We start from the raw sequence: 72089 nt of genomic DNA, 5'->3' as shown, positions 1-72089 counted from the left end.
TTCGCCTGTACTTGATGAGTTTCTCTGGCACAAATCAGTGCTTACAGGCGCAGAATGGACAATCCCTTGATCCCCATCAATTGTCATCCAGAGTTTGGGCCACTTTGACCGCCAATAGTGGGGAAGTCAGAGCTAATCCTCAGAAGGAATCACGGGAAAAGAAAAGCAACAATAACCAAGTCAAGCGTAAAAAATGAAAGAGAAATCTCTATTATCACTCACTACATTTCCCAGCTATGTCCTGAAAAAATCGGCTCGTTTGTCATTCGAGTCAGACACCCGCACAAGAATCTGGGGTCGTGGTGGGTTGGTAGACTCACACGACGTAAGGAGCAATATTTGAGAGCAAAAGGCCTCTTCGTTTGCCAAATCCCCCTCACATCCGCCATAACCATTAAATACAGACTGACTTTATTCTGTATGGGGAGAACAAGGAGGGGTAGGGAGGGGGAGCAGTCCTAAGCCACGTATCCAGACAAAAAAGTCCAAAGGGAGTGTGTTAGAGAAATGTACGCTTCTCCCTCCATTTCTGCCATACAAGCGCATGTGTGTGTGTGTGTGTGTGTGTGTGTGTGTGTGTGTGTGTTGGTATGTAGCTTGCTTTTTTTTTTTTTTTTTAAACAGCGGCAACAACTAAACCCAGAGATGTGTCAGCTTCGTGCATGCATGTTTCCGTACACGTGTGCACTCGGGAGGCTCCTGGTACATGCAAGCTTGTGAGTTTGTGTCAGTGCATTTGCACTCTTTCCTTATGCCTGCTACCTCCAGCCTGATTTCTCTCCCAATTAAATCTACTGTACGGTGCCAGTTAGAGAGGCCGGAGGCGCTGAAAGCATAGCGGAATCCAAAGATTGGGAGAAGCTGAGTCTCTGGAGAGCATGCAAACCTCGCTCCTTCCCACGCTGACACTTGCAATGATCTGAATTAGGGCCCGGGCTCCTTTAGATCGCGGCCAAGAGAAGGGCCGAGTCATTTCGAAAGGCTCAGTGTCGCGGGAGTGGGGACGGGGAAGTTCAGATTTCTTTGCAGCGCGGTGGAGAAAGTCTTTGCAGCATTGGGGGTGGGAGGGAGAAGGTTTTGCCAATCTGTACTCCCTACTCAAGGGGAGGGTGGAGAGGAGGGATTCCCAGCAGCCGTTGCCCTGGTGGCTGATTTTCTTCAGGCCAGCTGGACAAATGCTTGTGATTTTCTTAAAGTTTAAGGAGGGAAAAGGGGCAGGAAGCCACCCACACCCTTGTCTTTCTCCTTGAGGTGCAAAGGATAGAGGTGGAGTAGATGGATTTAACATAGCCGTATTACACAAAAAATGATTTATTCTTTCTTGTCTTTTGATCTAAAGCGTTTACTTATTTTTATTTTAAAAAATCGACAATAAGAACCTAATTTGACATTTGTTCACAGCTTCTTTCCTTTCCTCTTTTTTGATTTATGGGGAGAATAAGGTGGGAAGGGAGTCAGCCCAAGGAAACTGCTCAGATTAATCTAGTGGAATTTTGAGGGAGTTAAGAAACTTGCTTTTCAGCAGTGAAGGGATGCAGGAGAAGCAGTAGGAGAGAGGCAGAGATACTTTAAATAGAATACCAACCAAGGGCCTGTGAGCAGGTGTATGAGTGAACCTGGAAAACAACCAGCTTCCTTCTCATACATATAAGTCCCTGCAGCCAGAGCCCAAGATCCTCTTTTCTCTAGGGGACTCATTCTTTTTTCTTCTTGTGTTTTTTGTTTCTTGTTCTTTTTTCTTCTTCTTCCACAGGGCCTAGGAGAGAGATGGCAGATTCTAAATCTCCATCCTTGCTTCTCTCTGGCCCTTTCTCAACTTCAATAACCAGATGTGGACCAAAACCCTTCTGCACCCCATGCCCCAAGGCTCTTGGTTCCAGTCCACACACATATCACAAGTGTGATGAAATTGGGGATGACTTCCCCAATTTCAAAGATCAGGGCATCTCTAGGCTAAGGAGGCAGGGTTGCTGAAAAACTAGGCGATTTCACTAACTCCATAAGTCTGGGCCATGCCTCAGAAGTCCATCACTGATGGTTCTTTCTGTCTAACCAGAAAGGGTCCTTCTTAGTGTGTCCTTTACAGTTTCTCCTTTCTTCCTTGAACCCAGCAGCTCAGGGATTCCCTTGAGACATAAGTGACCCATCCCTACAATGGAAGAGGCTCAGGCTAGGAAGAGGAAGATGAAGCTGCTAGTTGAATGATTGAGGATTTAGGGGATTGGGAGGGGAAAGGGGAGATTTAAGACCTGCCATGCCTCTCCCCACTTTTTCCAGTTCCTTGGATGTCGGGATATTTTATAAATCTTGGAAGCTCTCCAACCCTCCATTTCTGATCCTCCTAGAGTTTGTTCAACTTGAACTGAGACCTCCTGAAGTAGGGTCAGACATCAAAACAACAGATGAAAAATGCCCAAGAGGAACTGCTCTTACCTTTCCCCCATGTTAGGTCCTTGACATTTTCTCATTTACCCCTGTAAATTGGGTACCAGGTTGGGGAGGAAAAGGAATGTATCGGTCCCTTTGTCATCCACTCCCATGCCAATAGTACCCCCTCCATGCTCTCCTGCTTTCCCTCTCCTCCTTTTGAAGGCTCTGTGGGGCAAGGACTAGTCTTAGACAGGGTGGGGGTAGGGGAAAGAGCAGCATTCTACAGAAGCTGGGGAAAATTGAGGTGGGGGTGGAGGGGTGTATGCAATAATCGCTGCTTATAAAGCAACATTGTGAGTGCAATGTCCTGCCCCAGATTTACATAAAAGTAGGATCTCTGCCTCATCCGTGATCTTGAAAGGGTGCTTGAAGAGATGGCGACACTCTGCAATCCTAATTAGTGATTTTTGTCCCCTTGTTACTGGGCTCAGCATCTCATGCAAATGAACTCTTCATTTCAGCCACCATTACCCCTGCTCCAGAATTAACTGACTCTTATCTTTAATGATATGCTGCTGAAGTTCCCCGAGCCCGGCTAGCTTTTTATCTTGATTACTCTAATCAATAAGAAATGATAGAGTAGAATTATAAACTCTATTGGCTTTTAAATGTTGCCGACAAGCCCTCTAGATGCCATTCCTGTTCATTGTTATTTATTAAAATGATCTTCAGTTTAACTGAGGATGCAAATACAGAAATGAACAAGAAAAATTAAACGCAAGATTTCTCCTAAATCTCCCTCCCAAGCTCCTCAAATACCCCTTTTCTATCATACCTCCTTTGGGGGCAGATGCTGTTTGAGCTGGAGGAGGTGAGCAAGAATGCATGCTTGTTAATAAGAAATCTGTCTTTGCAAGACTCAATACAACAAAATAATAAATCAAGGCACAAGTGCACCCTCTCAATCAGATGTTAAAATCTTTAAAAATTATCTATTTTTGAAGTTTCCAGGAACAACAGATAAGATTTTGGGGTGGACAAGAAACGGTTGCACACACACATTAGTATATACTCATCAATATTAACTCACCAAATGTTTCCCCTTCCAGCTTCAAGCTCCCCAAAGTACACTCGGAGACATACTGAAACGGAGATGCATTTAGAAGCAATCAAATATATGAGATTCAACTTTTTCTCGTTAAATCATTTTGAGGAAAAATGTGGATGAGGTGAGTAATGGGCGGTGGTTTAGTAAAAACTCTTTGAATTGAGTGTTTCAGCCCCAAATAGGATTTTGACCAATAAAATAAATGTCACAAGTGCTATAAGGATCTAATCTCTAAAACCGGCTCTGCTTATTTTTATGGGTTCTCCCAGGTATAACACTATTTTCTACCAATTGTCAGAGAATCTTGGTGTGCTTTCCTACAATCTTTGCTTTTACTCAAAGCACTGAGGCAGGTGTGGGTCACTGGATCCTGAGAAACCAGACATCTTTTGGTTCACTTTTCTTGAAGTATTTGGCTTCCCTCTCAAAGGGACAAGTGGTGAAGTCCGGTGTTTGGAGACCTCTTTCCAGGCAGGCTCAGAATGCAGGGTGAAGGCAGTAGAAAGGACAGTATAAGGGCATTTCTTTCTTTCTTTTCTTTCCTTTTTCTTAGGTATCTTGGCAATTAAACGATAGTATTGTGCGTGGTCTAAAACATTGAGAAGTCTATACAATCCTTCAGCGCCCTTCTACACATAAAGCCATCCCATTCTGCTGTGTGTGTGTGTGTGTGTGTGTGTATGTGTGTGTGTGTGTGTGATTTGTAGTGCCAGGGGCTCCTGATGAGAAAATATAAGGTAATAATAATAAATCAAAAAGAGCCAAAACCAAGAAGAGAAGCAGCAAAGCAATCTCCTCCCCAGCACATAGTCCCTACAGCCTATTACCCCGCAATGCGTTAGCCACCTTTCCTTTTGTGCTTAAGAGATGCGAAGGCTTTCCAACTTATTTTCTGGGTAAATAGACTTGATGAAAAATAAGGAGCCGGCATGCATATCGCATATATATTTCAACACACGGCAAAATCAACCAATAATGGCATATTTTGTGCCTTACCACCAACACTCTCCCAAACCATTCTCCTCTGAATCAAGCGTTTGTGAGCGATGGAATGGTAGAAAAACGGAGAATATTGTTTTTTTTTTTTTTTTTCTCCAGAGCAGCGCTCTATTGAGCTAAGTCTCTCTTTTCTTCCGTCCTTTCTCTCAGTAATAAAGACCTATCTTCCAATATTAGAATTCTTTCGGCAATCTAGGCCTTATCACTGTTTCTCCCTACCCTAAAGCACATTCTCAGACTTTAGAATTTGCAACCTGTACCTATAGACCCAGAAAACTGCTGGGTCCAGCCAGCGAGAGGTTCCCTGAGGCCAGAAAACTCTCTCACCCAGCCTGAAGTGTCAAATAAACAAAAGAATTAACTCTTTAGTAAATGGAACAAATGGAGTGATTTGGGGTGGGAAGTGGTGAGGTTAGAGGCAGAAAGAGGTGAGGAGGAGAAACAAAAGCAAGGTTTTAAAATAGATTAAGGTGGGTATAGTATCGGCAGAGAAAGAAGTGCATAACAAACAAAATCTTTTTTTCCCTCGTCTCATGACACTTGGGGGGAAGGGCTGAATGTAGCAAAATCATGCAAAATTTCTGTTCTTAAGCAACATACTTGTTATTAGGAATGATGACTAAACCGCCAGGATTATTCTGGACTTTAAGTTATCAAGAGACCACTAATTTCACATTAAAGCCCATTGACTGCCACGGCGTGATTGAAGGGTTTTTAACAATTAACATAATCAGAAAATGAGCTGAGATAATTTTGATTCAACTCATTACTTTTTAATCATGTATTTCTTTTAATTAATATCTTCTCGGTGAAAAATAGCAAAAAGCTGGGTTTTAGTGCTGGTCCAAGCCAGCCTGAGGTAGTGAAATTGACACATCTAAACATTTCACCAGCAGTAATAATCGCTTCTCTTTTGTGGTCTGGGGAAAAACAGAGAAATCTTGTCCAAAAGTCACCATGTTGTTTTGAAACACAACAATTTAAAAAGGGGTGAAAGGAGCCCCGTAAATCACAAGGGTTTGGATTGAATTGAGTTTTGAAAAATTTCTCAGTTTGCAGTCAATTTTTTTTTAAAGGAACACAGAAGAGAAAGGAGAAAAATGAAGAGGGAAAAGCTTTTTGAGAAGAAAAGTAGGTTTGGTGAAAAAGGGGTTGGAGGTTAGGTTTGATGCCATTTCAATTGAAATGGAGGGAGTTGGAAATGGTGCTGCTCCACTAACCATTTTCCTGGCAATTGTCTTGGTTGGTAGTTTGAGAGCTTCCTAGTTTCCATTCTTCATCCCTGCACTCCATTTGGATGAGGTCTGGCCCAGGAAGACTGTGCTGCAATTAAGAAGGAACATTGGGATGCTCCCTACCAGGCTGCCAACCATAATCTTTTATCAGACTGATTTTCCCCTCTAGACATCCTATGGGATCAAAGTTTACTTTATTGAACATAAGGTACATAAAAATAGCTAAGAGTTGTTACCCAAAAGGGGATGAGCCATCTTTTGTGCAAAAATATTTTAATTCTATTTTAAACTCTTCCCATTTTCCTTCCTCCTCTATTAATCTATCTTCCTGTAGTCTTTACCTGTAATGTTATATTCTCTTCCAGCACAAGGATATCTTTAGAATTAAATTTTTAAAATTTTTGGTGATGTAGGGAACATTTTTGTTCCCTGCAGATTCTGTTTTCCTTCAAATCATGAGAATATTTCAAGTATCCCAACAGATGTTTCACCTGGGCCTCTCAGTGATGCCCTAGATGTGGTAAATATCTAGGAGTGAGTTCTCTTCTTTTTGGTGGATAATGGTTACTTAATCAGGGAGCCACTGAAGCAGGGAAAAAAGAAACAAAGCCGACCCCTGGTGGAAGAAAATGAAACTCAAAAAATAAGTGCTTTGCACACATACAAAAGGTATGAAGGGAAAGATAAGAGAATCAAGAGGGAGCAAAATTCAAACTTAGCTGCATAGTTAGAATTTTAGGTAAAGGGATGGGGAGAAAGGGATCAAAACTGTTTCAGTTCTTTGTATCTTCTGTGGGAAGCCTTAGACCTGGGTGAGCTCAAACTATAAATTCTCTGTATGACATTATACCACTTTATCTTTCCATGTTTCCCACTGTAAAAAGAGGTTAGACTCCATACAATGAGTACATTTCTTTCAGCTCTTATAGTGTTGCTTTAAAGATTGTTCTGAATCACTAATAACAAGATCAATAACTTTTTAAAAACACTTCAAGTTTTACCAAACATCTAACAAATTGTTAAGATTACAAAAGAGGTGAAATCAATGTCAGAGAGTCATCCTTGATTCCTCTCATTCCACTCATTCCACATATCCAATCCATTGCCAAATCTTATAATTTCTATTTCCACATTTCTTTTATACCTCTTCATTCTTTTTATTCACAGAGCTACCACCCAATTCTGATCATTATTACCTTTTTCTTGGGCTATTGCTATAATTTTTTAATGGGTCTTTCTGACTCAAACTTCTCACTCCAATCAATCCTTTACTTAATAGCCACAGTGATTTTTCTAAATGAATACATTTGACTATATTGTTCTCCTTACTCAATAATTCCAATGGCTACCTATTTTCTAACGCATAAAAATATAAAGTTCTCTGGCATTTAAGTCTCTTCACAACTTGGCCCCTTTCTCTTTGTACATTTTACTTCCCTTCCAGGAAGTCCACTTTTTGAGAATTACACTGATCTCCTTGCTGGTCCTCCAGTATATCACTTCATTCCTTTTGCTCAAGTTTTTGCACTGGCAAAATTTGGAATTTTCTGTCTTCTTCTGCCCCCTAGTTTCTCTGGTTTTCTTCAAGAGTCAGATAAAAGCCTATCTTCTGGAGGAGACACTTCCTATTCTCCCAGCTGCTAATACCTTTTCTTCTGATATTATCTTCCTTTTACCCTGTATATATCTCAAAAAAAGACAGTCATAGCATTTATTAATGCTCACTATTTGCAAGCACTGTGCTAGGTCACTGGGAACCAAACACAAGTAAGAAAGACAATCCCCACCTTAAATGAATTTACCTCCTAATGGGAGAGAAGATATCATAATCAATAAATGCTCGTTAATTGACTGACTAGCAGGACTGGTTGATGCATAATTTGTTTATGGAGTTGTGAATTGGTCCAATCATTCTGGGAAGCAATTTGGAATTATGCTAAGTATAAAGAGGAGGGGATTAACTACAGTTAGAATACTCTCAACATGGTAGGCTGGCTACAATATTCAAGAGTAAGTTTGATGAGCTTGTTTGCAGAGATGCTTAATAGAGGGGTCCTTTCTCCTTTTACTTCAGACAAGGTGTTAGGTATCTTCTAATTGCTTCCTTTGCTTTACTGAATTTTGATAAAAAGCCTTTCATTTGGCTATTGAGCAGGAACTAAATAAGAAAGCTTGAACAGATGAAATTTCTTTTTCTTCCTTGGAAGCTTGTGAGTGAGGAGGAAAAAGAAATATTATAAGCCTCCAGGTAAGAGTGGCTGAATAAATTGTCTATTTTCCCCACCAAGCTTCTCTGTGACTTTGAATCCATAGGGCTACCTCTCATTCTGTTTGCATTTTTCCTGATTCTACTATAGAAAATGGAATGGACCAGGATAAAGACCAGGTGAAAGATGGAAGTCACCAAAGATCCAGCAACTGGAATCCACAGTAACCTGCAAGTAACTGCAACATCTAAGTCCACTGAGTAGTTAGCCCTGAGTAGTAACTTGACTGACCTAGTCAAGCAGTGACTCAACCTGGCAAAGGAGACATCATGTCCTGAAAATAAAAAATTTCTTACTTCTTCTGCTTTAACACATTTAGAAAGGAACTTGTTAGAGGGAATGTTTTATAGCCACTTTAATTTTTGCACTTTAATTTTAGGCTTCCTCTCCTAGGAACTGAGTGGCTTTGTCAAGGGGAGAGTGATCCCTTATTTTTTTTTTTTGGCAGTCATATTTTTATTGTATTACAACTCTTCAAAAATCTTAAATGAGATGCTAAGGTTTTCATATTATTTTTCTATTCATTTTCATAAGAATTTGTGCCTATATATATATATATGTATATATATATATACCATTTTTTTAGTATTATGTATAGTTTTTTTTTTTATATAACTTTTTATTGACAGAACCCATGCCAGGGTAATTTTTTACAACATTATTCCTTGCACTCACTTCTGTTCCGATTTTTCCCCTCCCTCCACCCTCTCCCCCAGATGGCAAGCAGTCCTTTACATGTTAAATAGGTTACAGTATATCCTAGATACAATATATGTGTGCAGAACTGAACAGTTCTCTTGTTGCACAGGGAGAATTGGATTCAGAAGGTATAAATAACCCGGGAAGAAAAACAAATATGCAAGCAGTTTATATTCATTTCCCAGTGTTCTTTCTTTGGGTGTAGCTGCTTCTGTCCAGAGTGATCCCTTATTTGAAGAGGATGATTTTATACTGAAACCTTTGCTATATTTAAATATCCCATTGTAAGAGGCTAATTTATGCTAATTATTTCAATTATGTATGCTGAGGAGAAATCAACTGGTCAAATTGATATTGTCTCTGGTGAATTATTAAGTGAATAAATATTAACTGGTGAATATTAGGAGAAACACTGGATAGGGGTTCTGGAGCAATAGTGCTAGGATACTCCCAAACTCTTCAGGGTTATCCCTAGAACTCAAAGGGAAGAAATAGGATCATCACTCTGGAGACCTGACCTGCTAATCTGAATGTGTGGTTGAAGAGGATTAACAAAAAAAAAGTATCTAAAATGCACATGCGTTTTTAGCTGTTATAAAGGTAGAAATCCACCTTTACCCTAATAAATATAATCACAGAAAACCCAAACATTTCAATTGATTCCATTAATCAAAATCACATCTTTTGCCTTTCATCTAATAACCATAACCTATAATCCTTTCAAATTAAGAATCATATGTCAGATTGTCTATAAACACCAACTAATCTATTGGTATGCTAAATGAGAGATCCTTGTCTGATGATCAGAAAATGAACATATTCCTAGAGGAACTGAATTATAATAATCTTGATTTCCTTGCTATAAATGAAAACAGACAAAAGGAAAAGATGTAGCTAAATAGAATGGCTTATAAATTCTCCTTGAGGCAACAAACTTCAACCAATCAATCATCAACTATTTGTTAAGGATCTATCATGTTCCAGGAATTCTATTGGGTACTTTGGATACAAAGACAAAAGTGAAACTTTTGTCCCTGTCCTTGACACTCTATTGGGAAAAAAAACATGTACATACATACATAGAAGATCATTTGGAGGAGAAAGAACTAGCAGTAAGCAGAATCAAAAGGAGCCTCATGTAGAGTAGCACTAAATCTGAGCCTTCAAGAAAATTAGGGATTTAAAGAAGTTGAAATGAAAAGGCAGTACATTTCATACATGGGGGACAGCCAATGGAAAGGCATGGGAAAAGAGAAAGTATGTATGTAACTAGACTATTTTTGTTGAATGTCTGTGACAAGAAGAAATGTATAAGACTTAAAAAATGACTTTGGATAACAGGAAAAAATAATGACGAATGTTGGAGGGGATGTGGGAAAACTGGGACACTGATACACTGTTGATGGAATTGTAAACGAATCCAACCATTCTGGAGAGCAATTTGGAACTATGCTCAAACTGTACATACCCTTTGATCCAGAAGAGTTACTACTGGGCCTATATCACAAGGAGATTTTAAAGAAGGGAAAGGGACCTGTATGTGCATGAATGTTTGTGGCAGCCCTCTTCATGGTGGCCAGAAACTGGAAATTGAATGGATGCCCATCAGTTGAAGAATGGCTGAATAAATTGTGGCATATGAATATTATTGTTCTGTAAGAAACGACCAGCAAGATGATTTCAGAAAGGCCTGGAGAGACTTACATGAACTAATGCTGAGTGAAATGAGCAGAACCAGGAGATCATTGTATGTGGCAACAACAAGACTATATGAGGATGTATTCTGATGGATATGACCTTCTTCAACAATGAGATGAACCAAATCAGTTCCAATTACTCAGTAATGAAGAGAACTATGGGAAATGAGTGTGGACCACAATACAGCATTTCCATTCTTTCTGTTATTGTCTGCTTGCATTTTTGTTTTCCTTCTCAGGTTATTTTAATCTTCTTTCTAGATCTGATTTCTCTTGTGCAGCAAGATAACTATATAAATATGTATACATATATTGTATTTAACATATACTTTAACATATTTAACATGTTTTGAACTATGTGCCACTTAGGGGAGGGAGTGGGGGGAAGGAGGGGAAAAATGGGAACAGAAGATTTTGCAAGGATCAATGTTGAAAAATTACCCATGCATACATGTTGTAAATAAAAAGCTATAATAATAATAATAAATGTTAAAAAAAAATTAACTTAGGGCCAAATCAAGGCCTTCAAGTGACAAACAGAAGAGTTTATATTTAACCCCAAACATGAGGAGAACCACTGGAAAAATGTAACAATTAAACCTGAAGTTTAAGAAAATCACTTTGGAAGCAAATAAAAGGAATGGGCAAAATTAATAGATTTTTCTTTTTTTGAGGGGGGGGCATTAAATTTTTCCCCCCAAACAGAAATCTACTTTTTTTCTCCTCCTATCTTCCTTCCTTTCCTCAATGAGAAGAAAAGCCCCTGTTATAAATATATATCAACAAGCAAAAATAAATTCCTATATTGCCTAAGTCCAAAAAAATTATGCTTCAATCTGTTCCCTGAGTCCATCACCTATTAGGAGGTGGATAGCATATTTTATTTTGAGCCTTTTGGAATCATTATTGGCAATGGTGTTAATCAGAGTTCTCAGGTCTTTTATAATTATTTGTCTTTACATATTATCACTGTACAACTCTATAGTTTACTTCACTCTGAATCAGTTCATACAAATCTTCTCAAGTTTCTCTGAAAGCAGTCCTTAGATAATGTCTTATATAAACGTGTTCCTTCACATTTATATACCAAAATTTCTTCTGCTATTGCCTAATTAGCATGTACTTCCTCAGTTTCCATTCTTTGTCCCTATAAAGGAATGCTACTATAAATATTTTTGTAAATCTTTAGTTAGGATTTATTTTGCTTAGGATTGTTCTCTCTTTCAGTTTCTTCTTACTCTTTTTATTTTCTTTCCCTTCTCTTTTCCTACTGTTTCTCTGTTGCATGAAATGAATTTCTGTACCCAACTATGTTTGTATTTTCCTCTCTTTTGACCAGTAAGTTTAAGTAACAACATGCACTCCTTGGTTATACTGACTTTTACTTACATTTCCCAATTATGTAAAATAGTTTCCTACATCTTTTCCCCTGCCCCTATGGTATATCCTCCCTCCCATTCCATTTTTGTTTTAACATCATTAGAAAATAACAGAATTATTCCCAGGTCCTCTATTTAATTGGACTTTATTATACTGATTATGAGAGGATCCTTTTTTTTTTTTTTTTTTGCTGAGGCAATGGGGGTTAATACAACTAATAAGTGTTAAGTGTCTGAGTTAAATTTGAACTCAGGTCCTCCAGACTTCAGAGCTGGTGCTCTATCCATTGTGCCACCTACCTACCCCAATGAAAGGATTCTTTTTAAAAATTTTATTTATTTATTTATTTTATTATAGCTTTTTATTTACAAGGCATATGCATGGGTAATTTTTCAGCACTGACCCTTGCAAATCTTCTTTCCAACTTTTCCTCTCCTTCCCCCCACCCCCTCCCCAGGTAGACCAATACATGTTAACTATGTTAAAGTATATGTTAAATTATATATATATATATATATACACACACACACATATGCACACACATACACACACACATATTTATACAGTTATCTTTCTGCACAAGAAAAATCAGGTTTAGAAATAAGGTAAAAATAACCTGAGAAGGAAAACAAAAATGCAAGCAAACAATAATAGAAAGAATGGAAATGCTATGTTGTGGTCCATGCTCATTTCCATAGTTCTTTCCCTAGATGGAGCTGGTTCTCTTCATTATTGAGCAATTGGAACTGATTTGGTTCATCTCATTGTTGAAGAGAGTCACATTCCTCAGAATTGATCATCATATAGTATTGTTGAAGTGTATAATGATCTCCTGGTTCTGTTCATTTCACTCAGCATCAGTTCATGTAAGTCTCTCCAGGCCCAATGAAAGGATTCTTAAAGGACACAATATCAGCTCCTAATAATAAAATATACAGTTTATCGTTTTTTAGCTCCTTATGATTTTCAGTCATATTTACCTTTTTACAATTCTTTTGACTTCTATATTTGAATTTCAAAATTTCTATGAAACTTTAGTCTTTTAATCTGAAATGATTGGATAGTCTCTTTTTCGCTAAAAATCCATCTTTTTCCTCTTCTAGGAGTATATGATCAGTTTTGCTAGGTAAGCAACTTTATTGTAAGCCTATGTTCTTTGCCTTCTGGAATGTGATATTCTGAGCTCTTTGCTTCTTGAGTGTGGTGATGGTAAATTATTTGTGATCCTGATTGTGCATCCTCAGTACATGAATTCTTTCCTTCTGGCCATTTGTAGTATTTTACTTTGCCCTGGAAGTTCTGAATTTTACCTAGTGTTCTTAGAGAGGTTTTCATTATAGTTTCTTCCACAAGGTGACCAATGGATTCTTTCTATTTACACTTTCTTCTACTCTGGTTTTAAAAGATCTGGACAGTTTTCTTTTAAGATTTACTGAAATATTGTTTCTAGGCTCTTCTCTATTAGGGAAAGGGTGCTGTAGCTTTTAGGTCAATGATTCTTAAATTATCTTTTTGTCTGTCAGTTATTTTTGTTATAAGTTATTTATATCCCCCCCAGTTTTTTTATTTTGTTTTAAATATTTGTTGATGTTTCATATCAATAATTAATTTGTGCATTCTGATTTTCAGGAAGGTATTTTCTTGGTAAAGTTGATAAAGTTTTGTGCCAAACTATTATTTCCTTTCCAATTCTTTCTTTCATAGCTCTCATTCTCCACCCCCACTCCAGCCCTATGTTTCTCCAGGACTTTCATTTCACTTATAACAGCATTTTTAAACCTTAAAAAACAAAACAAAACAAACCTTCTTACTTCATGACTACAGGAATTCTAGTTGAATTTTCATCCAAGCTGTGTTTTTCTTTGAAACTTGGCTTATAGAAGTTATTCTCTTTTCTGAATTTGTGTCTTTGAATATTCCTGTCACCATAATAGCTTTTTAAAGGATTCTTGGGGCAGCTAGGTAGTGCAGTGGATAGACTGCTAGACTCTGTGTACTCATGGATGTAATATGTAGACTGATCCTGCTGTAGCTTTTTTTTTTTTTTTTTTTTTTTTTTGGCATTTTGAGTGTTGAGTTATTTCAGGATTTTAGGGACAAATCAGGGTTTTAATATTCCCAAAGAGATCTGATGCAGGACAAAGTCTGATTACTGCCCCTCTCACGTGAATTCTGAAAATTCTAGACCTGAATTTGTTTTCTGAGCAACAAAATTGTGAACTTGTGTCATTTCGAGTATCAATAGACTATTGCTGGGCTCAGCCACTAATAGCGAGTTGAAAACCCCTTTAGGCTCAGTGCTAGAACGCAGCTTCTTTTTTTTTTTTTTGTCTGCTAATTTTGCCCTGAGGTAATGAGGGTAATGAAGGCTTAATTTTTAAGATAGGTGAAAGAGGAGAATATATTTTACACCTGGAAATCAACAAGTAGTTAACTAATAAGTATTCAAATTTATTGCCAAAAAAATTTGAAATAGAGAATCTTAATAACTATTGACCCATATTTCTTATCTTCCTATCACTACAAAATCTTTATGAGAAAAAAATTTAAATATATCCAGAATATGCCTGATTAAAGTTTAAGAAATATGCAGGCAGACATACTTAAAGTACAAGTCTGACCCTGTCACTTGGTTCAAAAACTCTTTATTCCCTCTAAATATAATACAAACTCCTCTATTTGGTACTTACAGCCCTTCACAATTTGGCTTTCACTAGGCATTTTTACCCATTAGTCCCCTTTGCTGTTCTCTATTTGCTGTTCCTCATATAATTTGTATAGTTCATTTCCCCCCTTTTTTTTCCTTTGCGTAGAATCCCCCACCATGTCTGAATGCATTCTCAATCCCCCAAACTGAGAGTTGCAAGAGACTCTAAGAGCCATTAAATTCATCCCATACATTGACAGAACCCTAGCTATACCACATATGACTTGTATTTATCAAGTCTCAATCTGAAGAATCCAAGGAGGAGCCCATTCCACTTTAGGGAAACTCGAATTTTTAGGAAATTTTTACCTTAAATTTTCCTCTTTTCAGCTTCTACCCAATTATTCTGGTTTTGCTTTTTTGGGCCAAGTGGTATAATCTGATTTCTCCTCTATAGAATATCCCTTCAAGCACTTAAAAACCATTGCTATGTCATCCTGAGACTTTTCCCCCACCCCGCATCCCCACATTTAAAAAAAAAAAAAAACCCTTGAACTTAAATAAAAACATTTTCTTGTATTTGTGAAACAGAAATTGAGGATTGAGTGGATTCTTTGAAATAGGACAAAAATTACCAAACTTCCCATATCTCCATTTCGAACAAGACAACATAACTGCTCAGACTGAACATAAGTAATAGTAAAAATAAGCAAGATTTGGGGTAGAATAGTGGTCTTCCTGAGACAGAGAAGAATAGAAGAAAGATACCAAAATAGTGGTTTGACCTATATGAAGTATAAACATCTCTAGGTTGATACCATTAAACAATACGCAGTGAGCCCTGAGGGTCACTTTAAATAATTAAAGCACAGGCTAGGTCAAGAAGAGACTATTACAATAAACAAGGAAAAAACCAATTAACATATGATGGAGTCACAATTAGAATCACACAAGACCTAGCAGCATCTACATTTAAAGACTGTAGGTCTTAGAACATTATATATTGAAGAACTGGGGTTGCAAATGAAAAAAATCACAGTCAGCAAAGTTCCATAGCATTCATATACCATAACTTATTCAGCCATTCTCCAACTTATGGGCATCCATTCAGTTTCCAGTTTCTTGCTACTATGAAAAGGGCCGTCACAAACACTTTTGCACATACAGGTCCCTTTTCTTCTTTTAAGATCTCTTTGGGATACAGGCCCAAATTTGACCCAACTGCTGGGTCTTCTAATCTTCTGATTTTATCTACTTTAACTTCATAAGTAAAAATGTAGTAAAAAAAATTTAGTAAAAACTAATGTAGATAAGATGTTATCTACATTAGTTTGTTCATACAAAAACTTTTAAACTTAATATAATCAAAATTATCTATCTGGTATTCAATGATGAGTTCCAGTTCTTTGGACACAAATTCCTTCCTTCTCCACAGATCTGAGAGGTAAACTATCCTATGTACTTCTAATTTGCTTATAATATCACTCTTTATGTTTAAATCATGAATCCATTTAGATCTTAGTATGTGGTGTTAGGTGTGGATCAATGCCTAGTTTCTTCCATACTTGTTTCTAATTTTCCCAGCAATTTTTATCAAATAGTGAGTTCTTATCTCAAAAACAGGGGTCTTTTGGTTTGTCAAACACTAGATTGGTATAGTCTAGATCCTAGAATAGGTTAGGATAACAGGATAAAATAATCAATATAGTCAATAATATTTTGTCTTGCGATCTTAACCTATTCCACTGATCCACTACTATTTCTTAGCCAGTACAAATGGTTTTGATGATCACTGCTTTATAATATAGTTTTAGGTGTGGCACAGCTAGGCCACCTTCATTAGCATTTTTTTTCATTAATTCCCTTGAAATTGTTGGACTTTTGTTCTACCAGATGAACTTTACTATTTTTTCTAGATCTGTAAAATAATTTCTTGGGAGCTTGATTGGTATGGCACTAAATAAGTAGATTAATCTAGGTAGTATTGTCATTTTTATTATATTCCCTTGGCCTACCCATGAGCACTTGATATTTTTCCAAATGATTAGATCTGACTTTATTTGTGTGGAAAGTGTTTTGTAGCTGTGTTCCTATAATTCTTGACTTTCTCTTGGCAGATAGATTCCCAAATATTTTATACTATTGATAGTTATTTTAAATGGAATTAAGGAAGGGATTTTTAGATGGAACTCTTCAAATCAGATGAGGGGTAAGGAGAAAACAACATATACATTTGGAAAGGATAAAAATCTTCTAAATTTATAAAAAAAATTATATTATATATAATAAAAAATTTATTAAAAAAATAAGAGAATGAGGGAATAGGATAAGATGGGGTATAAAAGAATTAACAAGATTGGGTTAAAGAAGGATAAAGGAGGGATCCTTGGAGGGAGGGGTAGGTTAAGTAATAAGAGGGCAAAGTAGAAGTAAAGTAGAGAAATAAGGAGGGATAAAAAAATGAGACACATAAATATAAAATAAAGATCAGGAGTAGAATGTATTATGTAAAAAAAGGGGGTTGGTAATCATGATCTTAAAGTTAAAACTAAAATATGTTTAATCAAAAGAGAAAAATAGGGAGCTACATTATGTTAGCTATATTAACCAATACTGTTTTAGACTATTTAAAATAACTAGACAATATAAGATTTGGGATATTGTGGTGGTATAAAAAATGATCAGTTAGAAAAATATTGAGATTTGGACTTACAAAGGAAGATATTATTCGCTTTTAGAGAAACAGAAGAAAAACAAGCATAGTCCAGTCTTACATGGAAGCATATGAATGTAGATGTGTGTATGTGTGTATATATATATATTATATATATATATATATATATATATATATGTATGATTATAGATATCTATATCCATATATGTGTATATGTATGTATATATGTGTGTGTATATATGTATATGTATATATATATATACACACATAAATATACATATACATATATGTGTATATGTGTATATATATACTCTGTATATATCTATTTGTGAGTGTATATATGTATATATCCTCATTTAATTGTAGTCTTCTCCAAGGGATGGGAGAGAGGATGGGGAAAACAAAGACTAAAGACAAGAAAAGAAAACCTACAAGGAAGCAAGAAAAGATAGTCAACCCTAAACACAATGTGTAGAATTTATTGTATAAGTTTTTTTGAAATGAAAGTTTATTGCTTTATATTTTTAATTCTCTCTTATGTTCAATTGTGCACATGGCAATTTTTTTCTTATTTTTCTATTTAAATTTAAAATAAATAAATAAATGTAACTATGAAAAAGAAAATGAAGATCATATATAAATTAATAACATCTTTGCTTGCTTTTCTTTTTGAATATATGTTAAATTAAAAATGTAATTTTCCTTGTCTGTGATGAGTTCTTTTGACCTATCTTCAATTATCTTTTAATTTTCTTTAAAAGGTAGAGAGAGAAATTTTACTCCCATTTTTAAAAATCTCCTTCCTTTCGCATTGCCAAGTCACCAGCTTCATTTTCTCCTTCAGAGAAATCTGGATCAAGTGGCAAAATATAGATCAAGATGACTGGAAATGGCCTTGGATGAACACATAATAGGTGCTTAATAAATACTTATTTAATAATTTATTAAGGTAATAAAAAGTCTTTACTTAATACAAATCCTGGAAATTATTATTATAAGTAATTATATTATTATATATTAATACATTAATATTAATATATACACCATATAATTAAAACTAATCATAAAACAGATGACAAAAAAAAAGTACTGGTCTCAAATTATTTGGTAAAAAAAAAAGGTCTTGCCCCCCCTCCCACCCACCCACCTCCAGGCAGTTGGGGTTAAGTGACTTGCCCAGGGTCACACAGCCAGGAAATGTTAAGTCTCTGAGGCCAGATTTGAACTCAGGTTTTCCTGACTTCAGGGATGGTGCTCTATCTACTACATCAACTAGTTGCCCCTAAAAAGTTATTGTTTTAAAGAAGAATATCATGCACAAAGCAGTGAGAAAGCACAAAGCTTCTTTCTAACCACTCAAACCAAATCTAATGGTTTTTAACTCAAAGGAATATATATTTTATTTGTGTAAATAAAATACATTATTTTCTCTAGTATCAGTTCCACAGAATGGTAGCAATTTAGAACTATGTCCCAAATGTTGCTTTTTTTTTTTTTAAAGCAATAGATTCAGTTATTAAATGGTCCCTTAAAAGTCATTGATATTGGGCTAGCCAAATGGTATAATGGAAAAGAGCTAATTTCAGTTGCAATGTAAATAACATGAGATTATGAAGGGGAGGTGTGAGAAAATTCCAACCATTCAATCAAAACTCCTCTGCTAATGAGGAGAAGGCATTTGAAAAAAAAGAGAGTACCCAATATTTTGTTTATTTTTCCTCTTATTTTTAATATATATATAAAATGAAAAATTATTAATTTTACATAAGGACAAACTTTAAAAAATTTTTTAAAATATATTTTATTTTATTTTATTTTATAATAACTTTATATTGACAGAATCCATGCCAGGGTAATTTTTTTTACAACATTATCCCTTGCACTCACTTCTGTTCCGATTTTTCCCCTCCCTCTCTCCCTCCACCCCCTCCCCTAGATGGCAAGCAGTCCTATATATGTTAGATATGTTGCAGTATATCCTAGATACAATATATGTTTGTGGAACCAAACAGTTCTCTTGTTGCACAGGGAGAATTGGATTCAGAAGGTAAAAATAACCCGGGAAGAAAAACAAAAATGCAAATAGTTTACATTCATTTCCCAGTGTTCTTTCTTTGGATGTAGTTGCTTCTGTCCATCATTTATCAATTGAAACTGAGTTAGGTCTCTTTGTCAAAGAAATCCACTTCCATCAGAATACATCCTCATACAATATCGTTGTTGAAGTGTATAACGATCTCTTGGTTCTGCTCATTTCACTTAGCATCAGTTCATGTAAGTCTCTTCAAGTCTCTCTGTATTCATCCTACTGGTCATTTCTTACAGAACAATAATATTCCATAACATTCATATACCACAGTTTACCCAGCCATTCTCCAATTGATGGGCATCCATTCAATTTCCAGTTTCTAGACACTACAAACAGGGCTGCCACAAACATTTTGGCACATACAGGTCCCTTTACCTTCTTTAGTATTTCTTTGGGATATAAGCCCAAAAGTAACACTGCTGGATCAAAGAGTATGTACAGTTTGATAACTTTTTGGGCATAATTCTAGATTGCTCTCCAGAATGGTTGGATTCGTTCACAACTCCACCAACAATGCATCAGTATCCCAGTTTTCCTGCATCCCCTCCAACATTCATCATTATTTTTTCCTGTCATCTTAGCCAATTTGACAGATGTGTAATGGTATCTCAGAGTTGTCTTAATTTGCATTTCTCTGATCAATAGTGATTTGGAACACTCTTTCATATGAGTGGTAATAGTTTCAATTTCATCTTCTGAATATTGTCTGTTCATATCCTTTGACCATTTATCAATTGGAGAATGGCTTGATTTCTTATAAATTTGAGTCAGTTCTCTATATATTTTGGAAATGAGGCCTTTATCAGAACCTTTAACTGTGAAGATGTTTTCCCAGTTTGTTGCTTCCCTTCTAATCTTGTTTACATTAGTTTTGTTTGTACAAAGGCTTTTTAATTTGATATAATCAAAATTTTCTATTTTGTGATCAGTAATGGTCTCTAGTTCATCTTTGGTCACAAATTTCTTTCTCCTCCACAAGTCTGAGAGATAAACTATCCTATGTTCCTCTAATTTATTTATAATCTCATTCTTTATGCCTAGGTCATGGACCCATTTTGATCTTATCTTGGTATATGGTGTTAAGTGTGGGTCCATGCCTAATTTCTGCCAAACTAATTTCCAGTTATCCCAGCAGTTTTTATCAAATATTGAATTCTTATCCCAAAAGTTAGGATCTTTGAGTTTGTCAAACACTAGATTGCTATAGTTGACTATTCTATCTTGTAAACCTAACCTTTTCCACTGATCAACTAATCTATTTCTTAGCCAATACCAAATGGTTTTGGTGACTGCTGCTTTATAATATAATTTTAGATCAAGGACAGCTAGGCCACCTTCATTTGATTTTTTTTTTCATTAATTCCCTTGAGATTCTCGACTTTTTATTGTTCCATATGAATTTTGTTGTTATTTTTTCTAAATCATTAAAATATTTTCTTGGAAGTCTGATTGGTATAGCACTAAATAAATAGATTAGTTTAGGGAGTATTGTCATCTTTATTATATTCGCTCGGCCTATCCAAGAGCACTTAATATTTTTCCAATTATTTAAGTCTGACTTTATTTGTGTGGAAAGTTTTTTGTAATTTTGCTCATATAATTCCTGACTTTCCTTTGGTAGATAGATTCCCAAATATTTTATGATATCAATAGTTATTTTGAATGGAATTTCTCTTTGTATCTCTTGATGTTGGATTTTATTGGTGATGTATAAAAATGCTGAGGATTTATGGGGATTTATTTTGTATCCTGCTACTTTGCTAAAATTATGAATTATTTCTAATAGCTTTTTAGTAGAATCTCTGGGGTTCTCTAGGTATACCATCATATCATCTGCAAAGAGTGATAATTTGGTTTCCTCATTGTCTACTCTAATTCCTTTAATCTCTTTCTCGACTTTTATTGCAAAGGTTAGTGTTTCTAATACAATATTGAATAATAATGGTGATAGTGGGCAACCTTGCTTCACTCCAGATCTTACTTGGAAAGGTTCCAGTTTTTCCCCATTACATATGATGCTTACTGACGGTTTTAAATATATGCTCCTGACTATTGTAAGGAAAAGTCCATTTATTCCTATGCTCTCAAGTGTTTTTATTAGGAATGGATGTTGGATTTTATCAAATGCTTTTTCTGCATCTATTGAGATGATCATATGGTTTTTTTTTTGTTTGGTTATTGATATAGTCAATTATGCTAATAGTTTTCCTAATATTGAACCAGCCCTGCATTCCTGGTATAAGTCCTACTTGGTCATAGTGTATTATCCTGGGGATGATTTTATGTAATCTTTTTGCTAATATTTTATTTAAGATTTTAGCATCAATATTCATTAGGGAGATTGGTCTATAATTTTCTTTCTCTGTTTTCAACCTACCTGGTTTAGGTATCAATACCATGTCTGTGTCATAAAAGGAGTTTGGTAGGACACCTTCAATCCCTATTTTTTCAAATAGTTTATTTAGCATTGGAGTTAATTGTTCTTTAAATGTTTGGTAGAATTCACATGTAAATCCATCTGGTCCTGGGGATTTTTTCTTAGGGAGTTGGTTGATAGTTTGTTCTATTTCTTTTTCTGAAATGGGACTGTTTAGGATATTTACTTCTTCCTCTGTTAGTTTGGGCAAGCTATATTTTTGGAGGTATTCTTCTATTTCATTTAAGTTGTCAAATTTATTGGCATAAAGTTGGGCAAAGTAACTCCTAATTATTGCTCTAATTTCCTCTTCGTTAGTGGCGAGTTCTCCCTTTTCATTTTTAAGACTAACAATTTGATTTTCCTCTTTCCTTTTTTAAATCAGATTTACTTAAGGGTTTGTCTATTTTGTTGGTTTTTTCATAGGACCAACTCTTAGTTTTATTAATTAATTCAATAGTTTTTTTACTTTCAATTTTATTGATCTCTCCTTTTATTTTTAGAAGTTCAAGTTTAGTGTTTGACTGGGGGTTTTTAATTTGTTCCTTTTCTAGCATTTTTAGTTGCAAGCCCAATTCATTGACCTTCTCTTTCTCTATTTTATACAAATAGGCCTCTAGAGATATGAAATTTCCCCTTATTACCGCTTTGGCTGCATCCCATACATTTTGGTATGATGTCTCATTATTATCGTTTTCTTGGGTGAAGTTATTAATTATGTCTATGATTTGCTGTTTCACCCAATCATTCTTTAGTATGAGATTATTTAGTTTCCAATTATTTTTTGGTCTACTTTCCCCTGGCTTTTTGTTGAATGTAATTTTCATTGCATCATGGTCTGAAAAGGATGCATTTACTATTTCTACCTTACTGCATTTGAGTTTGAGGTTTTTATGTCCTAATATATGGTCAATTTTTGTATAGGTTCCATGAACTGCTGAAAAGAAAGTGTACTCCTTTCTGTCTCCATTTAGTTTTCTCCAAAGATCTATCATATCTAATTTTTCTAGTATTCTATTTACATCTTTGACTTCTTTCTTATTTATTTTGTGGTTTGATTTATCTAATTCTGAGAGTGCAAGGTTGAGATCTCCCACTTTTATAGTTTTGCTGTCTATTTCTTCTTGAAGCTCTCTTAATTTCTCTTTTAAGAATTTAGATGCTACACCACTTGGTGCATATATGTTTAATATTGATATTGCTTCATTATCCATGCTACCCTTTAACAAGATATAGTGCCCTTCCTTATCTCTTTTAATTAGATCAATTTTTGCTTTAGCTTGATCTGAGATCAGGATGGCTACCCCTGCTTTTTTGACTTTACCTGAAGCATAGTAGATTTTGCTCCAACCTTTTACCTTTAACCTGCATGTATCTCCCTGCTTCAGGTGTGTTTCCTGTAAACAACATATTGTAGGATTCTGGCTTTTAATCCATTCTGCTAACCGCTTCCTCTTTATGGGGGAGTTTACCCCATTCACATTTATGGTTAAAATGACCAATTCTGTATTACTTGCCATCTTGTTAACCCCTGTTTATGCTTTTCTCCCTTCTTTCTCCCTTACCCCCTTCCCAGTATTAAGCTTGTGAGCACCACTTGCTTCTCACAGCCCTCCCTTTTTAGTATCTCTCCCCCCGCCTTAGAGTTCCTCCCCCATCTTACCCCTTTCCCTCCCAGTTTCTGTATTCCTTTCCACTTAGCTTATTCCTTCCCTTTTCACTTTTCCCTTCTCACTTTTCAATGAGGTGGGAGAAGTTTCACCATAAATTGAATATGTCTAAAATTTTTCTCTTAAAGCCAATTCTGAAGTCAGTAAGATACCCACTATATTCATCCCCCTCCATTCTTTCTCTCAGATATAATAGGTTTCCTTTGCCTCTTCATGAGATGTAGTACCCCCACTTTCCCCTTTTTCTGGTACGATTTTCTTTCCACCTCTAGTTTCTAGAACAAGGTATACATGTATTCTTTATACATCTTTATAGCAGAAATATAATTCCCAAGATTAATCTTTACCTTTTTAGATTTCTCTTGAGTTCTATATTTGTAGATCAAACTTTTTGTTAAGTTCTGGCTTTTTCATCAAAAATAAGTGAAATTCGCTTACTTCGTTGAATGTCCATCTTCTTCCCTGGAAAAAGATGCTCATTCTAGCTGGGTAAGTTATTTTTGGTTGCATACCAAGTTCCTTAGCCTTTCAGAATATCATATTCCAGACCCTTTGATCCTTTAATGTGGATGCTGCTAGATCCTGGGTGATCCTTATTGTGGCTCCTCGATACTTGAATTGGGTTTTTCTATCCGCTTGCAGTATTTTTTCCTTCGTCTGAGGGTTCTGGCATTTGGCCACTATATTTCTTGGTGTTTTGATTTTAGGATCCCTTTCAGTAGGTGATCGATGAATTCTTTCAATGTCTATTTTACCCTCTGTTTCTATGACTTCTGGGCAGTTCTCTTTGATAATTTCCTAGAAAATAGTGTCCAGGCTCTTTTTTTCATCATACTTTTCTGGGAGTCCAATGATTCTCAGATTGTCTCTCCTGGATCTGTTTTCCAGGTCTGTTCTTTTCCCAAGAAGGTATTTCACATTCTTTTCCATTGTTTGATTTTTTTGGATTTGCTTGACTGATTCTTTTTGTCTCCTCGAGTCATTCAATTCCATTCGTTCGATTCTGATTTTCAATGAAGTATTTTCTTCACTCACTTTTTTTATATCTTTTTTCTAATTGTCCAATTGAGTTCTTTTGGTCTATGGAATTTTTTTTTCCATTTTGCCAATTTTGTTTTTTAGACAGCTATTTTTCTGTTTCAAGTTCACTAATCCTATTTTTCAAGGATTTTATTTCTTTATCCACTCTGTCTTTAAATGAGTGGGATGATTTCTCCAGACTCTCTTGCCAAGCCTCCCTCTCCTTTTCCCATTTTTCTTCTAGCTCCCTTGTGAGAGCCTTTTTAATTTCTTCTATGAGGTTCATCTGTGCTGAGGAACAGATGATCTCCTCCTTTGGGGATTCACATGGAGACTGTCTGTTTTTAGTCTCCTCAGGATTTAGAGTCTGCTCTCTATCCGTATAGAAGCTGTCATGGGTTAAGGTCCTTTTCAAATTTTTTGCTCATTTTGTCAGAGAAGAATCAAAGACAAACTAGCAAAAAGAAAAAAAATAGAAAAAACCCCTAAATGCAGTCTGCTTTTTTGAGGGGAGGGACTGGGTGATGTTACTGAGCTTCTTCTCCAGACTGTGGGGGCAGCAGTGAGGCACTAGCAGGACTGTGCTGTGTCTGCGCTCTGAGACTCTGAGAGCGTGCTGAGACACTGTGGGGGAGGGATGGCCAGGTACCGCGAGACTCCAGGTTGTATTCTTCACCCCCCCAACCTCCCTCCCCCTCCCCCCCGTTTTTAGCTTCTCTGCTAGGCTACTGACTTGCTGCCAGGGCAAAGTATCCAATCCTGTAGCAAAGCTCCCCGCCACCTCCCTCCCTCCCCCCCAGCAGAGATGGCTGAGCTCACACCCCATCCCCCTCCGGTCGGCTTGGCTGTGAGCTGCCTCCCGTGCTCTCCCTGCCGCTGCCTGCCCTCAGCCTGCCTAAAACTGTCCCTGCCCTCGAGCAAAACCAGATCTTTCTTGGCGAATTTCAAGGATGTCTTCTCTTGGTAACTATTTTTGGTTTTTTTTTTTTTTTTCAGTCAAGCATTAATTCAGAAGCTTGTAATGAAATGGATTCTGAGAGAAAAATGCGGCACTTACACAGTTATGTGCCTCCTCTCCACCATCTTGGCCGGAAGAGGACAAACTTTTTTAAAAAATAATTTTAAGGTGACAAAAATGTGAATTTTTATTTTTTTATTTTTTAATTTTTTATTTTTTTAAATGTGAATTTTTAAATATAAAATTCTGAACATAGATTGCATCTACACAGTTCTTATCAATCTTTGTTGGCTTTTTTTACTGATTATAATTAAGAACATATATTTTAATAATCTGAGTCCATCAATAAATGATAAGACAGTTTTACAATTATATAATTTTAAATGTTGTAGTGTAATTTAGGTGTTTTATTTTTATATACCCTTTTCATATGCTGGTATTCTTCTTTTGTGAATTGGTTACTTTTGGGGGGTCATCTTGTTTTGCTTTCATGAAAAATATCCAGTATAACAGGTTTTCTTTCATTCCATTGTGAATGGTACAATTATGATTTAATTAGAAGCACACTGGTAAAGAAATTGAAAGCTACTCTGAACCTATAAACAAAATGTTATACTATTAAATTGCTCACATGTTGCAACTCAACTTAAAAGATACTTCAGCTCTTAAACTTAAATTGAGATGAGCTTTTTAAAAAATAAGATGATTGCTTATTATATGAACTGCTCCCTAACCATGCTTCTACCTAAAAAGCCCATTTTATCTGGAGGAGAAAGGTGCACACAGATGCATCAGGAAAGAAAGGGAGCTTTTTCACTCCATCTAATTCACAAAGAACATACATAGAGTGGAAGCATTTATGAGTGAGAAAGAGACCTTATGGTCTATTAATGTGTCTTACTGCAACCCTTTTAAAAAAATAGCTTCACAAAGAGGCCTATTTGGAAGGGCTTTATCATGTATTGATAGATGTTGGACAAATATATGCCTTTAAGTGGAAAATAAAACTTATAGATAGAATAGTTTATGTGTGAACTTGTATCCTATGGAAAGTATTGTAGCTTATAATTTTTTCCTGTTTTGACAGATATAAGTTTAAAGGAAATACTAAAGTGACCTTTTTTACATTTGAGCCAGGATTAATGTTGGGGGCTGAAAAGAAAAAATGTTTGAATTTTTAGACTGAATGGTTATTCTGTCAGGAAAAGGGAGTTCTGGGATCCCAAAGACTTTTAAGTAATTCCATAGGGAATGTGGAGTACTATTTAGTGAATGTCTTTGCACCTATAGGTTCAGTTATATTTTACTATGTGTAATACTTCATAAAGATATGGAAGTTTTTGAGAGTCTGTTCTCTAATCTCTGAACTGGGAGATTTGATTCATGGAAGCTTTTTTTTTCCTCTTCATATTTAATCCTAAAGGCTTTAGTTTGAAGAATAAAATATTAAAGAAGAGTTTTCCCTTCTTATGATGTTTGTGAAAGCTGGTTATTTCAGTTATTGATGGTATCAAATCTATAACTCAGAATATGAACAGGTAGTTTTCAAAGGAAGAAATCAAGGCTATCAACATTCATGCAAAAAGTACTCTAAATCAGTAGTAAAAAAAATGCAAACCAAAATTTGAAATTCCATTTCATGTCTATCACACTGGAAAAGATGGCAAAAAAAAAAAAAAAATGACAATTGTTGGAGTGGCCAATCCTTTGTTAGTGAAGCTCTGAATTGGTCCAGCCATCTAGAAAGCAATTTGGAACTATTTGAAACTATTTGGTTGCTCTTTTGAGTAAACCAATAGATTCACTTATACTACTACTAATTAGGCCTATATCTTGAAGTAATCAAAGCTAGGTAAAGGATATACATGTATAAAAATATTTATAGTAATTCTTTTCTTAGCAGTCAAAAGTTAGAAACAAGGAAGTTCTACAAGGAATGCTTAAGTAAATAGTATATGAATGTAATAGAGTATTATTGTTTCATAAGAAGTGACAAGATAGATAACTTCAGAGGAAACTCTGAAGGTCTTTATTGACTAATGTAGAGAGAAGGGAACAGAATTGGGAGAATAATTCATATAATGACAACATTATAGAGAAAAACAACTTTGATTTTAGAATTCTGATCAATGCAATACAATACAAATTCTGATCAAAACAATGAAAAACCATGAGTTCTGAAGACTGATGGTAAGACATACCACTTACCTTCTGCTATGGTGGTGAACTTAAAATGCAGAGAGAAAAATCTGTTTTTAGGCATGGCCAATGTAGAAGTGAAAGAATATAAATGCATGTAAAAATTAATAAGTTTATTTTTAGATATCCAAGGAAGCATCACACCTAACAGTATTTTCTCTTTTTAAAAAAGTATTTAGTGTTGTATTTTTCTCCAAATACATGCAAAATAAATTTTTAACATTCATTTTTAAAACTTTGAGTTCCAACTAAATTCTCTCTCTTCCTCCCTCTCCACTCCACCTCTTCATTGAGAAAGTAAGCAATCCAATATAAATTATACATGTATAGTCATGCAAAACATTTCCAGAATAGATTTATTGTAAAGGAAAACATAGACAAAAAACAAACAAAAATCCAAATCTCAAGAAAAGGAAAGTTAAAAAAAATTTGTTTCAATATGTATTTAGATTGTACGGGGATGGATAGCATTTTTCATCATTGGATCCTTCAGAGTTGTCTTGGATCATTATATTGCTGAGAATAGCTAAGTTGTTCAAAGTTTTGCTGTTACTTTGTACACAGTACATTTCACTTTGCACCAGGTTTTTCTGAGAGCATTTTGCTCATTATTTTGTATAGAAGAATTGCAATATTTTCTCCTTCACCTGGGAGTTCTGGAATTTGGCTATAATATTGCTTGGAGTTTTCATTTTGGGATTTCTTTCAAGAGGTAGTTGGCAGGTTCTTTCAAATTCTTTTTTACCCTCTGGTTCTAAGATATCAGGGAATTATTCCTTGAAAATTTTTTGGAAGATGATGTCTAGGCTCTTTTTTTTTTTAATTATGGCTTTCAGGTTGTCCAAAAATTTTTAAGTTATCTCTCCTGGATCTATTTTTCTGGTCAGTTATTTTTCCAATGAGATATTTCACATTGTCTTCTATTTTCCATTTTTTAAATTTTTGTTTGGTTGTTTCTTCATTTTTCATAAAGTCATTAGCTCCCATTTGCTCAATTCTAAATTTTAAGGAATTATTTTCCTCAGGGAGCTTTTATACATATTTTTCCACTTGTCCAAATCTACTTTTAAAGAAGTTTTTTTTCTTCAGTGAATTTTTGTGCTTCTCCTTTCAGTTGGCCAATTCTGCTTTTTGAAGTATTCTCCTCATTGGCTTTTTATACCTCTTTTGGTCTTGTCTATTTTTAAAGGTATATTTTCTTCAGTATTTTTTTGTTTCCTTTATCAGTAGGAATTTTTCATGATTTTCTTGCATCACTCTCATTTCTCTTCTCATTTTTTTCTTTTACTTCTTTTATATGATTTCCAAAATCCTTTTTGAACTCTTCCATAGACTGAGCCCAATTCATATTTTTCTTGGAGGCTATGGATATAGGAGCTTTGACTTTCTTATCTTCTTTTAAATGTGTATTTTGATCTTCCTGGACTCTAAGGAATAAAGATAATCATCAAAGGATACTTCATGACTATGCCATTTCAGGTCATGGTGTCAGTGTACCTGATTTGGAAAAGGAATAGAAAACCTGTCTAGAAGTCACTTCGACAGGCAAGTTCACGGCATTCTGCCAGACAGCCATGTGGCTCCATTGGCTCAATCTAGGATATGGTTCTTTCCTTACTAACTTGATATGAGAGACACAGCATGACCTGGAAGCAAAATATTCACTTTTTATACCCAGCTAGAAATGAGATTTCATTTTTTATATATGCTTTACTACCATGGTAGCCTTTATTAGTTTGGAAGTGAAAGTGTTTGAGAAAAGAAGCTCAGTCTCTACTTTTCTGTTTTTTCTTTATTTGTCCAAGCCAAAAATTCTTTCCCCCTCAAGAAGCTAATGATTGGAAAACCCTTAATTATTTAGATCTACAATGGAAATAATTGTAAACTTGTTCTATAGCAAATCTATATTTAAAACCAGTTCATTTTTGAGATTATAATTTGGTGTTTGACAGGTCTTTTTAAATTCAAAAATCAATTTTTTTTCTCATCCCTTCCATCACTGAAAAGAAAAAAAGGAAAAACAAAATTAAAATCTTTATGATAAATAGTTTAGTCAAACAAAACAAATTCACACACAGGTCTTGTCTATTCCATGATAATAAAGAGAAAGTTAAAAGCCTATTATGTGGGCTAGGCACTATGTTAAGTAATATAGATATAAAATTAAACAAGTGAGACATTCCTATTTTCAAAGAGTTTCATTTCTAATGAAGAAGACAAACTATAAAGTGATGCTGAAGAGCTTGGGGGTAGGCAGCCAATGAGTTCTGTGAAAGCCTGAACTTCAGCAAAATAAGGAAAAAGATTCATTGGTCAGAACTGGAGAAGACAGGGAGGTGGAACACAAGTTTCTGCAAAGATTGAGAAGACTGAAGAGTATGACTATGGTAAGGACATACAAAAAGTCGTGAGGAATCAGCCTAAGACCTTGAGAAGGCCAGGAGGCTGAAAGTCAAGAGAAATGATGAAATGGCAGGAAAACACTTAATTTCCCTTAATATACCAGCACAGTAATGCTTTTGACTTCAAGGAGCTTACATTCTTTTGGACAAAGCAACATGCACACATAAAAGTATATGCAAATGCAAACTATATATAAAGTAAATAAAAGGTAATTTTGGGAAGGCCAGGAGACAATAAAAGATAGGAGATATTAGGGAAGGTCTTATTTAAAAAGACTGTTTTAGCTGAGCTTTGAAGGAAACTAGGGATTTTAAAAGGTAGATGTAATTTTGAAGTGCAAAAATAGCCAGTATTCAAAAGAAAAAAAAATACTACTACTAATGAACTCTGCTTTTTAAACTCAAATCTGCCAGAAACAATTTTATTACATTTAATTTTAATCTATATCAGAACCATTTTAACATGGGTTAGTTTACTGGCATCGTTTCCCATGCCCTCCTATGTGACTCTATCCTAGGACAATTTTGGGGTAACATTATAGGAATCTTGGAGACAAAAAAAAGATAAAATGTATTTTGGCCAAATGTTCCTTCGTGGATAGTAGTTCCTTCCTGTGATCAGTTATCTTGCCCTGGAATTTATTTATTTATTTGATTTTTAAAAATAACTTTTTATTGACAGAACCCATGCCAGGGTAATTTTTTACAACATTATCCCTTACACTCACTTCTGTTCCGATTTTTCCCTCCTCCCTCCACCCCCTCCTCCAGATGACAAGCAGTCTTATACATGTTAAATAGGTTACAGTATATCCTAGATACAATACATGTGTGTAGAACCAAATAGTTCTCTTGTTGCACAGGGAGAATTGGATTCAGAAGGTTTAAATAACCCGGGAAGAAAAAACAAAAATGCAAGCAGTTTATATTCATTTCCCAGTGTTCTTTCTTTGGATGTAGCTGCTTCTGTCCATCCTTGATCAATTGAAACTGAATTAGCTCTCTTTATCGAAGAGATCCACTTCCATCAGAATACATCCTCAAACAGTATCATTGTTGAGGTATATAATGATCTTCTGGTTCTGCTCATTTCACTTAGCATAGTTCATGTAAGTCTCGCCAGTCCTCTCTGTATTCATCCTGCTGTTGACCTGGAATTTAAATAGAGAAAAACATTGGCAATGATTTTATCTAGATAAGAATTAAGGCTGATATCATTATTAATCTATTTCCCAAAGAAAGAGCCTAGCTTTTGTTTTATCCACTTTTTAAAAGGGAAAAGGCTGGAAAGGCTGCAGAAATATTATTTCCTAATAAAAAGTTTTACAATTACATTTTTAAAAATATGCTTCCATAATACATATATACATAATATTTAGTTATCCTAATTCTAAAGGATTTACTGAAAAAGTATAAGTATTAAATTGAATAATGCATTAAGGGCCTATTATATGTAAAGCATTGGTCCTTAAATATTTTATTTGTGGGTGAAATTAATACTCCCTTGAATATGGTCATTTGGACTATACAATATACCAAGGTCTATTCTGATCTTCACCTGCTGCCATCTCTATCTGTCACTTAAGGCATACCTTATTAAAGCTCCAATTCATTTCAATTAAGCAATTCTTCCAAATAGATATAATTTCACTAAACATCATGGTTTAGTGAAGAGGTTTGGAAAAAAGTAGCTCTCAGTACAAATATTTAAGCTCTTCCAGTTCTAAATGCTATGATCTATGACTTGACAGGTACTTTGTATTCTTATCAACTTACCATATTTAGATCTGTCTTATATATTTATCTGAATAGTTTATCTCTATAGAGCCTATGCTTAAAAGCTGGAATCCTGCCATACTGATCTATTTTCTTAATTTATTTTTTCCAGCATATTGAATAATTATTCAGTTGAATTGAGAGGGTCTACCCCTGGACAGAAAATAATAAATTCTGGCTTTTTTAAAAAAAATGGTTCTAGATATAGAATTGCAAGTTTGTAAAATCTTTTTTGGAGCGCAATATGGCAGAATAAAGCAAAAGTTAAAAAAATGAATCATACCCTTTGACTAATTCTTTTATTAAGAAAATATATAGAAATTGTTTGTATGTGTTTGCATTTTAGAAAGAACTATATGTTAGATACTATCACAACAACTTGTATTTATTTGCAAAATAAAAATAAAAGTCTGTGTATCCAATAATAAGTAATCGTTAAATAAATTTTAGTCCATTGATATTCTGTGATACTATTATAATTTACTTATGACTGAAAAGTATGAAAACAAATCTGGAAAGCTTTTGGTGAATTAATTCAAAGAGAAAAAAAACAGAAGTAGGTACATTATACCATAACATAGTTAGAAAAGTCAATAAAGATAAATGACAAAATTTTTTTTGAAGAAGAAATGATTTTATGTTGAAATTAATTTAAATGTAATTCATTACTAAGAAAAAATTTTTTTGCATTGGTGTTCAGTGTTAAGTCTTAAATGAATGAAATATTTCATTTAGATAGCGAAAAAGATGACCTCAGACAAAATGGACTGAGAAGCAGCTAGTATGTTGAAAAAGAATTGTACTTAGGACTTGGGAGAACTTTGGGATTGTATCCTAACTCCAATATATATTAGCTAGATAACTATGGGCAAGCTTCTCTGAGCTTATAGGTAATACTTGAAATAACAATAATATTTATAATTAAAAAAATCAAATGAGAGATCTAAAATGTTTTTTTAAATGTCAGATACTATGATACTATTAGGAGTTATGTTTATGATTTGTCCTTGTGATGTATATTAGTGTGAATTTTTAGAACACATTCCTAGCCACAAAAATAAATAGTAGGTTCATTTATTATATTCATGCTAGCATTTGTATTTAAGATATGAACAGACCAATAAAAGTAACTGATGGGTAAATCATGTTTCAGGATAGTTCAGGAGTGGATAATTTATTTCTCAGTCTTTGGAGAGAAAAATGTCTCTGTCAATGAGTTCATCATTCATATACAAAAAAAAAAAAAAGCATGGTTCTCTTCAGACAGCATAAAAACTGAGGTGGACTCAGCTGGAAAGGACTAGATAATTAAAATATCAATCAGAACAGAGAAGATTAAATGACTTTGTTTGAATAGAGCAATAGGACTGAATTAGAATTGGAACGAAAATGAAATGTGGAGTTATAAAAGAAGTAAATGTCTTAAGATGAGCTGTCTTCAAGTAAGTGCAGAGGGAAAGATGACAAGAGGCACTTGCTCAAAATGTTAGCTCTAAGGTTTTGTTGCCTTAAGCAAATTGGAGGACATTCACCTTTGCTGAGCAATACAATCATGAACATAGAGCATATTTTGTTGCCAATAACATTTTCCTGCCCTCTGTCCTCTATTGCCAAGTGTACAGAAAAACATATCTTACAAAGAACATTAAAAAAAATTTTTTTTAAGTATATTGTATTGAAAAAGCAGCTTGCTGATTTGTTGGGGCCAGGGTAGGGTAAGGGAGAGAGAACAGGTGGGTCTGTGGTATAGTGGAAATAGGCTTTAGAAACAGAAAGAACTGGGTTCAGAAAGGTTGTTAAGTAGATGATCATTTTTGGGGGGGAGGAAGGAGGAGAGTGAGGGAGTTCCTACTGCTGCCAGGGAGACTTTAAAAATGAACACAAATTAGTATTCCCACCAGGGGTTGTGTATATGGCCTTTTGCAAGAGCTACAATAGGAACATTCAGGCTTTTAAGTACTTTAATTTATATCATCTCAGGTAGAGTTTCATTCGCTGCATGTCTTATTTCCTTAAAAAATACAAAAAGAAAAGAAATTTCTCTGATTTCTCACTGGGGAAAACATTTTAAAGAAGAAAAATAATATAGTCCTGGATTCTTGGATTGAGGAGGAGACCTGGATTGTGCGACTAAATTGAGAAAGAAGTACAAAACCTTATCCAAGTAACAGATTCCCTGAAAATTAGGATATATCAAACAGAAATTAATGATTCCATGAGGCAAGAAACATTAAAACAAAATCTAAGGACTGAAAATTGAATATTTCGGCTATTTCATATAAACATATATGTGTATACACACAAACACATATAAAATGCCCTAGAAAACAAATTAAGGAGAGCTAATTTTAAGCATCATTGGATTACCTGAAGGCAATGACCAAAACAAGATCCAGAATATAATATTTCAAGAAATCACAAGCACAAAAGGAACCGTCTAGATCTTTTAGAATGAGAAGGAAAAATGAAAATAGAAAGATTCTACTGTTATATATATATATGTATATAAATATATATAAATACACACACACACACACACATATACACACATACCAGTAGAATCTTTCTTAAATAGAAAAGGTTAATCTTCTGAAGAAGATGAGATAGGATGGAATCAAGGATACATGTGTTCACCTATGGAAGGAGAAGGATCAACTTTTCACATAAAAGAAAAAAATAAACTATAAAGGAGAAGATAGTGGGAGGAGACATCTAAATGAGGAGGAAACCTCAGAGGGAGAGCTTAAAGAATGGCCTTAATGTTTTCTGTGTAGTTGGAGGCAAGATACTCACCTGGATGGGGAAAGGGGGTCCGGAGAGGAGCTATGAGAGAGTTGAAAAGATTTGAAACAGCTGCTATGATGAGTGGACTAGTGAATATATTAGGAAATGTAAAAGAATTGCCTTGCTGCAAAAAGGACCCAGATGAAATCATGTAATATAAATTTACAGGAGTCCTTATCAGAAAAATTGATTTTATGATTTTCTCCAGGAGTAAAGACAGTTAGTGGGAGGAGTGGAAGACCTGATCAGTAAGGGAACTAAGTGTAGATGTGTAGAATTGAAGCAGCTCAGGAAGGGGCTAAAGACAGAAAGAGTAAGAATATAGCCACTTAATGAGTGATGGCAAGAGGGACAGATAAAAGGTTATGGTTTGTGCAAAAAAGAAAGAACCAATGTTTTTAATGGATTAAAAACTCCATATGAGTCAATATTATGATATGGAAGTCAAATAAAGAAGATAGTCTTAGGTTGAATTCAGAACAACAGCATGGGAGTGGGGCAGGAAATGAAATTTTGTATCACTAAATGCTTAGTTTCACAAACACACACAAATGGCCTATAAAAAGAAATATAGAAAAAGAAGTAGTATATATGAAAATGCAAATCTTTGTGTTTAGTTTGCCTTTTGAGTGAGTATATAATAAATTCAACCTATTACTTTTAAAGCTATCCTGTTTGTGTTTTCTTCTATTCTATGCATTTTTAAAGTGCTTCAATGAAGGGCTTAGTTATCTTTTTGAAGAGTAGGGGAGGGCAACATTCTCACTAGCTTCTTTTTTTGATCTCTTGCAATGTGAGTCTAGTAGTAATATTGTGTTATGCCTCAGTTTCCCTGAATATCTGTTTTCTTGCCTCAGCTTCCCTGATGGCAACCCGTCCTTCCTAGCCATTAGGACTGAGATAATTAGGGCTGCAGAGCTCTGGCCACTCTGGTATTCCAGAGTCATAAAACTTCAGATGGCTTATCTCAAATGCCTGAGCATCTTTTGGTCCAGACTCCTGCTGGATCACCTTCTTATCAGAATTTATGATCCTTTCTCTGCTCCACCCCCCATGTCTTTGCTTACCTAATAGCTGGAGCCCTATAAAAGTCTCGGAATTACTTGCTCATGGCTGGATGCTTTGACACAAGAGTCCAATCCAGCTGACTAGTCAAAGCTCTCCATTAATAAAATATTAAAAACTCTAATCTCTGTCTTGCCTCAGTTTCTCCCAATTACGATTGGGCATAGTTTCAAATGACTTTTTAGAATATTTGGATCAATTCATATTTTTACAAGCAATATATTCCCCCCAGAATCTTCCAGCATTTGTTACTTTATTCTTTTGATATTTGCAAATCTTATAGATGGAACTCAGATTTGCTCTAATTTGTATTTCTTTATTTTTGGAATTTTTTTTTTACTGGTATCAATTTACTGGTATTTCAAAATCAGTTATCAAATTTGCCGCAATTTATTCCTGGATAAAAGGAATGAAACTACTGGTCAGATTTATGAGTGAATGAATGAATGAAAATGTATTTACACCCTTACTACTATCTTGCACTGCATTAAGAATTAGGGATACACTGTATTTCTGACCTAAATCTTGATTTATTTTGTATAATTTTTGGTAGAAAAGTTTGTAAGAGACTTTGTAGGAGACTGGACCTGCCTCTTGAGGGAGATAACAGAGATGAATGGAAGATGATTCACCCTGGTCAGAAAATGTTTTTCCTAGCTCTGGATTTTTCTGGTATGGGAGAGGAATGGATTTGGTTGGGGACTTTCCAGATAATGTTTAATTCTTGGGTTTCCCTGTTATTATGGATTCTGGAGATTTCCCCCTGCTCCCCACCTTTGCAAGTCAGTGTAATTATGAACCAATCACAATCTTAGGTTAGTTGGCATCAGTGGATCTTGAATAATGAATGTAAGTAACCAAACTGTGTAAAAAGTGGATCTGATTGTTATGCATATCTTTGATCCTTGAAGCATCACTGACCTCTATTATTGGTAATGATAGTCTTGCCAATAAATAGGTTATGCTTGGACTTTTGCACCTCAATTTCTCTTCATTGTAAATTTTTATCAGAATAGATGGGTATGCCTGGAGACTACAGTATACATGATGAGATTTGAATTTAGATTCTCTGCCTATAGATCTAGAACTTTATTCTTCTATACCAATATTGTTCTCTGTTACATCTCTTCTAGTTCTATCCTTTGAGGATAGCAGAGTAACTCTAATTCCTTTTCTATAGGTGGCCCTCCAAATATCTGAAGAAAGCTATCATGTCATATCTTCTTCACTCAAGTCATCATCTTTACCTCCTGTTCAAATAAAACACTGGATTCTGCTCTTGGAACCATCCTGGCTCTGCTTTAATTATCAGGTCAAGATTCAAAGCATTCTCTTGCTTTATATTTCACCTTTACATATTGTCTTCCCCATTAAACTTTTTAAAATTTTAACTGAAAAAAATTTTTTTTTGCAATTAACAAATATTGTTTTCCTTCCCATTAGCCTACCCTTATCCAAAGGAAAAAGAAAAGAAAAACAAAAACTTTGTAACAAATATAGTCAAGTAAAACAAATTCTTACATTTAGTCATGTCCAAAAATCTGTGTCTAATTCTATACATTTATTTAGTCCATCACTCCTCTTTTAGGAGGTAACATTTATTATCACTGGTATTCTGGAATCTTGTCTGATCATTGTATTGATCAGAGTTATTAAGTCTTTGAAAGTTATTTTTTACAATGCTGCCATAATATAATTTGCTTTCCTAGTTCTACTCAGTCTTCCTAAGTTTCTTTGAAACCATTGCATTCATTTATTTTAATTTGTTCAGCCTTTCTTGAATTGACGAGCATCCCTTTAATTTTCCAGCTCTTTACCAACACATAAAAAAAGCTGTTAGATTTCCCTCTTTCTTTGATCTCTTTCTCCTCCATTTAAATGTAAACTCTATGAGAGTAGAAGCTGTTATTATGTGCTTGTTTTTATGTTCCCAACAGTATCTGGTACACAGTAAACTCTTAATAAATGTTTCTCCTTATCTGCTTCTTTAATGCCTATCTCTCCCTTGTATATCAGCCTACCTATTTCCCAACTGATGTTTGTCCTTTTCAAAGAGGACCAAAGGACCAATGACATCATGAATTGATGTCTTGACTTGATTGTGAATTGAATTTAAGTGAGGTATGGTTGCACAAAGTTGTCAGCCATATTCTCTTTCAAAGTTACTGAAGTCCAGTGGCAAGACAAAAGTTTGGATGACTAGCAATGTCCCCATTTCAAGGCCCTTCACTATCCTGGTGGTTAATTTGGCTAAGTAAAGATCACAAATACAACCAACACAGTGCTAGATTCAAACTACTTGAAAAAGCTATCTATAATTGTTACCTTTTCTTGACTTCTGCCTGTTTTCTTCCACATCCTCTACACTCTGGCTTTCTACATCATCATTCAAATGAAATTGCCTTTTTCTAAGCTATAAGTGATCTATTATTTGCCGTTGTTGAACACCTTAACTCAAGCCTCATTTTCTCAATAGGTCTTTCTCAACACTTTCCTCCCAATCATTAGTGTCTTCCCACAAAAATCATTTTGTATCTATTTTATATATGCATACATATGTATTTGTATATGTCTGAGAGGTAGAGTGGTATAGTGGAGAGCTGGCCTTGGAGCCAGAAAGATCTATGTTTAATTCCCATCTCTTGATACATATAATGTGATTCAAGGCAAATCACTTAACCTCTGCACACTTGACAACTTTTGGATCAAGTTGCAGAAAAGTTATAGACCTGAATTGGTAAAAGCAATTTCACCAAGGAGTTTCTACTTCCTAGCTACGTACATATCTCCTCATACTAAACTATAAAAGGAACTTTAATTTTTTAAAATAATATCCCCAAGGCTTAGTGTATTTCTTGCAATTACTTCCCTTGTCCCTAAAACACACACACAACCACAAATATTGATTTCAAATTCATAAGAGATCAGATTATCTGAAAAGATCTCAGGGATTATTTCATATCAACCTTTCATTTTATAGATGAAAGAAAAACATAAGCTTCTTGAAGGTAGAAACTTTTATATTTTTATGTCCAGCACCTATCATGCAGGACACATGTTAATACTTAATGCCTATTGAATTGAGTTGAATGAGGAAACCAAATCTAAAGGAGATATTGGCATACCTCAATTTTATTGTATTTCACTTTATTGTTTTTAGAAGATGATGGGTTTTTTAAATTTGTTTTTACAAATTGAAGGTTTGTGACAACCCTGTCTGGAGTAAATCTATCAGCACCATTTTTCCAACTCATGGCATGTTTCCATGCCACATTTTTATAATTCTCACAATATTTCAAACTTTTTCATTATCATTATTATTATATTTGTAGTTTGTGATCTGTGATCAGTGATCTTGGATGTTACTATTATAACTGTTTGGGGGTAGCATGAGCTTAGCCCATATATGATGGCAAACTCAATCAATAAATGTGTTTATTGCTTCATCAATCCACCTTCCCCTTCCCTCTATCCCTCTCCTCAACCTTCTCTATTTTCTGAGATACCAACAATATTGAAGTTAGGTCAGATCCCACAGCAGCCTCTAAGTGTTCAAGTGAAAAGAAGAATAAATCAATGTAGCTCCTTTCCTGGTCACCTGTGTCCAGCCTTCCCTAAAGGAAGGGAACATTTCCTATTAGTATTGAGCATATTCTGGATATGCTCTTCTATTCTGACACTTGATTCCAATTTTTTTCTCTCCTGGGTGAAAAGCATCAGCAAGCCAATGAATGCTAGCTTCACTTTGTGCCCAAGGTTGGTATGGTCCTGGCCTGAACCTAGTGGTGTAAGTCTGAATTGATGCAACGTAGCTGTGAGGCAGAGAACTTGCTTCCAGGATCAAAGTGAAATTGTCACAGCCATCCCAACCATAAGCAACTACCACCCTCATCAGTCAGCAGCTATCAGCTCAGAGAAGACTCTCCACCATCAAAAATACTAATTTATTGGAGGCTCACAAGGTGGTTAACATTTTTAAGCACTATTTTAAAATTAAGTTACCTACATTTCTTTTTTTAATAATAGCTTTTTATTTTCAAAATATATGTAAAGATAGTTTTTAACATTCACCCTGCAAAAAAACTCGTGTTCCACATTTTTCTCCCTTTTTTCCTCCCCTTCCTAGACAGCAAGTAATCCAATATATATTAAACACGTGCAATTCTTCTATACATATTTTTACAATTATGAACAAGAACAAGAAAAATCAGATCAAAAAGGGGAAAAATGAGAAAGAAAAAAAAGCAAACAACAACAAAAAAAGGTGAAAATACTATGTTGTGATCAATATTCAGTTCCCATAGTCCTCTCTGGATGCAGATGGCTCTCTCAATCACAAGTCTATTGGAATTGGCCTGAATCACCTCGTTGAAAACAGCCTTGCTGGCTATCTACATTTCTAAAGACACAATACTATTGCATGCTTAATAGACAACACAATATACCTATTAATTTTTATAAGAAAAAATCGTGTGACTCACTTTATTGACAGATATTTGATATATTGGGGTGCTGGAAGTGAACTTCAATGTTTCTGATATGTCCCTAGATATACTAGTTTGAAGGAAGAGAACTTTATATATCAAGTTCTGTGTAAATGTCGACTATTACTGTTGTTACTATTATTATTAGTTTTGCCTTTTAACTGCTGCGCGTGAAGTAATTTTCTCTTACAATCGCCTCTTTCTGCCCCCTGTTACCCGAACTCCAGAAATAAAGGCTGCCAAGGGAAGCTTTCTCAAGTTCTTAGTATTAAGAAGCCCACTAAAGAGGTCAACGAGAATTAGCTGTTGATATACGAAACAGAAGCTGCTTGGTTACACCCCTTTCCATAGGTAAGGGTTTTACAGAATCAACTGTAAAGTGTACGGTCCAACCTAAAGGCTATAACACAACCTCGTCCTCCACGAGCCTCTTCCATATTTCATTTGCACCCCGGAGCCCGCCCCTTTGCTTGCGCATGCGTATACCAAACGCAGCACCCCACCCCATTCGTCTCCCTCCTCCTCCCAGGTCCTTCCTGATTGGACCAATGGAGCCGAGGCACTTGGGGCGAGATTGGGCGCTGACGCTCCGCCCTCGTGACTCTAGCTGGGGCTGTCCGAGACCGGAAGTGAGGACCGCTGTCAGTAGTCTGTAGCTGGGACTCATTTGAGGGGGTCATCGTTGCCACTCCCACGCGTGCTCGGGCTCCCCGGCTATGGGCTCGAGAGGAGGCCTGCTGTGGAGGCAGTTGCTGATCGCGCTCCTGCCGGGCATCTGCCTGGGCCAGGGCCACTTCTTCCCCGCCGACGGCGGTGGTGGCCTGGACTCAGTAACGCCAGCGCTGGAGCTCCGACGCCACCCGGTTGTGCTGTCGGAGCAGCAGGTTCTGGAGGCGCAGGACTTGTCCCTATCGCTGCTGCGGGGCCAGGGGCTGGGCCCGCTGTCGCTGTCGCTGCCCTCTGATCTGCCCGAGCTGGAGCCCGAATGCCGGGAGCTGCTGCTGGACTTCGCCAACAGCAGCGCGGAGCTGACGGGATGCCTGGTGCGCAGCGCCCGGCCCGTGCGCCTCTGCCAGAGCTGCTTTCCGCTCTTTCAGCAAGTCACCAGCAAGATGGACAACATCAGCCGAGCAGTCGGGGTGGGTAGAGGAGCTGTCCGGGGGCGGGATGTGCCGGCCGGGCGGCTGCAGGGACCCCGCGGGGTCTGGGACTCAACCTAACTCGGGGACCTCTCCGGGCTCCCTCTATCCGGTACAAGCCTTTATTAAAAAAAACTTGCCACTGTCTCAGACTCTGGCTACAAAGACCCAAAGGAAAACGCCCCCTGCCCTTAAAGAACTTACTGTTTAATGGGGGCACAGAACATCTAGAACCACATAATATACCTAAAGTGAACAGTCGGTAGTTTTAGGTGAGAATGCACTACCTTGTTGGGTGGGTCGAATAGTAAAGACCCCATTTAGAAAGTGGTGCTTGAGCCAGGTAAAAAGTATTTATAAACTCTATAAGTCCCGACCAGCTGGGGATACAGAAAAAGGCAAAAAATACAGTTCCTGGCTTCAAAGAGTTCACATTCTGACTGGGAAGACAACTTGCAAACAACTGTTCATACACACGTTATTTGTGTGTGTATTACATATACACACAGAATATCTCCTCCCCTTCTGTCTCTGTGTACATGTGTTTGAGATTTGAGTCTAGTCTTAGTAGTCATGTGACCAGGACTAATTTCACCTCTTTGGGCCTTAATTTCCTCATTTATAAAATCAATAGAAAAGTATTTATTGAACTCTTATGGTATACCAAGTACTGTACTGGGCACTAGGGGTATATAGAGAAAAACTTTTGGAAAGCTTATATTAGACTAGGGGATAGAATGTGTACACTTTATTCAATAGAAGTATATAGAAAGTATAGGTTTATGTATATGTACATATATAGGTAGACATATATATGTGTGTATATATGTACACAAATACTCACAATGAATGAAAATAAATAAGTAGAAGGTAATTTCAGAGGGAAGAGAGTAAGAACCTAAAAAGGCTTCTTATAAGGATTCCAAGAGGCAGAAGTAAGGAAGGAATGCTTCCTAGACATGAGGAAACAGCTAGCTAGTGTGAAAGCATAGAGAGAGAGAGTTTAGAACATTTTGAGAGAAGAACAGTTGGCTGGTAGACTTTTAGAGGCTACTTTGACTCCCACTCCCAATGTCTAGAAAAATAGGCTCTGAATCTCAGTGTAGACCAAAATGTTTATTAGTCAGACAGTCATTACAACTCCTTCCCCTTAGATCATAAGATCATAGATTTAGAAGGGACCTTAGAAGCTATCTAGTCCAGTTTCCTCATTTTACAGATGAGGAATTGAGACTTGAAGAAAGTAAGTGACTTGCCTAATAATAGTTAATATATACAGAGTGTTTTGAGCATTATAAAATGCTTTACCTATTATTGTTTCACATTATCCACACAATAATCTATTATCCTCATTTTGTAAATGAAAAATATGAGGTAGACAGAAGTGACTTGCCCAGGATCACATAGTAAGTGTCTGAGGCAAAATTTGAACTCAAATCTTACCCATTCCAAGGCCATATTTCTATCCACTATGCTACTTAGCTATCTCTAAGGTCACACACACTAAGGGACAGAGGGATTATTGAATTGCTTGGCAGTAAATTTGTGTATAATGTTTTAAATAAAAAGAGCATACATGATTATAGTAAAGACAGATTTGCTAGGAGGTTATTGGCTTTACCAAATGAATCATCATAAAATTATTTTAACAAGCAAACTCTTTTAATTTATTGAAGTGGTTCAACTGGTAGGTAGACTTACCAGTCTACCCAGGGATTACTTAATAAAACTGAACAAAATAACAGAATTCATTTGGAGAAACAAAAGGTCTTTGATCACAAGAGAAATAATTTTTTTTTCAAGAAAGAAGTCACTTCTATTCCTCAAAATTTTATGAAGCTATGATTATCAAAATTATTTGGTACTGCTTTTAAAATAGATAAGTAGATCAGCACAAGTGACTTATGTTGGAAATAAACTTGAAATGAGCTTTAAAGAAATTTAGGAACTCTTAGAGGTAGAGGTAAGGACAGAGTGAATTTCCTTCATAGGATACAGGTTGCAAAAACACAAGATGAAATGTCATGTGTGAAACAGCAAGAATCAGAAACAACTTATAAATCCAAGAGTATAATCTACTTTAGGAAAGATACTCTATCTGATTAGAACTTCTGGTAAACCTATAAAGTAATAAATATAATACTTTTCATAATAATGTAGGTTTGGACCAACACCTTATATAATGCTAAGTTCCAATTCATATGGCTTAAATGTAAAAGGCCACATCATAAATAAAGAGGAAAAGGGGGTATTTCGCAAGTACAGCTGGGAGATAATAAAGAATAGGGATGATTATGAAAGACAAAGTTAAAAATTCCATTAAAATTTTGACTTTTTTTGGAGATAATTGGGGTTAAGTGACTTGCCCAGGGTCACACAGCTAGGAAGTGTTAAATGTCTGAGGCCAGATTTGAAGTCCTGACTTCAGGGCCAGTGCTCTATCCATTGTGTTATCTAGCTGTTCTCTCCCCCCTTCCCCCCCCCCCCCAACACACACACACCCCATTAAATTTTTTTTTAAACATACAAGCAAAACCAATGCAGCTGAAGTGATTCAATTGACACACAAAAAATGTTAAGTTTATATGTAATTTATGCATACTTTTCCTTTCTGTTCTCTTCCCAATAGTTAGTCTACCCTCCTTCCTTAGTTGGAGACCCCAGATTCTTAGGGGAGACCCCTTATACCTATTTCTGATTTCTGGGTTGGTGAGTTTCAGAGTAAGAATCTTTTTTTCTGCTCTTCTTTCCCATATCCTCTTGTCTCATATATGTTCTTTATCATCCTCAATCCCAGAGAATCCTTCCCATATATTAGAAGGTAAAAGAGGGGGAACAAATCCTGCCTTCCTTACATGTCACTCCATATATACACATACCTTCCCCATTCTATTACTCATCTAAGGTCCCTTATTATTCTTTCATCTCATACATCATTCTAGTTCTAGCATTTAATTTCCTACAGTTCTTCACTTAGACCATGGGAGCCACCATCACTTCTGCCTCTAAAGGCAGCTATGGCCCTTATTTTTATTATGGCAGTTGTTTTGTAATGAAAAGAGTGTACTGGTCTTGGAGTCAGGAGAGACTTGGGTTTTGTCTTACTAGCTAGCCTTCCTAGTCATATGACCATGAATAATTTCACCTCTCTGGGCCTTAATTCCTTCATTTGTAAGATCAGTAGACAAGCATTTATTAAACTCTTTACTGTATGCCAAATACTGTACTGAGCAAGGAGTATAGAGTGAAAAATGAAACAGTCCCTGCCTTTGGGAAGCTTATGTTTGACAGGAAATAGAATGTGTACAGCTTGCTTGCATAGAAATATATAGAAATAAATATGAGTTAAATTTTAGAGAAATATTGTAATAGATAGGGGTATCATGAAAAGTCTTATGTAGGAAATAGCACTTCAACTGCATCTGGAAGGAACCTAGGAATTTTAAGAGAGGGAGGTGAGAATAAAATATAATCCATTCATAGGGAATAATTTCTACAAAGACAGGAAGATGAGAAAGGGGATGTCATATGGAAGAAATAGTGAGAAAGGGGAATAATGCCTACCTCAGAGAATTTGAAGATCAAATTAGAAAATATGTATAAAGTTCCCTGCCAACATTAAAGTGTTATATAGATGTTGATGGCTATTATTATTCATTCTTGTAAGGGTCTGTGAATCAAATCTCATTTTCCCATAAAAATAATTTCATATAAGGGCAAGTAAATAAGAAAAAGACTATGGACTGAGATAGTCAGGGGAGGCTTCTCAGAGAAGATAGAATTTACCTTAAAAGAAATAAAGATTTAGATACGAGAGCAAGAAGTTGAAGGAATGGTCTTTCAAGGAAAAGTAGTAAGTATAAAGATAGAGAAATACAAATGACAGGGTATGTTAGTAGACTAATTTGACTAAAGTTGAAGATAATTCATAATAATAGTAACGTTATTTAGAATTTTAACATTTTTACTTTATGTGATCTCATTTGTTCTTTACAAAAGCCCTAAGATGTGGTAAGTATTTCAGGTATTATTATCTCCTTTTATGCTTGAAGAAACTCATTCTGATACTCAGGATCCTTTAGCTAATTTTGGATGGAGAGATTTGAACACAGTTCTCTTATGATTACCAGTCTAGTTCCCTTACTACATAGTCATCTGTTAACATGTGGGTAAGTGTAACTAGACTATAAATTCTGAACCAGAGAGAGATCTTAGTAAAAATCTATTCCTACTTTACCTACTGTTTTTTTTCCCTGAAGCAATTGGAGTTAAGTGACTTGCCCAGGGTCACACCACCAGGAAGTGTTAAGTGCCTGAGGTCACATTTGAACTCAGGTCCTCCTGACTTCAGGGTTAGTACTCTATCTACTATACTAACTAGTTGCCCCCATTACTACTGTATTTTACTAATTAAGAAACTGAGGCTCAGAAAGATTAGGTATGACACCTTAGGTATGATAGGTAATATGTAGAATTGGACCCAAATTCTTGGTTCCAAATCCTATATTTCAAAGCATTAGCTTGGTGCTAGATTATAAAGCACCTTTAATATGAGACCAAGGAGTATAAACTTTATTTGGTTCTCTAATATGTATACCAAAAGATTCTGCGCAAGGGTTGCCATGCAAAACTATATTTTAGAAAGACTAAACTGACATTGAGTAGGGCAGGGAGATCAGTTAGGAGACTAATGACATAATTCAAAGTCTGGGGTGTGAAGGGCCTCTGAATTGTAATGGTAGAGTAAAACGGAAGTTATACCCATGAAAGGTTTTACTAAGGAAGAATCTTAAAGACATAGGATTAAGATGAGCATAGAGTCAAGTTCGAAGTAATTTAGGAAATTATAACTATCTGCATAGTTTGTTTCCATTATTATTAAAATGTTCTGCGGAAAAACTTTTAAAATCTAGTTAGGTAAAACTGCATCATATTTTCTTTTGATTCATGTGACAGAACAAAAAGCAGATCTTGGCGTTGAAGATGAAAACAAATGCCTTTTTAAAGTCATTTTTGTGATAACTCAGTCACCATATTTTTTTTCCAGTCACCACATTTTAATTAAATTTTGGTATTGACACATAGAAGCAACAATACTTTTGAGAAGCAAACACTTTTTATACAAGCATTTGTGCTTTTAATCTTTAAAAGAAACCCTTTAGAAAATGGTACTTTAAAAATAGTCTTCTTATGTGCTACCAATTTAAATGATGCCATTTTTGTATGGGCCACTCCATACTAAAAAAGGAGAGCAGCTTATAAACTGTAAAAGGTAGTTGGATTGGGTTTTTCATTGTTTTTCAAACATTTTAAGAAAATGTTCCTGTAGAGCATTGCTCTAGTCTTATATTTCTCTGCTTTCTGAGATTTGTTCAATTTTGTGTTGCTTGGGCTCATCTTTCAAATTTTGTAATCTCTTATGATACAATTTATCATGTAATAATTATTCTGTGATGTTTGTTGAAGTAAAGTTCTGTGATGAAAGAACTAATGTATTTGATTTCCATTCTTTGAACAAAATCAGATTACTTTGTTACTTATGCATCGTTTTAATGCTTCCCCCCCCCCCATTCCTTCTCTTTTTACTTAAACTATTGGTTATTACATTTATTGTCCTTTCTCCCACTAAATGGCTACTTATATTTGTTGTTCTACAAATCTGACAGTTGGTAAAAAGTTGAATTATACCTGGATATATGATCTAACTTTTTTGAGCCAGTTTTATTATCTCTATAATGGTAGTCGAAATACTTTTGTTCTAATGCTCTTACAGGATGGTTTTGAGGAAAACATTTTTAAAAATGGAAAACTTATGCAAAGGCATTTTACTAAATGATCATTAATAATTGTTTAGCATTTATATAAAAAATGGTACCCCAGTTGTCTTATTTGGATAAGCTAAAAATATTGTGTGTGAATTTTTAAATGAAAGGAATATATTGTTCTACTTTACTGTTTCCCCTTTTTTCTTCATTCTAGAATATGTCAGAGAGCCATAATTGTGCCAAAAATCTCTTGATGTCAGACAGGGTGCAAATTGTGGTGATTCTATCTGAATTTTTTAATGCCACATGGCAGGAAGCAAATTGTGCAAGTAAGTAATTATTTCCATTTAATATTGTTATCATGATTCTGAATTGTAAATAACAAGTTTTACTTAATTATTTGGAACTACTTAATTGACCTGTTCTCATTATAAGTACTAAATAGTTAGCAACATAGTTCAATGCAAAGAATTGAAGTTAGGAGGGTCACTAACTAGTTAAATTGCAACCTTAGGCAAATCTTTATGCCTCTATTTCCTCATCTGTCAGAAGTAGGTTATCATATTTTACCTACTTTGCAGGCAAGTGAATTGTAAAGATAATTATCACATATCAGCATGTTAGAGTTGAACAGGATCTCAATCATCATCTAGTTTACTGATTCACAGGATTATTTATTAGGGTATTAGGTCTTAGAGAGTATAAGTGATTTGCCTGAAGGTAATCAGAGAACTAAATGAAAAAGTGCTTCAAAAAATGTAAAATGTAAACTATTAAATGTAATTACAAAATAAGTATGAAATTCTTAAAATGTTAAATGGATTTCAAAGTACTTGTTTGGGTTTTAAATGGGCTAGAATGATGGAGTTAGAGAGAAAAGGAGGGAAAAGTATAAAACTACTTATTTACACATAATACCCATTTATATAAGATAGAAGAATACATTGCTTATTTGGAGCTCATTTATCTGGTTGATCTAGAATACAAATGAGAATCATAGTATAAATGTTTGAGCAGCTAAATGGCATGTATGAAAAGCATACATTTAGCAAAGTCCTTTAGATCCTTATTTAAACATATTTCTAACTAGCTTTTTCAGTTCAAGTCATGTGTCAAATAATCTGATTTCCAAGTTAATTAAAAATGGAATTAATATTAGAAACAGGTACATTGACAGCATCAAAAAAAGTGACAGCTAGTAGAGAAGGAATAGAAACATCATAGAAAAGAGAAAAGTTTTAAATGGTAATTAGAACTTTACATTCACAAAGCAGCAAAATAGAGTAGAATAATTAATATTCATAGTAACCCTGGATTTTAAAGAACTGCTTAAACTTTAGAATATTCTTCATTTATAGGCAAAGAAGTGTGTAAAAAGTATATATATTAGAAAGATTTATATTAAAAGTGGTTAGGTAGAAATTGTTGAAAGGGAAAGTTACCAAGAAAATTCATTGTGTAAAATATATTATTCCTTGATGACATCAGGTATTTAAGTTATTACTTTAATATAAAACAATTCAGAATATTTTGTGATTGTATATAATAACTTTGTGAAAACTGGCTAAAATATTTTGTATAATAAAATATGAAAATAATGTATCTTGTCCCTCCCCCCCCCTTTTTTTAAAATACAGATTGTTTAACGAATAACAGTGAAGAACTATCAAACAGCACAATTAAGTTCCTTGAACTGTTCAATCATACTTTGACATGCTTTGAGCATAACCTTCAGGTATTTTAAACTTTTTACTGAAGATAAGATTCAGTCCACTACATAGTAACTTCAGTATATGTGTATTAGATATGTTTGTTAAATTGTTTAGTAAATGAATTATTTTCTTTAATAACTCTCCCTGACATGGTTTTGGAAACAGTTCCCATTTTACATAATGTTAATATGTATTGTATGCCTTTGGGGATTCAGAGAATTACATTCAGTTTAGAGAGTTCAGGGTACTTCATGAAGGATACTTCATGAAGATGGCATTTGAACTAAACCTTAAGCTCTTTTAGTTAGTGGATGTCACTTCTCTAAGCCTTAATTTATGTTGTGACTTTGAAACTTTTGGGGTCCTCTGTTTCTCTTCTATAACATGAAGGGGCACTGAACTAGAATACTCTAGGGTTCCTTCTACCTCTAAATTTACAATCTTGTCTGATCCTCTAGTCAAATAAAGGAATTAAAGGAATAGGAATCAGATGCTTGAACCGACTGGATTCAACAACATTGAACTTGTGAAGAAAAAGCATCAATGTAGGGAACAGAAAAGATAAGAGGATTAATAGAATTTATGTTTTCACATTTAATATTTACCTTTTGGATTTTAAGCACCCTTTATTTAGTATGCTTTTTTATATGTGTATTAATAATAGATGATGGAATTTTTATCACTTCTTACTTGGGGGGAAAAAGATAGGTTATATTTAATGTAGCACTAATATATTTGAATCTTTTTTTAGCTCTGATCAAGAGTATTTGGGGTTGATTTAGCACAAGCTAGGCCAAGTTTTATATGTGGGATGACAAGTTTGTGGAGTTCACAGCTTGTTTTGCATAGGTTAAGATATGCCTATAAGAATATTCCACCAGTAATTTTCATGATAAAAAATTTGTAATATTACATTCTAACAATAATCAATATGTATTAAGTGCCTACTTTGTTTCTGGTACTATACTAAGTATTATGGGGACACAAATACAAAGAAACAATCCTTGCTGGCAAAAAGCTTACATTCTAATGTCTAAAGACAACAAATACATATAAAATATATGCAGCATAAATATAACTGAGCCCACTGGGCACACTACAAACTAATATTGCCTAGTATCATCTAGACCCTCACCAGGTATTTATCCCTAATTGATATCCTGTCAAACTCCTCATAGAAAATACTCCAAACTTTTCTTCTCTCATAAGATTTTCACACCTCTCTACCCCACCCCTCTATCCCTTTTAGTTGAGGACTTTACCTCTTACTTTTCTGGGGAAATTGAGGCTAATAACTCTCCCTTTTCCCCCTTCTCTATATCCTTAAACCTTTTGAAATTACCCTCCACTCTCTTCTCCTTTCCCCAATTTTAACCATGAAGTGGCTCTTTCTTGGCCAATACCTACCCCTCTACATGTGCTATTGCTCTTTTACCCTCTCATCTTTTCCAGTAGATTGCCCTTTTACTCATCATCTCTAATTTTTAATATCTCTATTGGTATTTTTACTTCTGCCTTCTGAAATGTCCAGCTGTCTCTATCCCAGTCTTTAAAAAAAACGAAATCTTATCTTTCCCCTCAAGCTATTGTCTATTGTCTTTTCCTTTCTCAGCCAAACTCTTAGAAAAAACTATCTACCCTCACTATTTCCACCTCTGGTCACACTTATTCCTCCCCTCTGTTTTCAGTCTGGTTTCCAAGTTCATCATTAATCTGAAACTATTTTTTCCAGAGTTGTCCGATGGCTTTTTATAGATCCTTATCTTTCTTGATCTTTCTTCAGTATTTGTTACTGTTATAAAATTTCCTTACACTGTTCTCATTCTTCTTTGCTCTAGGACATTTCCCCTGTGTGCTGCTGTGCTTCTCTTATATCTTAACTTTTTCTCTTGATGATATTATCTCCTTTAGTCCATTTCAAACTGGGCATCCCAGAGATATCTCACATTCAACAAGTCTAAAGTACAACTTATTATTTTCTCTATTTCTGAAGCCTACCCTTCTACTAAATTTTCCTATTTCTGTTGAGGACACAATATAAATCTTCAAGAAATTAGCAGTCACATGATTATTCCAGGATTTGGTTTATATTGCTCCCCTTTTCATGATATCATCCAGCCATACTGACTTGCTCTCTATTACTTACACATTGCATTCTATTTCCCAATATATCCCATTTTGATTGGATATGTAGGAGAGAGTAAGATTGGGAAATCAAGAATTATCAAGCTGTGAATTGGCAGATGGGAAGGATGGTGGTACCCTTGACAGAAATAGAGAAGGCAGGAAGAAGGATGGATTTGGAGAAAGCTAAAGAGTTCTCTTTAGACCAAGTTGAGTTTGAAATGTGTATGGTTTTGAGGCTGCTATACCACTAAATGGCTTGGCAAGCACAAACCATTCATAACTCACATATATAAAGGAAAATTTGTTAAAGCCTCAATTATTAGCAAATAATTGTTTTTCTCCCTTTTTAGTTCTTTTTCTTTGATTTTCATGGTTATTTGGAAAAGTTCAATGTCCTGTTGTGATGATTCTACTATATACTGCCTATAATTTAGTCATCATTTTTTACTTCTTAAGAACAATATTGTTCAACTTATTCTTCTGCTTGGTGGTTGGTTATGAAGGAGATAAAACACCAAATCCTGAGCTAGATGTGTTTTGTGATTGCTAGTTTCTTGATGATTTAAATGAACAAAACCCCCTTAATTTGGTGCATATGTTATCATTAACTAAAATAAGAGTTTCACATCAGATTGTACTCAGTATTACTATTCTATATTGTAGAACACCATCTTTTAATATTGTTTCATATGTAGGATTGGAAGACATCCTTTTGTGTTGCTTTGTTCTATGTTTTATGTCTTTCCTTTATGTGACTGCTCCTATTGCCTGTGGAATAGTAATACAAAAACTACTCTTGTTCTATCACCTACCAGGGACTATAGTGGCTCTGCCATTTCATATCTTGCTCTGAGTGTTAAATACCAACTGAGTTAAATACCAACCAGTATGTAGCCAGGGTAATAGAGAGAAAAGCCACTGTCATCTTCTTCTTCAACTATATAGTAGTAGGAGGAGTTAGGTACCTGAAGAGGAGGTATGTCAAAAAAGCAGATGGAGAAAGGGACCCTCGTGTGCAAAAATGTTTGTAGCATTCCTTTTTGTAGTGGCAAGAAACTGGAAACTGAGTAGATGCCTATCAGTTGGAAAATGGCTGAATAAATTATGGTATATGAATGTTATGGAATATTATTTTCTATAAGAAACAATCAGCAGGATGACTTCAGAGAGGTCTGATATGAACTGATGCTGAGTGAAGTCAGCAGAACCAGGAAATCATTGTACACAGCAACAACAAGATTATATGATCATCAACTCTGATGGACGTGGTTTTCTTCAACAATGAGATGATTCAAACCAGTTCCAATGATCTTATGATGAATAAAGCCATCTACACCCAGAGAGAGGAGTGTAGGAACTGAGTGTGGATCACAACATAGCATTTTCACTCTTTTTATTGTTGTTTTATTGCATTTTATTTTCTTTCCTGTTTGATTTGAATTTTCTTGTGCAGCAAGATAATTGTATAAATATGTATGCATATATTGGATTTAGCATATATTTCTATCATGTTTAACCTATATTGGACTACTTTCCATCTAGGGGAGGAGGTGGGAAAGGGGAAAGAAAATGGGAACACAAGGTTTTGCAAGGATTAATGTTGAAAAATTATCCATGCATATTTGTTTTTGAGGCAGTTGGGGTTAAGTGACTTGCCTAGGGTCAGACAGCTAAGAAGTGTTAAGTATCTAAGGCCAAATTTGAACTCAGGTCTTCCTGACTTTAGGGTTGGTGCTTTATCCACTCTGCCACTTAGCTGCCCCCATGCATATGTTTTGAAAGTAAAAAGCTTTAATTAAAAAAAAAAGAAACCACAAAAAAATTAGGTGGAGGGAGGGGAGAGAAGGAAAAGGATGTAGCAAGGAGAGAGTTTTCAGGTGGTTTCTTAAAACAAGCATTTCTTATATCCTTTATTACTTATATTTTTCCTCTAATTGGAAAGGAAACTGCTAATTTATAATCCATTTGACTTTTGAATATTCTTTATAAACAAATGAACTCAAATGAATTTATTAAAATAAGGTCAATTTTTCAAAGAAGTAAGTTTTTTTGTTTTTGTTTTTTGTATGTGTATATATAGAAGTGACTCTAGGCTCTTAAAGGAAAACTCCGGTACTCCAAAGGATTGGCTCAAAAACTGTAGGACTCTGTTCAAGAACCAATCTAGCTGATTTTGCAGACATTTGTCACTGGGACATTGATTATAAGGTGCACATGGCAATTCACCATGTACTAAATTATAGAATAGTTGCATTTTTTTCAATTTAGAGGATAATACTAGTGAAATCACAGGCGTTTAAAGTTTTAACATGTATTTTATATATAACGTGTGCTTTCTTTAGGGAGATTTGACCAATTTTCTCCAGCAAAAAAATTACACAGAAGTATGCAAAAACTGCCAGGAAATATACAAATCCCTGAGTAGATTGTATAGTGAGATGCAAAAAATGAATGATCTCAAGAATAAGGCTGACTCTGGAACACAGCTATGCATTGATGTGGAAGATGCAGTAAGTGTTTTACTTCTGTTATATAAAAGAAATGGCTTTAATGTAGAATCTGGGATCCCCTTCTAATCAGTACTGTACATATTGTTTAAATTCATGTTCCTAGGATAATAGCTCATTTATGTAGTGATTCATCTCACAGTAAAAATTTATTTTATTTTATTATTTATATAATATATATTATTATTTTATTTATAATAAAATTTATTTAGTTTATAAAGGGCTTTCCTCCCAATAATCCCTGAAGTTAGTTAAAATATTATTACCTACATTTTACATATGAAAAAACTAAAGTTCCCAGAGAAGTTCAATATCTTCTCTGCAGTTAATTTCACATTAGCAGAGCTTATTCTTGAATCAAATATTCTTTCTTAAAGAAAGCTATAAAATTCAAATAGAAGTGGATCTTTGCAGGCCCACATATCGACTTAGAATACTAGAAATTAACATATGTATTTTGTTATATTTTTAATTATTTTGTTGGAAATATTCAACATTTCCAACTTATATTTTAATCTGGTTCCTTTCTAGAATTTCATGGGCAATGAGTTTTATACTTATACTTAATAATATCATTTGTTTTTCTTTTGAAATACATGATATTTTTACTAATAATTTTGTGTAGCTTTATTTTTTGTTTCCAGCATACTTAAAGTTGATATATTCCTTAATTTTTTTTTTTTTTGGTCCACAATACCTCCCATGAAATTAGGTGATTTACAAACTAAAAACAAATTTTTTCAGACAATGAAAACTTGATTACAGTCTGCCACTAGATGGTGCATGTGCATTAGTAAAGGGTTACTTTATCAATTAGTGCAAATACCTGAGTGCCTACTATGTGCACACCTTTCTGGTAAGCCCTGGGATAAATACAAAGTTGGTTTCATGGAGCTTTGACTTATGACAGAGTTTATGGTGAATGTCAACTGAAATTGAAAAAAAAGTGACTGAAACTGATGTGAGGAATGTAATATCAAGGAAGGGAAAATGAAATGTAGAAGATATTATTTAGGAGACTTTGGATACTTAAATTGATAAAATTACCCTCTAATGAAGGTTAAAATGCCCCTGAAAAACCAGGAAATATCTGTATTATTATCCAGTTTTATTTACCTCAATTTGAAACCTGAAGTCTTTAAAAAGGTATGACTAAGATTACAATGTTTTGATCCTTATTTTAAACTTGGGACACTGAAATTTCTTTATGATAGCATGAATAAAATAACTTAAAGAGAAATCAAGTTTTAGGTTAAATTTTATTTGTCAATAAACTTGTAGGTTGCAAATAAGATCAAAACAAAAAAAATTCCAAGAATGCATGAATGATGTCTGTTAATAGTTACTGTGGTTTCATATTAATATTTTTAAAAATTTCAGATGAATATTACTCGAAAACTTTGGAGTCGAACTTTCAACTGTACAATGCCCTGCAGTGATACAGTTCCTGTAATTGCTGTTTCAGTATTCATTCTCTTTTTACCAGTAGTTTTCTATCTTAGTAGCTTTCTTCACTCGGAGCAAAAGAAAAGAAAACTCATTCTGCGTAAGTAGCACAAAGAATAAATAAATTAATAAACATTTCTTACGCACTTATTATATGCTAGGCACTCTGCTAAAAAGTGGGAATACAGATACAAGCAAGCAAAATTGTCTCAAGGAGTTTATATTTTAATGGGGAAAATAAATAAAAGGGAGATTGAGGGAAGAGAGAGGACATCTAGTGTCACGGTTTGAAAAATGTTTGGCAAGCAGTGTGGTGGCTTGGTTTGAGGTGAGATAAGGCAAAATCATATATAAGAATCAAGGGTCCCAAAGGTGGACTCTGCCTGATTTCCAGTGGGAGGGGATGATGAGGATGTATAGTCAATTAATTCATTTAGAAATTTATCAAGTTCCTACTGTGTGCCAGGCACTGTACTAAGAAAAAAAAAAATAAAATAGTCCCTCTTGTCAAGAAATACATAATCTAATATAAGAGACAACATGCAAACAAGATATACAGAGTACACTGAGGGCATTAGTTAGGGCATTAAGATTAAGGAGGACTGGGAAAGGTGGTGTGACTGTAGCTGAAAAGTGGAAATAAACCACGAAAACCAGGAGACAGAGATAAGAAGAGAGTAGTTCTAGATATGAGGGGCAGCCAGGGAAAATGCTTGGAATAGGGAGATGGAGTGACTTATTGATCAGATAGACCAACTGGATCATAGAGTATTTGGAGGGGAGTATGGTATAAACCACAAAAGAAGGAGCCAAGTTGTTAATGGATCTAAATGCCAATAAAAGGATTTTATGTTTGATCCTGGAGGTAATAGAGAGCCTACTGGAATTTATTAAATGAAGAGATGTGGTCAGATCAGCAATTTAAGATCAATTTGAATAGGAGTTGGAATGATGAGAGACTTAAGGCAGGGAGACCAACTGGAGGCTGTTTAGGAATGAGGTCCTATATATATATATATGAGGGTTTCTACCTGGGTGATTACAGTGTCAGAAGAGAAAAGGGGAACATATGAAGATGGTACAAATGTGGGAACAATAGGTCTTGGCAACTGATCAGAAATGGGAGGCTGAGAAAGAATGAGGAATTGAGGATAATACCTAGCCTGGGTGACTGAGAAGATGACACTGCTTTCAGTAGTAATAAGGAAATTAGGAAGAATGGGAAGATAATGAATTCAGTTTTTGGACATGTTGAATTTAAGATGACTGGGATATCCATTTCTGAATTTCCAAAAAGACAGTTGGAGAAGGAAAACTAAAAGGTGAGAGAGAGGTTAGGACTGGACAAGTAGATCTATTTGTCATCTGCATAGGGAATATATTTGAACTCCTGGGAGCTATTGGGATCAATAATATAAAAGAAAAAGAAAAGACAAATATTATTGGAGTGGTGTGAATGAAGACCCAGCAAAAGAGACAGAAAAAGACCAATTAGAGTGGTAGGAGGAGAACCAGGAGAAAACATTGTCATGAAAACTATCAAAGAGAAGAGGGTGATTGACATTTTCAAAAGCTACATAGAGGTAAAAAAGGATAAGGATTGAGAAAAAGGCATTAGATATGGCAATTAAGAGGTTTCAGGTAGCATGGTTTGGCAGTTTTGTGGGGGCAAGGATTCTTGACTCAGGTCCACGAATTTTTTTTTCCAGAATTTTGATAGCTATTTAAATATTATGAGTTTCCGTGGTGATCTCACACATTTTATTTTATTCATTTAAAAACTGTCTGAGAATATGTTTTTAGACTTCCTCAGACCTCCAGAGAGGTCCATAATACACAGATCTTGTTTTAGAAGTACTCAATTTATATATAGTACTTTACAATTTGCACAACACTCTACTTATTTTTTTTTTCTATTTGATCTTTACAACAGTCCTGTGAGATAGGTACCTAGGATTATTATCTGTTTTAGAGACGAAGAAACTGAAATATAGAGAGGCTAAGTCACATAGCCAGTAAGTGTTAAAGATGGAATTAAAGATAAGTTTTTTTGATTCCTAAGTGGAGCACTCTTTCCGTGTTTTCAAGATAAATCATCATGTTTTAATTTGAAAAGAGCCATCAACTTAAAATATCAAAAGAATGAACTTGTTGGGGAGTGGGGGAGGTATTGGACATGGGAATCATCAAATAAAATCACAAAAATAAAATTGACTATATCTTGAAAGAATTGAATTGACTTGTTACCTGTGCAGCTAGCAATCATTTCTGAATCAGTTCTTCATATACCATTAAAGCACTGGCTTATTATCAAAAGTTAAAATCAATACCACATTAGATGAAAGAGTAAGAAATGAAAAGAGATACTTAAGCAATTTATTAATGTAAAAAATGGGAAATGTCTAAAGAGAGTACTAACCTAGACTGTCACTATTTTCCTCAGGAGTCTAACTAATATCTAGATAGATTTCTGAGTTCTCTTCAAGTTTTAGATCTATGATCCTATAAAAGTAGTCACTTTATTGAAGAGAGAAAAATCACTTCATCTAGCTGATTTCCTGGTCTGCTAAAGATATGGAAACCAAGGGCCATACCTATTTTCCACCATAAACTTATTGACAAAATTATATAAGGAAGGATGGGAAAGATTATGAGTGGTGCTCCTTCATAAAATTGGGAGAAGTAGTAAGTTTACACAAAGTTTTATACAAATTCCGGTTAATCTAGACATTTTCAAGAGCGTTTGAGGATGAAATTAAAAGGAGGACAGTAGCTGATAAATGGAAAATATCTGCCATAATTTCTCCAGCAATTTTTTTTCATTAATTATAATGAAGTGATTACATTTAACCTCTTTTGCAATATGATATATATATATATATATATTTCTAGATATTAGGGTTATATTTTCTCAAATATGGAAAAAGCCTAGAATAGGTTAAATATAAACAATTTAGTTCTGTGCTGGAGATAATAGAATTTTGTGGGCATTGGGGCATTGATTCTGAGAAATATTTGAAAGACATACTTATTTGGAAAAATAAACATTTAGTTTAGTATCAAAAACTTTTGAGATGTGAATAACTTTTGAACCATATGCCTACTTTCTTCTTTGCAAAATTTTTTTTAATCAATTTATATAAGAGTCCAGGACATTCTTGATAAAAATAGAAAGAGCAAACAAATAAGCAGGCTTTCACAAATGGCATTCTATTGTAGATCATGTTTTTATAGTCATTTCATTGACTAAAAGATGTAGATAATATAAAATCCAATTGTATTTACTATTTATTGACTAAATAAGCATTCATTTCAATAAAGTAAAATGTAGCCTTCCACTCTGTCTCTCATTTATATGCATACACAAAATATATAAATCTAAATGTATATGTGTGTATATGTGTATATACATATATGTGTGTGTGTGTGTGTGTATGTATTAGCATCTTACAAAATTTCTTTGATTTTTCAAGCCCTCCTTCTTTCCCCAAACTTTCCAGTCTTCTTAAAATTTTGTATTCTTCCACATATTTATAATTCACTGATACTGGCCTTCGTGAAAAAGTCCTTTCAACTCTGCATTTTTTTATTGGCTACCCCCCATCCCTGGAAAGCTTTTCCCCCTTGTTTCTTCCTTTTGGTTTTTCTGGCTTCCTTCAAGTACCATCTAAAATTTTACCTTCTACAGGAAACTTTTTCTGATCTGCCTTAATTTGAATGTTTTTCTTCTAATTATTATTTCCATTTTATCCTGTATATAGTTAGTTTGTATATAATTGTTTGCACGTTGGCTTCTCCATTAGACAGTGAACTCCTTGAGCTTTTTTTGTGTGTTTCAGTATTGAGTATAGTGCCTAATACATAGTGACTGGTACTAGAGAAAACTTTAGTTAATTTTTTATTAATGCCAAGCAGGGTATAAAATGATATAGATACTCATTAAAGATGTTTGTCATAATCATAGTAGTCATAGATGATATCAACACAGATTCTGGATGGAAGAGTGATTTCCTTTCAATGATACAGACTTCTAGATGCTCATGTTTGCAGTTGAACTGGATTTGAAAACACTTAACATTGTAGAACTTCCTAAATGAGATCCCTAATTAATTCAGAGATTTTGGCCTAACTCCACAATAGTTGGATGAACTATACAGAGTTATCCATTAATATATCTTGGTAAGATAATTGATGAGCCCAGAATTAAATAAGAGGAAGAGAGCATTGAGCAACTTGTTTAGCACTTTTCAATTGTTCTAAAGTTTTTTTCTGAAAAAGAAATCTTTTTGATCTGATATATTATATGGATACAAATCCAAGGAGTTCAAGAAATCAGTTACCAGTTAAAAAAATCAATGGAGAGATATGATAGTAGTGAATAGGTTACAGCATTATTGATTAAGAATATATGCAAAAGACATTAAAATACTATTAAAGAGATGTATCAAAAAAAAAAAAGGTAGATTAGTCAGAGAGAGCAAGGGATACATAGACTGATGGCTTAGTATGTAATGTTAGGAGATCTAGGAAGAGACACTTTGCACAGTTGGTAGACCTTTAGGAAGAATTTGTTAGCAGAAATGAAGTTAGAGAAAGCAAACAGAGATTAGAAAAAAACATTCTGCATGGAAGTAGAAGCCATGTAATGAAATAGCAGTTCTATGAGTTTTGAAGTATTTGGTGATGTTTGTATGACTGTCTTTCATTGTATGATCCATGAAGACAGAAATTGTGTCTGCTTAGTTCATTTTTTGTTTTTATTTGTCTTGGTTTTTTGTTTCTAGCAAGCCATTGACAGTTAAATGTTTTTAGAAGTTGATGAGGATGAAGAAATTAGATTTATTATGCATTTTTGAACTTGCAGTATTTGCATTCCAATTTAAAATATAGACATTTTCTTAAATGTATTTGGTAATCAGATTGAATAGACTTTAATTTAACTTTTATTTTTTAATTCTTTTAGCCAAGCGTCTTAAATCTAGTACCAGCTTTGTTACCTTTCAAGAAAATTCAAACTAAAGCCAAAAAAAGTGGAACTGAAATTATATCCCATGAGTAATTGGAAGAGGAAACAACCCACGCAGAAAGAAGATAACAAGTCCATGTATGTTTGAACCATTATTAACTATTGAACCATTATTGAATTATTATTGACTGCCAAATGAATTAGCTAAAAGTTCTAATAGATCAAATTCTTGACTGTGGAGCTACATGGGGATTTTAAGCTCAATTTAAAATGAGACTAAACTCTTCCCATAGTTTTTGATATTTATTTTGGAGTCTCTTTTTTGGGTTAAGATTTTTGTATTTACCATATGTGTCAATAGTTATCTACCTTACAATGTTTTTGTAAAGTAATATAAATAAAATGTAAAAATAGTCTTTGTTTAAAGGCAGATGGTTCCTATTTAACCTTAAAGGCCAAATATCTCAAACAGGAAAACAAACAATTTTAAAATCTAGATATTTGATTTATAATTAGCAAATCTTTTATTTGTTGATCTTAATGATTTGCATCCAAGATTTAGAAAAGGAAATATGCTCCCTTTTCATATAAGGGGTAAGAATTCCTTCAGTTAAGCACTAAGAAGAATAAGTGTTCCCACTATTTCACATTTCCTGTAATGGAATTCAGCAAAAGATTTAAGTACTCTCCACTGTAGTACTATTCAACATTTACTAAGATATATCTGATTTCTTGGACATCTGCATACAATATTTAATTAAAATTTCTATTTTTATTAAAGTAATTTTTGAAACTTCTTAACTTTAAACTTTTCCAATAATTTATAAAAGACAATAAATCATATTAGTATGTAAATCAAGGAAAAGATTTATGGTAATTGCCTTGTTCTTACTTGCCTTTTAAAAATAGTATTAATGTTGTGTTTTTGTCTTTATTTTAAAACAAATTGGTATTGTCCAACTACTGTCATTTAAGTTTTAATAACCCAGGGCAAAAAGATGTTCTTTGCTATAAGGGAACTGTATTTTTAATCAAATTTTACTGCCTGTCACCTTATTGATTTATGATAGCATTAATTCAAATAAAACCATAATTATTATGTTCTAAAAATTGTAGCTAAAAATTTACATCCAGACTAGTAGAAAGATGTATGTGCAGGGTTTGGAAAGGAGAAGGGAATAAGACAAGGGAAATCCAAGCCACTTTAGTGACTCAGTAGGAATATTTAATTTACTCTGTTATTAAACTACTAATGCTTGATGGCACAAAACTAAGTGACTCAAAACAAGTAGTATATTAACATAATACTTTAATTTTCATAATTCTGTTTAAATGTATATGATGTGATTGAAATGAAGTTAGAAATTCTCACCAAGATTAATTTTAATCTTTTTTTCTAATATTCAGTTTAATTTTAAAAAATAGCTCAGTATTAGTATTTGGCAGCTATTCTCAGGTTTTTAGAGTTAGAGTACTTTATTAATGCTTTTTTTTTTCATTTTGCTATTGTTTGACTTAAGAAAATATAAAAATAATTGTTCTTTGTAGAAATTCATTTTTGGTAAAACAGTAAGAAATTTCATTTTCATGTCTAAGTTATATGTATGGTATATGAGAGAAGGCTGATTCTTGACTGTTGAATAGAAAACAAGTATTTGTTCTTGCCTGGGCTCCATTCCTAAACTTTCTGGATTTGTTCAGCTGCCACCTTCCATGCTGTTCCTAATAGCATTATCTTGATTTGAAGAATCATATGATTGAATGCTGTTGAAAGCATCTTTTATTAATCCTAATAAAACCAGTTTACATGTCCAAAGTTAGAGAATAACAGCTTTGATACTCTAAGTAGTGGCTTCCGAGCTAAGTAGTCATGAAAATCATTACTTTTGGATATGGTAAATAAGCACTTTAAAAATGAAAGAGCAGCCTTCATTTTTCTTTTGACTGACTTGTGAGTTTCGAAATGGCAGTTGCAACAAACCAGAAATAATTCTGTTTCAATATTTAATTATTGTATAATCATTGCATAGTTCTACATTCTGGAACCATAGTATATATATATATATATATATATATGTACTCCTAAAATATATTAATTTGTTTTAATGTGGTAGGTTTAAAAATAAATTATCTAAAGAAAATTTCAGTACTGCTTTTGATTTTTTAAAAAACTACCATTTTTCCAGGTTGTAATTTCATAATGTACTTTACTGACTTTTCAGAGCCTTCTTTGAATATTAGTTATTTGTATTCCAACTAAAATAAAAGGCATTTCAATTTTGGGTTAACATTTTATTTTAAACATAAAAATTATATGTAAAACTGAAATGTTATGCACTATCAATGTAGCTGAATCTGATCTCTGTTTAGTAACTTATTTCTGCTGAATCTGATCTCTGTTTAGTAATTTAATTCTAATAGAACCAAATGTTTTTGTATTAGCATATGGGCAGTTTACATTTCCCATCTTTTTTTTTTTTTCCCATTTTTCTTAAAACCACATCAAACAATGCTGGGTAAACAGAGATGCTGGACTCAAATTCTGGCTCTGCTAAATTGCAAATACTACTTGTACGACCTTAGACAAATACTTAATTTCTTTCTATAAACAGAAACTTTTGACAAGATCATCTCAGAGGTCCCTTCTCATTTCATCATCCTTTAGTCCATTTTCCCTAGGAATAGCATTAAAATTGGTAGTCCTGTTCCAGGCCAAGGATCATACATGATGAACAATATGTCAGAAGAGCAGAGATAATAACAATAGAAAATATCTTTAAGAACATAATAAAATTATGCTCCAAGTTATAGAATTTAAGAGTTGCAATGAATTTTAGAGATTAACTGAACTAACCTCATTTTATAGAAGAAAAAATTAGGCCCAGAGGGATAAGAAAGATGACTTTGTCTAAGGGCACATTAAGCTCACCATACCATACTGCCAGTTACATATATGGTTTTTGTTGTTGATGTTGTTGTTTGTTGTTGTTTTTTTGTTGTTTCTTTTTTATAAGGCAATTGGGATTAAGTGACTTACCCAGGGTCACACAGCTAGGAAGTGTTAAGTGTCTGAGACCAGATTTGAATGCATGTTGTTCAAGTTGAACTTCAAGGCTGGTGCTCTATTCCCTGTGCCACCTACCTGCCCCGATATGTATGTTTTAATAAACAAAGATAAATCAAGAAACTTCAATATTATAGTGAATTGTATATGTACCATATTAGAAAAGACATTTGTATTATAAATGTGATATATCTAAAACTTATATGATAGCTATAATAAATATGCTTAACAGTTTCTGTTGCCTTAGAATTTGTAAGGTTTTGTTGGGGTGGAGTGGGACAAAAGACTTAGATGGGCCATCACATCTTATTCTTTAAAATTTATTAATATATTTTGTTTTGACACAATGATCCCATCCCACTACCTCCTCCCACATAAGTCTTTGCCTGGAGAAAAACAAAAAGTTAAGCAAAACTCATATAGTGATTGTGAAAAATAGAATATGTAACATTCTGCAATTAGTTTATTTTTTCTTCTTAGAGAAGAAATGTGTTTTATTCTTACTATAAGGGAGAGAAATGTGCTTTAACATCAATGATCTGGAACCAACAAAAATTGTATTTGATCTGAATTCTATTTTCTTTTAGTATTCATTTCTAGGTCCTAATTGTCTGGCTTCTTCCTCCAAGGCTGAATTTAGGAGTTATTTCATCCATAGAGTCTTCTGTAACTTTCTCTACCTTTTCCCTTACTACCTGCAATTAAAAATGCTTTTTCCTGCCTCAGATTTATCTTCACTCTCCTTCATACTTTCTTCACCTCTCCTTCATACATTTCACTTCTTCTTATGTCATAGTTATTTGTGTATTTAGAATCATAGATTTAGCTCATTTTACGGATGAGAAAACACTTCTGTTGAGATTGTCTTTTTTTCCCATACAGCAAATAATCAAGACTTTAATGCAGATGTATAATCAAAACATAAGAGTCCTTTCCATTACACTACCCTGTCTCATGCTTACCTTCACTTTTAGACAGTAAACTGATTAAAAATAGGTCTACACTGAATTTATCTCTACACGGAATCATGTACCGTAATTGATAGTTGTTGAATTTTAATTTGAAATGGGAAACTTGGAAAAAGAGGCTGATCAAATTGGCAAAGATGGTCAAAAAAACAAATAAAAAATAGATTCAGTTATTGTTGGAGGTGCTGGAGTGTTGGAGGTAGGAACACAGGCACATATTAATATTTTGCTGGTAGAGCTATAAATTAATTGGTTCAATCATTCTGGAAAACAACTTGAATCAACAATATCATCACTAGGCCTATACCCTAAAGAACTAAAAGAGAAAAGGGACTCATATGTCAAAAACATTTATAGCACTTCTTTTTGTGGTGGCAAAAAAAAAAATTACTCATCAAGGGGGTATGAAATGACTGAACCAATGATGATATGTGAATGCCACTGAATATTTCTGTGCTCTTAAAAATGATGAAACTTGTATGAATGGATACAAAGTGAATTGACAGAGTCTAGAGAACAATTTATACAATTACAACATTGCAAAAATGAACAATTTTGAAAAACTTAAGAACTCTGATCCATGCATGATTTCAGAGGATTAATGATGAGCTATCTCCTGACGGAAATGTGCTAAATGTGCATAACAAGACATACATTTCTGGATATGGCCAATAATTATAATTTGTTTTGACTGTGCATATTTGGTGGAACAGTTTTGGTTCTCTTATTTTTTCTATCATAGCAAAAAAAAAGCCAAATGAATGTGCATGGGAGAGTGTATAAATGAAATATTTTGTAAAGAATAAGTGAGGAATTCATTAGGAATATTGGGAGTGATGCAGAAAAACTAGGAAATAATGAACACAAAACTACAATAATATAAAAGAGCATCACTAAAAGATAAAACTCAGGTCATTGCAACGAGAAATTTTGGTTCTGGAAAGCAGATAAATACCACCAATCTCAATAAAGGGAAGGTCTTTGGTTGTCAAATTTTATTAAACTATCATCTTACATAGTTTTCTTTGTTAAAAGAAGATCTGTGGCTATGTTACAACAAAATCCAGCAACAAGAGACACAAAGAGAAGTAGTATAGAGGGTAGAGTACTAGGTCTGGACTCAGAAAGACCTCATTTCAAATTTGGCTTTGGCAGGACTAGCTGTATGACCCTAGGTAAATAGCATAACTTTTCCTCAACTGTAAAAATGAGGATAATAGCAGCTAGCTCACAGAGTTATTGCAAAGATCAAAGGAAACATTTTAAAAAGTGTTTAACATGACTTCTGGAACATAGTCCTATACAAATGCTTTTTTCTTTTTCTTATTCCTATATGGAAAATAAAAGGCTATAAACCTTATAAAATTTAGAAATAATGGACTCTTCACAAAGGCTAGTAAAAATGTATATGTCTGCAATTTTGAAGGTGTGAACAAAGGTGTTTTAATCTGAAATAGGAAAGAAAGAAACTGCCCAAATATTTCTGTCAAGCTGGGCATCACAAAGTGAAGAATGTACAATATTCAAAAAATCAGTGTCAAGGGCCAGACTGAGGAAAACTGGTAATAAAAATCCATTGGTCTTAGATGTCTATATACAAATTACAAAGTATGACTTTGTACAAGGTTAACTAATTGTTCCAATTGTTGTTTGTTATTCAGTCATATCTGACTTTTCATGACCCATTTGGGACTTTGCAGAGGTATTGTATTAGTTTACCATTTTTTTTTGTCCAGCTAATTTTACAGTTGAGGAAACTGAGGCAAACAGGGTTAAGTGGCTTGCCCAGGGCTATTACAACTAATAAGTGTCTGAGATGAGATTTGAATTCCTAAAGTTGATTCTTCCTGACTCCAAAGCCTAGCACTCTATCCATAATTAGATAGATATCCATCTAGTTGTCCCAATACAAGGACACAGCTTCCAGATATCCTTGAGACTAGTTGGGATAAAACTCACTTAATTTACCAAACTTAGTTATAGAAAAATTACATAAATTCAAAAATGTAGAAATTATACTTATTGTATGTACAATTGGATCATAAAGAATAGGCAAGCCTATCATTACCTAAGGGACATCCAGGTAAAGAAAATACCTCTACCTTTGCATCTCTTAGCACTTGCTCTGTAGTTTATATTAAATAGTCATAATATATAAGTTAAAACTTAAAACTGGATCTTCCTGGCATTAACAGCAACTCTTTCTAGCCACTACACTTACTTTCAGTTTCAGTAATAAAATTATAATTCAACAATGGTCATATTTTCAAAAGTTACAAAATTACTTGGAAACCTAAAAATAATCTGTTCAACAATGGCTGAAATAGAGAAGAAATGAAAGAAAACATTATGGAGTATTTAAAAAACAATAGTAACAATATTATGTTTTAAAATCTCTAGGATGAGATGAAGCCAAGATGGTAATGAGTAGATAGTTCATTGCCTGAGCTCTTCACAGATTTCCTCAGAATCAATATCAGATCAAGCTTCTGAATGGATTTTGGAGTGACAGAACCCTCAAACATTCAGAGTGTAATAATTTTCTAGCTTAGGAAAAGTCTATCTTAATTAGGCAGGGAGGAACGTGGCCCAACACAAGTGCAGTGCAGGCAGGCTCAACTAGGGAGGCCCAGTGCAGGGAATCTAGTGGGAAGCCCTTAGCCAAAACACAGCAGCATTAGCTACTCCCTGATTCAAAGCAAATTGTGAACTCCTGAATCCCAAGATAACAGATGGTTGTTGGCCATTCAGCCATTCAACTGCAGTGGGAAAGCCTACAGTACTGACTCCAGTGCAGATTTTTTTTTTTTATGAGGCAATTGGGGTTAAGTAATTTGCTCAGGGTCACACAGCTAGTAAGTGGAGAGTATCTAAAGTTGGATTTAAACTCAGGTCCTCCTAACTTCAGGACTGGTGCTCTATCTACTTCGACATCTAGCTGCCCCTCCCAGTGCAATTGGTGAGAAGCCTCTGTAGCTCTCCAGAAAAAGCTCCAGACAATCTCCTTTCTGTCCTAACAGTAGATCTCAAGCTTTAAAAATGAGCAAAAAAGTAAAAAGAACTCTGACCATAGAGAATTATTATGAAGATGGGAAAGGTCAGAACACAAACCTAGAAGAGGATAGCAAAGGCAAAATGCCTTTAGGTGAAGTCTCAAAGTGGAATGTGAACTAGTCTCCAGTTCAAAAGGCTCTCCATTTCAAAAAGAATCTTAAAAGAGAGATAGAAGAAAAATGGGGAAAAGAAATGAGAGCTTTGGGGAAAAGTCAACACCTTGGAAAAGAAAGCACAGAAATTGAATGAAGAGAACAACTCCTTAAAAAAAAAAATTTAGCAAAATGGAAATATACTGAAGAAAACTTCTTTAAAAAAATTTAACAAAATGGAAAAAGAAAACAATTCTTTAAAAAAGAGAATTGATGAACCGAAAAAAACATCCACTGAACAAAACAAGTCCTTTAAAAGTACAATTGGCCAAATGCAAAAAGAGATTAAAAAAACCTGAAGAAAATAATTAAAAATTAGAATTGGAAAAATGGAATTGAATGATTCAATGAGATATCAAGAATCAGTCGAACAAAATTTTTAAAAAATGACAAAATAGAAGAAACTATAAGACACCTCATTAGAAAAACAGCTGACCTGGAAAATAGATCCAGCAGAAAAATCTAAGAATTATTAGATGATCTGAAAGCCTTTGATTAAAAAAAAAGAGCCTGGACAATGTGTTTCAAGAAATCATCAAGGAAAACTACCCTGATATCGTAGAGGGCAAAATAGTTATTGAACGAATCTACTGAATCCCTCCTGAAAAAGATCCCCAAAACTCCAAAGAATATTATAGCTAAATTCCAGAATTATCAGATCAAGGAGAAAATACTGCAAGCAGCCAGAAAGAAATAATTGAAATATCAAAGAGCCACAATCAGGATTACCCAAAATTATCTAACAGCTTCCACATTAAAGGATCAGAGGGCCTGGAATATGATATTTCAAAAGACAAAGGAGCTAGGACTACAACCAAAAATCAATTATCCAGCAAAATTATCTTTTCAAAAGAAAATAAAGGGGAAATATAGAGGATTTTCAATTATTCCTAATGAAAAGATCAGAGATGAACAAAGAATTTGATCTCCAAATACAAGACTCAAGAGAAATACAAAAAGGTAAAGGGAAGAAAACTATGTTTTTTAAAGGTAAAAATGTTTACATTCCTACATGGGAAGATGATATGTATAACTCTTGAGAATTGTATCTTTGTCAGAATAGTTAGAAAGGGTTTAGGTGTAAGTAGACTTTAATGTGATGATATAAAAAAAGAAATTGGGGTGAAAAGGAATTGTACTAGGAGAAGAAGAAAGGGGGGGGGTAAAATGAGTAAATTATGTCACATGAAGAGGTACAAAAGACCTAAGAGAGGGGGATAAACATTGTTTGAACCTTAATCTTGTTTGATTTGACTCAGAGAGGGAATAACATTTGTATTTAGTTTGGTATAGAAATTGGTATAGAATCTCATCCTGTAGAGTAGTAGGAGGGAAAAGGAGAAAGAAAAGGAAAAAGCTAATAGGAGGGAGGGCAGAAGTAGAGAGGAAAGGGATAGGAAAAGGGGAGCTGAAAAAAGGGAGGGCAGATTGAGGGAGATGATGGTCAGAAGAAAAACACTGGTGAGGAGGGAAAAGGTGAAAAGAAAAGGAAAGTATAACTTGGGGAAAAAAAGATGATTGGAAATACACAGTAATCTTAATTGTGAATGTGAATGGGATGGACTCTCTCATAAAACAGAAGTGAATAGCAGACTATATTAAAAGCCATATTTCTACAATATGTTGTTTATAAAAAATATTGAAGCAGAGAGATACACATAGAGTAAAGGTAAAAGACTGGAGCAGAATCTATTATGCTTCTACTGAAGTAAAAAACAGGGGTAGCAATCCTAATCTCAGATCAAGCAAAAGCAAAAATAGATCTAATTAAAAGAGATAAGAAAGGAAACTACATTTTGCTAAAGGGTACCATAGATAATGAAGAAATAGCAATACTAAACACATTTGCACTAGGTGCTATAACATCCAAATTCTTAGAGGAAAAGTTAAATGAGTTACAAGAAGAAATAGACAACAAAACTACACTAGTGGGAAATCTTAACCTCCCTCTTTCAGAACTGGATAAATAGAACCATAAAATAAGAAAAAAAATAAAGGAAGTGAATAGAATTTTAGAAAAGTTAAGTATGATAGACTTTTGTAGACAATTGAATGGGGATAGAAAGGAATATACCTTTTTCTCAGCAGTATGTGGCACCTCCACAAAAATTAACCATGTATTAGAGTGTAAAAACTTCACAATAATAAATGCACACTTTTTAGATCATGATGCAATAAAAATTATGGGTAATAAAGAGCCATAGAAAAATAGACCAAAAATTAATTGGAAACCAAATAATCTAATCCTAAGGAATGAATAGGTCTAACAACAAATCATAGAAACAATCAATAATCTCATCCAAGAGAATGACAATAATGAGACAATATACCAAAACTTATGGGATGTAGCCAAAGCAGTTCTTAGGGGAAATTTCATATCTCTAGATGCTTATATGAATAAAATAGAGAAAGAAAATCAATGAATTTCGCATGTAACTAGAAAAGCTAGAAAAACAACAAATTAGAAATTCTGAAAATCAAAGGAGAGGTTAATAAAATTGACAGGAAGAAAAATATTGAATTAATAAAATTAAGAGTTGGTTTTTATGAAAAGAAAAACAACAAAATAGATAAATTTTAGGTTAAATGATTAGAGAAAGGAAAAAAGAAAACCAAATTACCATTACCAAAAATGAAAAGAGTGAAAAAGTTAGGTATGATAGAACTTTGTAGACAATTGAATGGGGATAGAAAGGGATGTACCCTTTTCTCAGCAGTGAAGATAAAATCAAAGCAATAATTAGGAGGTATTTTGCCTAATTTTATGCCAATAAAACTGATAATCTAAGTAAATAGAATGAATATTTAGAAAAATATAGATTACCCAGATGAACAGAAGAGAAAATCAGTTACTTAAATAGTACCATTTTAGAAAAAGAAATTGAACAAGCCATTAGTGCACTCCCTAAGAAAAAATTTCCAGAGCCAGATAGATTTACAAGTGAATTCTATCAAAGATTTAAAGAACAATGAATTCCAATACTACATAAACTATTTGGAAAAATAGGGGAAGAAGGAATCCTATCAAATTCCTTTTATGACAGATATAGTACTGATACCTAAACCACAAAGGGCCAAAACAGAGAAAATTATAGACCAATTTCCCTAATGAATATTGGTGCAAAAATATTAAATAAAATATTAGCAAAGAGATTATATTTATCTCCAGGATAATACATTATGACCAAGTGGGATTTGTACCAAGAATGCATGGCTGTTTCAATATCAGGAAAACTATCAGCATACTTGACCATATCAATAATCAAACTAACAGAAATCATATGATTATATCAATAGATGCAGAAAAAGTATTTGACAAAATATCCATTCCTATTAAAAACATTAGATACCAAAGGAATAAACAAAGTTTTCCTTAAAATGATAAATAGCATCAATCTAAAACCATCAGCAAACATATGTAACAGGGATAAACTAGAAGCATTCCTAATGATATCAGGGGTGAAACAAGGTTACCCACTATCACTATTACTATTAGACATGTTAGCTTTAGCAAAAAGAGAGAAAAAGAAGTTGAAGGAATTAGAGTAGGTAATAAGGAAACAAAAGGTTCACTCTTTGCAGATGATACCCAGAAATTACTTTATACATCTAGAAAAAATAGTAACAAAATTCATCTGGAAGAACAAAAGGTAAAGAATTTCAAGAGAATTAATGGGAAAAAATGTGAAGGAAGGGGACCTAGCTGTACTATACCTAAAACTTTCTTATAAAATCGTGGTCATCAAAACCATTTGGTATTGGTTAGGAAATAGAGTAGTGGAATAGTGGAATAGTTTAGGAACAGAAGACACAATAGACAATGACTATAGCAACCTAGTGTTTGATAAACCCAAAGACTCCTGCTTCTGGGATAAAAACTCACCATTTGACAAAAATTGCTGGGAAAACTGGAAAATATTATGGCAGAAACTAAGCACCAAGCAACATCTAACACCATATACCAAGAAAACGTTGAAATGGCTTCATGATTTAAACACATAGGTGATATTACAAGCTTATTAGGAGAATAAGGAATAGTCTACCTCTCAGACCTGGGAGTAGTGAGAAATTTATGGCCATAATTAAAACATTATGAAATGCAAAATGGATAAATTTAATTACATTAAATTAAAAAGATTTTGTACAAACAAAACCTAATGCAACCAAGATTAGAAGAAAAGTTGAAAACTGGGAAAAATTTTTTACATCCAAGGGTTCTGATAAAGGCCTCATTTCTGAATATAGAGAATTGACTTACATTTATAAGAATGCAAGTCATTCCCCAATTGATAAATGATCAAAATATATGAATAGACAATTTTTCAGATGAAAAAATTAAAACCATGAAAAAATTCTCTAAAACACTCTCTAATTGATTAGGGAAATAAAAATTAAGACAATACTGAGGCACCACTTCACACCTTTCAGATTGGCTAAGATGACTAAGATTTGCTAAGAAAAAGATAATTTTAATTGTTGGAGGGAATGTGGGAAAATTGGGACATTAATACATATTATTAAGAATTTGAAATAGACTATCTACACAATTAAAAATTGCTGACTGACACAAAAGGAAATGAATAATTTAAAGAGACTAATACTGAAGGACAAAATAAAACATTGTAGAATTATCCTTTTTTCTTTCAAAGCAAACAAAAAAACCCCCACTTTGTTTAGATGAATTTATTGTGGAATTCTTTCATTTTAATCTTGTTCAGTCTTATTACCTAAATAAAGAAAGAAAAAAGTCATATATTTAATGGCATTTATTTTTAAAATCAAAGATAACATAAAAATGATAATTTTTCTATTAAATCTAGATGCAAAAATACTATAGCTAATAATCAATAAAACATTAATACCAGAAAGAAAAATATTCATTTAAATAAGAAGGCTTTATTTCAGGCAAATAAGGCTCGTTTGATAATGGAAAAACTATCAGAATAATAATAGCATATTAGCTAATAAAACTTAATGTACCATATAATTGATTATATAAATAGATGTAAACAGTCATTAATGAATGAATGATTAAAAAAAACAAAAAAAAATTGTTAAGGGCTTACTTCGTGCTAAGGAGTAAGCTAAGTGTAGGAAATACAAAACAAAAGCAAAAGCAGTCCTTATCTTCAAAGATCTTCCATTTTGATACATGCAGATATAAAGGAGATATAAAGCCTTTAGAAGGCTTATTTTGGTTTGAAAATTTTTAGGGATTTTGAGTGAAGCCATTGTGTGAAGCAATAGAAT

The 72089-nt window shown here is 34.2% G+C and overlaps 1 protein-coding gene across 1 annotated transcript; it reads left to right on the top strand.

The window, feature by feature from the left end:
* The first annotated feature begins 40545 nt into the window (after positions 1-40545).
* OSTM1 (osteoclastogenesis associated transmembrane protein 1) lies at positions 40546-63392 on the top strand. The gene is made up of 6 exons (XM_051997491.1): positions 40546-41078; positions 47058-47172; positions 48481-48578; positions 53025-53192; positions 54570-54735; positions 59599-63392. Exons 1-6 carry the CDS (start codon positions 40656-40658, stop codon positions 59652-59654), a joined length of 1026 nt encoding a protein of 341 aa, XP_051853451.1. The 5' UTR covers positions 40546-40655; the 3' UTR covers positions 59655-63392.
* The last annotated feature ends 8697 nt before the right edge of the window (positions 63393-72089 follow it).

Source organism: Antechinus flavipes, chromosome 4 (genome assembly GCF_016432865.1).
Source record: "Antechinus flavipes isolate AdamAnt ecotype Samford, QLD, Australia chromosome 4, AdamAnt_v2, whole genome shotgun sequence".
NCBI classification, from domain to species: Eukaryota; Metazoa; Chordata; class Mammalia; order Dasyuromorphia; family Dasyuridae; genus Antechinus; species Antechinus flavipes.
This window is presented reverse-complemented; position numbering and strand designations above follow the sequence as displayed.

Bases quoted from the DNA above. Each gene is read 5' to 3' on its own strand.
- OSTM1 (XM_051997491.1), top strand. From the start codon at position 40,656: ATGGGCTCGAGAGGAGGCCTGCTGTGGAGGCAGTTGCTGATCGCGCTC. The intron at 47,173-48,480 runs GTAAGTAATTAT...TTTAAAATACAG, and splicing joins GCAGGAAGCAAATTGTGCAA to ATTGTTTAACGAATAACAGT. The intron at 48,579-53,024 runs GTATTTTAAACT...TGCTTTCTTTAG, and splicing joins GCTTTGAGCATAACCTTCAG to GGAGATTTGACCAATTTTCT.